This window comes from Amphiura filiformis, chromosome 1, assembly GCF_039555335.1.
Source record: "Amphiura filiformis chromosome 1, Afil_fr2py, whole genome shotgun sequence".
Taxonomy (NCBI): domain Eukaryota; kingdom Metazoa; phylum Echinodermata; class Ophiuroidea; order Amphilepidida; family Amphiuridae; genus Amphiura; species Amphiura filiformis.
The window spans coordinates 64,999,610-65,071,698 of NC_092628.1; the positions used below are offsets into that span (position 1 = coordinate 64,999,610).

Here is a 72,089-nt window from a genome sequence, read left to right on the forward strand (position 1 = left end):
AAAAAAAAAAAAATGGCATGCACTCTAAATAATATTTTACTCAAGTCTCTTAATAGAGCTCGAACAAGACTACTAATTATGACAAAGATTAAAGATATATTAGATGATAACGGTTCAATTTATTCATACGAAAAGCTTTGTAAAAAATATGGACGATGTATTGATTTTGTAACATATTATGGTGTTATAAATAGTTTACCAAGGGAATGAAAATTAGAAATAAAGAAACTTTCTGAAACAGATATTAGAACACTTAAAAGTATTGAAATAACATTTCGTTAAAAGTAAAGAAGTTTTAAACAACTCGTGATGTATCTAAACAATTTTAAATTGTGACATGTTAAAACATGTCACAATCCACAAAACCAGTAGAACAGAATTATTATGATCGTTTGTTTGATCAGCTGGGTAATCTATAAAATTGGGAATACATTTGGACATTACCTTTTCAAATCACCACTAAAGAAAGAATGAGATTTTTTTCAATATAAAATCCTTCATCGAATTATTCCAAGTAATAAATATTTAAAGCTTATTAATCTGAAAGAGAACGAAAAGTGTCCTTTATGTCAAAATAAAGAAACAATAACCGTTCTGGGAATGCCATCAAATTAACTCTTTTTGGAAGGAGATAGAGACATGGTTAAATGGAAAGATACAGACTCAAAAATATAATTTTGGGACTGGAAGGACATTCAAGGTTCAAAGTGCTGAATTATATTATTCTGAGTGCTAAATATTACTTATCTAGGAACAGGTATTCAAATAAGAAACCATACTCGCCACGTTTTCACATTTTTAAGTAAAAAAATTGAAGAAGAAAAAGCATGTTTTCAGAAAATAAATAAATTGAATATCTTTCGTATAAAATGGGAAGGTTTTGTGTAAGAAAATGTAACAACAATGTAATTATATATAAATATAACATATTATTGTCTTTCTCGTGTGCCCAAGGACAAACAAAGTATTAAACGAATTAAAAAATATGCATAATATTGTACTAGTCATACATTATAATGTAAGAGGTGCTTTTGTATTTGTGTTGTGAATGTTGCTTTTATTTTTCTATCTTTTTTTCTCAAATTATTTGTCTTTTGTTCTGTTTAATATAAAAGCAAAATGAATCAGTAAAAAAAATTAAAAATGGTTCAATTAAAAGAAAGGTCATGTTCTCAAAGAAAAAAAAAAGGAAAAAGGTCTGTCTCAGAAAATAACGACAAATATCCAGATATTATGTATTTCAAATATACAAAATGTATAAACGATGAAAATCATTCTATCTTACAGATGTTTATGCATTGTGCGTAAAGTGGATTGAAGGTTTCATCAAGTTTTCCCGTGTGAAATTTCACACTGAAGACCGACCAAACAACGATACTCCTCATTAAGTTCGTGGTAATTATATTTGAGTAGATCATCTTATTCATACGGCCTTTTAAACGCAATAATTACTATTGTGACTACACATGAGATTTTGCTTTGGTATGGCTTCTTTCAATCAGGACCCAAACGTTTGTCCACCCAGACCGACCGGTTAAACAAATAATTCACAAAACAATATCGAGAGCCAGTCAAACACAGTTTATCCGTTAAATACCACATAGAAAACATAAACTAATTAAAAAACGAATTAAAATTAGTAAACATTATGTCGATTTTTATTAATTGGTGCATAGTTATTCCTGCTAAACTATTTAAAAATTGGTTTAAAGGGGATTTCGTGATCCTTATAGCATCCTCTTTTATATCATTTGTCAGTAGATATCCAAGAAAAAAGCTTATTCCCAAAATTTCAGTTGCTTCCGATTTTGCGTTTGTGAGTTATGCATGATTACGGTATGTGTATTACACTGTTCCATAGACAATGTATTGTAATTTTGTTCAGGTACACAAGAACAAAAGTAATTCAAATTTCACGATATCTTTGCAAAACGAATTATTCTGCAAGACAGTTTTATACATAAACATTATGTAGCCAGAGGTTTCAGTGATATAAAAATCTCAACTTTTTTGAGAAAAGTGGGGGATGATTCTGTGGATCACGAAATGCCCTTTAATATCTCCTACTATTTTGGTGAACTAATTAAAATTAGTTTAGCCACTTAATAGTAAAGCTGGTTGAACTAATTGCTCTACTAATTTTGTGCAGGCTCTACTAATTGATAAACGAGTCAACTTAATTATGTCTATTTCTACTAACTTTTGTTAGTTTTGCTGTGTAAACTAATTTAGTACGAGTATCTGGTTCTTTAGTTGTAGCCTACCAACTTCAGAAAAATCGTTCACTTGGTTGTACTAACATGCTTTACAATGATACTACGTGCAGTACTAATGCACACATTATAAACCTAGGGAGCCATGCCATTTTTTATTTCCTGTATTTGGGACTGGTGGGAGAAATAAACACACGGCCATGACGACAGAGATGTAGGCCACGAAAAAACTCACGTGAAATGCATGAAAATGCCGCGAAAAAGAACCAAACCAAAACAAACCCAGGAAATTTCAAAGATAAAGATAATAACACTGAATAGCAAAGATAATAACCACCTGCCCACTGCTCTTAATCAACTTCTGTTCATGCAATCAAATCACACATCATGGAAGTTATTTAAAATTAAAATACATGGAGATGATCAGAGGGTCAAGTTCAAAATTACTCAGAGCTGTTCAAACTCACACCATCGTGATCCACTGGTAATAAGGATTCAGAAAAAGTATACTTTGGTCTATCTATTATGTACGGTTCTGGAGTTATTGGCAAAAGAGTAACATTGAGACGAGACAGGTCCATTTTTCCCCCGCTGGGGGCGAAAATAAAATTTGCTCTGATTTTAATGACACTGATCTCAAATTATTTGTCTTGTTGCAAGAAATTAAAAAAAGGATAGTTTTAACTATCTTGGGTGCTCTCTTATCCAGGTAACGCAACAATTGTTCAAGGTCAAATTGATTCAATAAAGAACTCAATGTGACTCAATAGGTATTGTCGATTTTGATGTGTTGCTGATGTAACGAAACATCCTACATAGCATAAATTAATATTTTCCGATTTATTATGGAAAGCCCAATAATTTGGGACCATGTTCAACAATATCCGAGCATTTTTTTTTTTTTTTTCCATGTGGTGCCAAAATGTGACCGTCCACCACAAACCGCTCGTAAAGTCGGCAAATTGTATTCTGAGCTACAGCGCAAAATGTGCATAAAGGTTGTATTCATATGTACCTCAAGTTGGTGTGACATGTTTCTCATTTTGTTAGTGCCAATCAAACACATTTTAAACCAATTATTAATCCTATTGTTGAAGAGGATAATACGCTTCTATCTATGTATAGAATTCTTAAATAGCTCTAGTCTATGTTTGCTTTGGCTAAATCCTGTTGAAGTGGTGGGCTTTATCAGTTTATTGCTGAACCTCGTTGACTTGGGATGATTTGAAGTGGTTATGACTGTTTGATATTTATTGCCAGCAATGTGGAAAAATAAACATATGAGCACTGAAATAAGGTAATATTTCAAAGCTTATGCTATATATTTTCTAAACAGAACATAAAACAAAATTGACCGTAGGCTGACTTTACGAGCGTTTCGTGGTGGACGGTCACAAATTGGACCTATGACGTCACAATGTTACCTTATTTCTCATAACTCCATAACCGTACGCCGTAGATTGGTCAAACTATACTTTTTTCTGAATCCTTATGGATTAGTGGAACACATTGCTTGTGTTTTTAATCAAGTCCGAGCAATTTTGAACTTGACCTCTGTGTAAAAGTTCAACTAGCTTTTCCCAGGTGCTGTTGAAATGCCTCCATAGCCTATTCGCTGTCGTAGTACACGTTAGTAACCATTGGTTACTGCTCCAAGCCTGGGCTCATACACCTGTTCCGAATTTTGATATGCCATAGGCTTTGTGTTGTGATCATTTCGATCAGTGGTTTTTAACAAAGAATGCGTGATCCAGTTGACCTAGCAACGGTCATATATAACGTGCACTACGACAGCGAATAATGATAAGCGCTATAAGTACTCTATCTCTGCCAAATATAGCAAATATAACCTGATTTGCACGATTGTTATGGAATTTATTGGACTAATGGTCAATAGGCTGCAATCAAGGTTGACCATTATTGTCGGATTTGGGCAGTAACGAGGCATTCTAGACAGTGGAAACTATTCCTAATTTTGACTTTATTTTACATGACTAACAATCTGTGACACCCCGGCTTTTTGCTTAACTCAAGAACGGTATGTCGTCACCCTGTTCCGATAATTGCCATTATTTGTAGTTTAAATGGAATAAAGTCATTTTTGTAATTTGAGAACAAAGTACAAAATATGGTTCAAGCATGCATTTATTCATAAATCTTTGCATCTGAGCAAATGATAGTGAAACAAATTAAAGGGAAGGATCAAAAGTAATTAGGCCGATTTATAACTGATGCATGCTTGAACCATATTTTGTACTTTGTTCTCAAATTTACCAAAAATGATTTGGCATTTATCGTAGCAGGGTGACGATATCACAGATAGGTCAAGCTATACTTTCTAATTTCTTGAGATGCGGGGAATACTTTGTTATGTTTTAACCAAATTCGAGTAAAATTCGAGTGATTGACATTACTTTCATGCCCGGTACCAAATTCATGGCAAACCCACCTAGGTTTCATTATCATTGAGGTATAGGACTTTTTATTTTTTCGGAGAAGAGCAGGTAGGGCAACTACTTGATTATATTTCTACATGTTCATACTACATACTCTGAAAATTTTAGAAAATTCGCACGAGTCCGTTTTTAAAAAATCACATTTTTGTTCATAAAATGGGGGTTATAGCGCCCTCAACGGGCACTCTCTCCATAGGGCTACATGTAAAGACCAGTTATAGACAAATGGCCCTAAAATAAAACGGACTCATGCGAATTTCCTCAAATTTTGCATATGATGTAGATTTAACATCTGGAATGTAATGCAAGTGATGTCGTTGCTGCTCTTCTAAATTCATTTTTAAAATGTCTGCCCCAGACCAAGGTGAACAAGCAGAAAAGGATAGAACAGGACCCTCACTAACTGAAAAACCATGTTGAAGGAAATCCCTTAGGGAGAGGGGGATCTAGGGGGGGGGGGGGGGGTAACTGTCTAGATCAACCGTGGGCGGTCTCACACATCACATCAAATGCTACTACAAGTGGATGTCTAACTACTTACAAATTTACAAATACTTACAAAGACTATGAATGCGCTACAGAAGTAGTGATGTACGGATTAATTACCATAGTAATAGGTAAACACAATTTTGAATGTATTGCCCTGCACTAGACGTACGCAGTAACCGCATTGATCTATACTGCTGCATCGCACCATTGATTATCAAAGAATCCATGTACGTTTCACTCGCCTTTCTACGATTAGTGTCTTCGAAAAGAGCGGTATTATATTCAAGTTATCATTGCACACATACACAGACATGACAGGTGATGACTGATGAGTGCAACATACTTATAGTGTAAGGCAATACTTTCAAATATGTTTTCACCTATTTCTATGGTAATTGATCCTGTTACATCACTGCTTCTTCGGTGAATAGGTGCGACATGATTTACCCTCCTTTGTTACATCTTCTCTGTTTGTACACAGGACGTTAAAATACTAATCAATTCAACAAAAGTTCATGAAATATCACGTTTATTGACACATTATATCATTTGTTACATTTTCATACACTTGTTACATTTTCGCAAATAAGACTAAAATATTTTTATTGTAATTACAGCTCAACTTACCGTACTTTGCCTAACCAGACAGTCCATGCCAAAATTGTTACTACACCTTTACATTTCATCGAATCTCTTTTTGATGTCTGTCATTTTGAACATCATACTTGAAAGATGTATGCTATGTAGAAACTTTATTTTGCAATTTCATAATTTGCATCTTATTAGCATATTTGCAAGAAAAAACATGAAAATCAATAAATACCTATATTTTTCACAATTTCAATATTTTATTAGAAATTAAGCATGTAGGCCGTTTGTTATGACTTGATGAATGAAACTGTGAGACAGATTTTGATATTTTTGCTTATTTTTCCTTTTTTTGCCCCAAAATCACAATTTTTGGATGACCTATATTTTCTTTGAATATTTATCAAATTTCTTAATTTAGGTATAATACAGTGCAGAAAAGATGTCAAAAAAATCTGTTAAAACAGATTTCCAATAAATTGTTCCATTTTCCATTTTGGGTTAAATACTCAATTTTCATGCGCGGGATATTTGAAACATAGAATGAAAACATGTCCATTGCACTTTTTCCTCGAGATGTACTATAATATCAAGGTTACGGATATATTATAATCCCTTCTTATCTTCACTGATCCATCAGATACCTATTGTTATGAATGATCAATGAAAAGGTTCAGAACTGGGCTACTAATGGTCTTGTCAAGTATCTATAGTTATTTTCATGACTGTGTCAACTCAAAAATCATGCAAGGTCGAATGTAGGAAAAGTATGATCAGTTGAGCTGTACAACATTGTCAAACCGCTTAAGGGTCATACAGACTCCTATTATTCGACGTAGAGTATTCGGATTCCATTCCGATTCTATTTCCAGGGGTGTTGAACTTCTTATGTTTGATGACGTAAAGTCGATGATGTTAATAGAACGTCTGATAGAAATATATTATCGAATCTACGTCATCAAACATTCGTTAGAAGTTAAACATGACTGAAAATAGAATGGGAATAGATTACATAACGAAGACAAGTTAAATCCCTTAGGGGCTGTGCAATAATTATGAGCCGGGGGTGGCAAAAATTTGCATGCCTCCTCTCGGCCTGCCAAAAATCTCTTGCCCCTCCCCTCTCGGCCAGCCAAAAAAATCTCCCTCTCCCCTCCTTTGCACATGTCAACTTTTTGGGATCCCAATTTGCAAACCTTAAATGGTCTACATACATGTTGTGAGCGTAGCGAGCAGGAAAATTTGCATAATTATTTGAATATTTCCGCGCACTGTTTCCTAAGCCTGTTTAGAGAGTTTTATTTAAAAGGCGCCCCATGAATGTGTGCCAACAATCGCTTGCTCCCCTTTCGGCTCACCAAATATTTCTTTCCCCCCAATTTTACCCTCCCAATAGGGCTTATAATTATTGCATAGCCCCTTTTTTATTAAAAAAAAAATAACAACAAGAACATGGATTATGGTGTTAACAGGTTTACAAAGGAAATCATTCGTATTTAAGCTTTTTACCCTGATTTGGCATTTTGTTGAGGCTGATCGACCGTGTAAACAAATAAGCAAAACAGTTTATAACCTTAGACACATGTTTATATAGAGGTTGTGCATATGACGTATCATACCGTAAATATGGCGGACTACTCAAAAACATTCAACAAAAGCATGATTGCAATCTACCGCGACAGTTCGTCTCACACACATAACAAATGCACTACGATCAAATAGGTTGATGACAACCAGGGCTACGACACTGGCTCATTTGCATGGCAAAATTACCCGTCTCCTCCGCAGCCAATTTGGTTTCGCTCCATCGAAATCAAGCTAGCCAAGGAGGAGACTACCCTCCTTTGTGTTTGTTCATTTGTGTATGGAGAGCGAGCCATTCTTGGAGTCTATAATGACTTAGGCTACGCTCTCAGCTAGAGTCCGACGCTGCATTGTACTAGAAATACCTTTTCTGTGAAATCGCTATAGAGCCAACCGGGAACACGTATTCGTTTTGAAAATATAGCATTAAAATACTAATGTGCTTTTAGTATGACTGGAGACATTTGAGACTTGGTCTATTTAACCTGTTCTTGAACCTGAATTTGGATATAATATAAAGGATGTATACATTTTGCTTGGGATATAAATGGTGAGTACAATTGAGATGGTAAACTTAGAACTGATTGGACACATAATGGCAAAACAGGTACCTGAATCACAAAAATGATTGAAACGGAAGCTTTTGAAAAGTGTGTGATTTGGCAGAATGGTGGCAAGAAATGTTACTATTTTTCATCACTGCTGTAGTTTGGACATACAAACTTTGTACCTATGGCTTAAGTAGGATTCAGTGATATATTGCAGCTAGTTTAAAATAAAAAATACGGGTCAAGAAAGTAAATAGAAGAACTTTAATGAATAAGCTTATGGCCAAATGTGGAGCACTGAAAATTTACGTTTTCTAGAACTTGTAAATTATATTTCGGAGGTTCATATACCAAAGTTTGATAGCAAGAATGTAATATGATTGTGGAATGTTTGACATATGCGTAGAATTTGGTAGAGAAATCGGTGTGAAGTATGGTATGATATCAACGGTCCAAAAATAAAATAGCGAGTGGTGAAAGGGGGCCCAAGTCATAGGCTAGGTATTAGGTTTTAAATACCATCGATCCATTATGCAATTTTACACGGTCGGACATAAGTGAGTTATTACTGGTAATAGGCGCGGCGACTTGTAACCGGCAATAGGGACGTATTACCGGTATAAAGTGACGACTGTAAGTCCGACTGTGTGAACACGACTTGAGAGTACTTGCAATACGTTGGCGAAGTGACGTAGTTAATCGCTTTAACTACCATAGCAATAGGTGAATACAAGTTTGACTATATCGCCCCGCACTACAACGTTCATGCGGTACCGATGTCAAAGAAATGCTAATCACTTGCACCGGTAAGATTAGTCTCTTTGAAAAGAGCGGTACGTGGTATTGTATTCAATCTATTATATGATTGAAGACAGGTGATGAGTGCAACATGATGTAGTGCAGAGCGATCTATTCAAAATTGTATTTATCTATTGTGACGTCACTTCACCAGTGTATAGCTTCTGGATTATTTCCGTGACATTGAATGTGCATAATAATTATGTATAGTAGCCGATACAAACAGAAACTACTGTGTCCCTTAATCAAATGTCAATTATCAACACGTGTTCGCGAAATTACGTTTTACAGAGTTGAGTGTAATAATGGGCATTGGGTATACTCGATTATTAAATTGTATTAATTAAAATATGTTTTCAATGCAGATAGACCGTGTTTGCGACCGCCCTATCTGTATTAATTCAATAATATAATAATTTGACAAGAAGTCTCTCACGCAGCAGTCAGGGTGTTTAGCTTTCACTCAAGTTATGGACTTTCTAGATGCTATAAAGTCACGTAAACTTCAAGGATTATACGCAGTAAATAGGGAAAAATATATTAATTTTATAAGGACATGAAATACACTATAAAAATTCGATTATTCAACCCATTCAACCCAACAAAGATTATTGTTGAAAGATACGAGACATCATCATACTCCTGAGTCAAGCTCTGCCTGTCCGACATATAAACGCCCTCTAGCAAGGTCACAACATCATTTTTAATAACAATACGCTATTTACATAAGAATATGGACACATGCAAATTAGCTAGTGCCACATCCTGATTTATGGATCCATGATTATGATGTTATCTCGGCTATAATAGGCTGTCCACGCTATCTGCCGAGAAAGGTACTCCAAATAGTCGTTGAAACTGAACGTTGATGGCGCTGTTAAGGAAAATATGATGGTAGCAGCTGCGGACCGTTTCTCGAAGCTTGTGTGCATGGAAACAAAAAATGTGAATAATAACTTCTTAAAATTCAAAACCTTGGATCACTTGACTTGTATTTGAAAAATTCTACCAAAAGTAGGTATAAAATACGCATCGTGAACATGGGGAACAAGAACAATTAATTTACAATCTTAGATCACTTTTAGTACAGACTTGTAATTGTATATTGTAAATTCTACCACCACCACGCCCCCCCCCCCCTTCCCGGGGGCACCCCACTTTGGAGGTGACGCGTATGCAGGGCTGTTAAGACCCCTTTTTCAGCATCGCTATCACTCAAAGACCCCATATTTGTTTACGAACACATGCTCTGTCACCCGAAGACCCCTTATTTTTCCATTTTATCTGTCACCCAAAGACCCTTATTTTTCAATTTGAACAGCAACTTTTATTTATCACTGATTTTGATACTTATTTTGAAAAAAAACCAAAGAAATTTGAAGCTGAGATTTAGAACTCAAATTTCAATGTTGGAGGTTTCTGTGGCGCTGCTTCGGCTCTCACCCAAAGGTTCCATTTAAAAAATTGGTCATGTTCTATCCCCAATGACACCCATATTTTTTACATTTTGCTCTCACCGAATGCCAAAAGTTATGCTCTCACCCAATGACCCTGGGGCCACTCACATAAATGGTCTGTACGCCTGCGTGACCAACAAAACAAATAAAAGAGGTGGTCATTTTAGGAAAGTTACGCGCGTGATGCATTTAGGTATGGATGGCGAATACCTTCAAAATACGCGCAAGATAATACGCCTAACCTTACACTCCTAAGATGCAATCTTAGACATCTAAGATGCAATTTTATCTTAGACGTCAAAGTTAACACACTTTATGAACAATTTTGAGTGAATTACTCAAAAACATTTCTCAACCTAAATATGAATTCTGGAGGGGCACTTTTTAAGAAAAGTGATTTTTGAGTTTTGTTTTCGCCACTGTTTCTGTGCCTAATTGAGGTTTGTGTGGCCGATTGCGATGATTTAAAGTTGGGGTTCAAGTTTACGTTGTTGATAATCAAAATTTTATCATAATTTGATTGCAGTTTATCTTAATTCAGTCCCAAAAATGTTTTGTTTACTGCACTGCACAGCGTCAGTGCAGTCACCGGAGCAGATCAAAATATATTTACAATTTTGTAGGACACTTACGTTCAACATGGGCCTAAATATTTTTTTCTTAACTATCTGTTCCTATGGGACAGGAAATTGTTGAAAGTGTCAGGAAAAATCTTCAAAAGTCACCCATTTGGGGTTACCCCGGAGAGAATTTTGTCCCGCTTTGGCTGGAATTGACCATATATCAATGGTTTCCTGCTTATATAATGCGGGGTAATATATTCAGAAATTGTGTAAACCCATCAGTAATGAATCCTGTTACATCATTACATCTACGGCGACTTCTGTAGGAAACATGTGTGTCTGTTCGTCTGAGAACAGTAACTTTCTTGCAGAACTTTCAAACCAAATAATACCAACAAATCAAACTTACATTATATATGCAAGCTATAGCTACATAATAATATTATAACAGAATTAAGAAGGTTTTGTCAGTTCACATTTCATTATTTGTTAAATTGTAATGTATATGGAATAAATAAAATACTTCTGTAATACCAATTGAGAAGGAAACTACGACTCATCACATACTTGGTACAGTCAAAAGAAGGCCAGGATCTTGGACTTTCGTGCTGGATTGATATGCGTAGTTGGTTGGTATATTTGGCATGTAGCTGGTGCCCGGTTCCCTGTTACCCTTAAATGGTGTTGATGATGTGTCGCGTACTAACCAATACGTTTTTTGCATTCCTTTGCCCTGATGAGGTAAATAATTGAGCCAGTTTATTACAAAACATACAAACATTATGTCATCATGGCACCAAAGCATTGACGGTTTTAAGCTTGTATCTAAATATTAATGCATTTGGTATCACATAGCAACACTGCTCAGACATGAACACATTGTTGTCAAGTACTCTTGACTCTTCAATCAATTCCTATCTAAAAATATTTAATATAAATGAATTTCTTTATAGCAATTATAGCCTACTTCTTACCTTGACCTCAAGTTCGCCGCGGAGTTCCGTTTCAAAAATTCCAAAGCTATCTAGAATCTCCTTTGTTTCAATGCTCATATGTATTTTTTGAGCTGTAAGTAATAAAAGTCGATCGAGTAATAACACTAATAATAATAATAATAATAACAACAACAACAACAACAACAACAACAACAACAACAACAACAACAACAACAACAACAACAACAACAACAACAACAAACTTTTAATAATAATAATGATAATTAAATTAGTAATAATTAAATTAAATTTCAAATTGATGGCACTGGAAAACGAAATGAAGTATGAAGCTCAAATTTTCAGGATTTTACTTTCTCATCTATATCTACCACCACACAGAAAAAGAAAAAGAGGCGTTGCGGTGCACATCCCTAGAGTCGACATGGAATGGCTCTAATGAATCATTGCCAGCGGATCATTGATTGAAAAAATAAAAATAACTATTCAAAGTCTCCAATATATATATATATATATATACATGATAATCTTGTATTGTGCCCAGTGGCGTAGCCAGTGGGGGGCAGGGGGCCGGTCCCCCCCGCTCGTCATGGCCGTCGGTTCATGTAAGGCCGTCGGTAGACGGAAGGCTTTTTTGGTGAAAAAAATTGGGTTAACAATAGACATTTTTCACCCAATAACTTGAAAGTTTGTATAAAACAATGATGAAAATTGTGAATTACACATAAAAATTTAGTGTTTTGCGCCCATTATCCTTTTTATTTTTTTTATATTTTTTTGCTCTTCATTTTTTCAAACCATGCAAAAAGAAATTGGGTCAACAAATCACAACTTCCGTCGGCAAAAATATTTCCGTCGGTACATTTACAAGTTGTGCCCTCCGGTTCAAAAATCCTGGCTACGCCACTGATTGTGCCCACCTTCACCATTAGATTCCATTCGTGACGCCATGTTTACTGTATCACCAAATAAACAATAACGTGGCATCGTGTATCCAACAACACCAGCCACACATGGTCCTGTAAATAAAAAAAAAAAAAAAAAATACCTCATTTTGAGTTGCTTCCATCGACGATTGCACATACCCTACCACAAGCTTACCATGGAAAGATGATTGAAAATGGGGTTTATAAGTGCACATCTCTTAAGGCAAGTCAGGGCCTTCAGGTCAGAGTTTTCCAGTTTTGGTTATTTTGCTTCAGGGGTAGACGCAATCATTAATGCGGGATATGTAAACATAGTCGCCAGTCGTGCACTTCTTAAAATATCGATGCCGCAGTTCCTTTCCAATCGCCACCACGTACCCGGTATTTAAAAGTAAAATTTGATCTTGTTGCAGTGACTGCAAATTAGTTTTATCTTTAAAATACCCACCGAGAGGAATATAACATTTGCACCTAACCAATCTACATTCTGTTGTTTGCCATTGCCGACCATCCGAAAAACATGTTAAAGGAACGTCACCGGAAAGCATGGTAAGCATAAAACGTCAGTGAAAACCTCAAAATGCAGTCACAATATGTATATATTAGTAAATCCCCCAAACGAATGGTAACGTAGGTCTGCCGAAAAGAGCTGTGTCCACAATAAGAAACTATGTGCCCAAAGATTTGTCTTTAGCATGTTGCTTTCTTGAAATATCCCTAAAAACATCAAATTTGGAGAAATCGCCACAAAAACAAACACGAGCCTTCCAAATTAAATACACAATCGCACTTGGTGGCCTGGCCATTACTTGCCCCTGTGATTTGGGGTAGGTCGTGTCTTTCCCTCTCCGTGTACCAGCATAGCCTTGATCAAGGCTTCCTCCTTACTTTTTCACTATTCATGCTCTTCTTTATAGGACCCATGGGCGAAGTATCATATACTGGACTCCCTCAGATTTTTAGTCAGGTCAGAATTTTTGTGTGGAAACATGAGCTTAGGGAGAAGTATACCTTGTGGGCATGGTGTGCACTTTGCTCAAACACTTCCCCTGCAGTGTACAGTATGCCTGGGGTAAGGTATGATAAGAAAGCCCACTATATAGCAATTCAAATGACAAACACTTCACTAATTTCGCGGGTACTTTATTTCGCGAATCGCCGGTCCTCGCCATTTTCGCGGGTACTTAATTTCATGAATCCAGGATTTTCAAATTCCAGTAAATGACACGGTAAACACAAGCAGTATTTCACGTCAAGTTTCGAATTCAAAATTAGCCTCACTTTGCTGCGTATTTCCACCTTACCTTCCCTTAATTAAATGTTGAGATAAATGTTGAGATATGGCCATATTTTGTAGGAAATCATATGCAAACTATGATAAAATTACGAGATACTTCATGACTTTTGTCAAAGTAAAAAAAAACCATGTGGCCCATGGGCGCGGCCATTTTACATCCTCGTTCAATCAGAACATTTTATTTTCGTTTTAAACTTTATTTTCTCATGTTATTACACTCCAAACAACACTCTAAAATTATTTTAATATGTTTTCGTGATTTAAAAAGATATTCTAAAATGATTAGAAGTGATTTAATAAAAACAAACTGAGACAGAAATAAAATATTCCATGTGGCGGCGGCCATTTTACAACCTCGTTCAATCAGAACATTTTATTTTATTTTTAAACTTTATTTTCACAAGTTACAACACTCTGAACAAGACTCTAAAATATTATTTTATTTGTTTCTATGATTTAAAAAGATATTTTTAAATGTTTAGAAGTGGTTTTAATTAAAACATTATGAGACAGAAATGAAAGTTTGTATTAGCATGATTGGTTACTACTTTCTAAGCTGCAAATGGATCAACAAAAATAGACACCAATTTTCCGATGCTCTAGCGACTTTTCTGTGAAAGTGCAATGCTTTGTGGAATTTATATGATCTTTGTAATGATATATGAGGCTATTTTGATGATGTTTCCAGGTAAATTGAATTTAATAAATGAAAATTATTTATATCAGATAGTCACAAAAAAAATTTAGAGGTGAATTCTGTAATGGAAGTTGCCAGAGTTGGGTTGTCAAATTCGGAACCCAGTTCCGACTTGTGCAAATTTTCAGCGGCATATGAAAGGATTCAAATTCTTTAGATGTTATTAAATTCGCGGGGATTTAATTTCATGAAACAAAAGTCCTCGCGAAATTCGCGAAATTAAGTGGTTTTAAGTATGATGGTGAATAATTATTTTGAAAGAATAAATAACTTCAAATTTTGGAAAGAAATGTAAATTTTTGGAAGATGTGGCAAAGCTTCCATGAATTTTACATTCACTAACTATGGACGCCAAAAGACTTGAAGCAAGTCTAGTACCAGCACTATAGTTTAGTTTTAGTTTACCCCTATCAGAGCCCTTATCCACAATGTTAAGGAAAGTTCTATAGGAGCAAGTATGGAGTAACTGCTATCTGATGTCTCCCTAACTCCCCACACACAAGCGCACCCCAACGTTAGTTTTGTTTCTGAAATAGCGAAACTATACTTGGCAATAGCGGAACAGCGAAAATAGCGGAAAATAGCGAAACTACACTTGACATTGAATAGGTTTCACTTACCAGTATGAATTCCAATACGAAGCTGTACAGACTCGTGACTCCTATCTCCAATAGCACTGACGGATGTTATTGATTGTAACATGTCCACACTCATTTTTGCTATTTCATAGGCATGATTACTGCCATTGCGTATAGGAAGACCCGATGCCACCATGTAAGCATCGCCGATGGTCTCCACCTGAATGAAACCACAAGGATATAAATAACGATTTCAATCGACATAGAAGATTACACTCGGGGTGTCCACAGACGTTTAAAAGATTTATTCTTAGTTACAGCTGTGACTTCATGAACAGGGGTTGCCTCGTTGTTCTAAATTATGTTTAAAGCAATAATTTATACAATAATAGTAAAAAAAAGGAGTTTCAATTGGCCTGTCATTTGCAAATTTTTGACTCTTTCAAACTAAAATTTTACACAATATATTGCCAAAATGGTCCACCATATGATTTCAGTTAGGTCTTCCTTTTGCAAAAGTTTCTCACTTCTGAAGGGGGCACACCTCTCCGACACCACTTACGTCGCAAGTTGTTTAAAGCAATAATTTATACAATAACAGGGCAAACATATAGGCATGTATATGCGCAACACACAAGCATTTGAAATACCCAGAGAAACCAACAAACTGTACCAAATTAGTCTCGTTGCAAAAGACTAAATTTGGTACAAAATTATGCAATCGGTTATAGTTGTCTAATGAATTTTTGATTTTGTGTGTGAGTGGCACCTTTATTCACATTATGGACTTTGCTATATGTCTACTATAGCACACGTCATAATTAAATTCGTAAGAATATCATCAAACAGAGTGTACAAACCTTGTATACGTCGTAATGAGTGAGAATATTATCAAATACGGTGTACAATCCATTCAAAAGTCCAACGACCTGCAACAACAATGGATAAGAAAATTCGTATTTATAATTAGGGCCAATAATTATACAGTAGATGAACATGATAATCATTTATTATGTACCCGATTACAATTATTTACGATCATAAAAGGTACACTCTAAACAAGAGCGTAAATTTATCAAAGAAAATACATTTCGCAAGAAACTAGAATTCGGTTTCACTTCAGCAAATACCTGCAATGGTGAACTTTTTGATGCCATGTCCGTAAATCCAACGATGTCACTGAAGCATATGGTAACACTAATGAAAGATTCTGGTTCAACCACCTCACCTTTCATTAACTGATTTGCCACGGTTCTGTAAGAAAATGATGCCAATATTTCAATAATTAATTGTTTGATTCGGGGAGGGGGTCTCCCTGGTTAAACCTATGTAGGGAGATGCGCCAAGGTTTTGGGGTACCTTTTCAGCAATTTTGGTATATGGACGGGTGGGTTTTTAGTGTAGACCTATGCGCCCAATTGGGCGTATTTTGGGGAAAGTGTCCTTAAAGCACCAAATTAGGGCAAATTAGGGTGATTTTTGGCTGCTTTTTGATGAAAATTGGCATACTGATGAGTAGCAAAAACAGCAAAATGTTGGTATAGAGAAAGTCAGTATCCAAAAGTCTGCGTGGCACATCCCCGTACAAAAAGTTTTGATTACGCTGTATTATTTAAAAGTAATGGCGCTACATTGTAGCAGGTTGTAGAAATTGTATAGAGATGAAATGAATTGATTTATTCCGGTCGACAACCCAATACAAATGACCAAGACACCAAATTCAACGGATTGGTGTGGTTTGAACTATATCACATAGGGGAGGTAATAATAATAAAGATATCTGGATCCCCCATACAGAATGGGGGATCCATGACAAGAGAATTGGGATTTCGGGTTGAAGGGCAAGGGTAAGATGCTGGAAAGGATTAGAGAGGAACACAGATGATGGAGTGTGGGCAAGAGTCCCTGCGTTTGGATAACAAACAAATATCAGATTTCTGGAGAATCCCATAAAGTAAGATTCCAGGATTGCAGTACCACCGGGCAGCAAATCTTTGACACACCTGGAGGTGATTGGTCTTGTTGAGGGATGCCATGTGACACACCCATATTTAACGATGAAAGGCGAGAAAGAGATTACGAAGCAGTGGCGTAACTAGCAGGGGCAGGGGGCGGAATAATTCTGGTATACCCTGCGTACAAGTATAACCCTAACCCTAATTAAAGCCCATCCTAATTATAACCATAACCCCACCCTAATTATAGCCCTACCCTAACCCTAACTCTAGCCCTAACCCCAAAACACAAGGTGCGCAGGGTAGGCATTTACCAGAATAATATGAGGAGACTTAAGGGCTGGGGTATGAACGTTTGGACAGTATTTATTTTGGGACATTAAAGCACATCAGACATATGAATTGCATTCTGAATACGAAGAATGTCATTCTGATATCAAATAATTTTGATTTTTTGAAATTCGCAATTTAATACACATTTTATGGCAAATCATTAAAATTGATATTTTGATATTTAACAGTACTTGAAGTAAACTTTATAAATCTGATGATTTATACTTAAAGTGTATGTAGGTGGGATGAAAAGCCGACGATCAATTGAAAATTTTGACCTTTCGTATTGAAGATATGGATTTTTTCCCAAAACACCAAAAAAAAAAATAGGTCTTTTGGGAAAAAATCCATATCTTCAATATGAAAGGTCAACATTTGCAATTGACCGTCGGCTTTTCCTCCTGCTACATACACTTTAAGAATATATCATTAGATTTATATAATTTACTTCGAGGACTGTTATATATCAAAATTTGAAAAATATCAAATTTTTTTAATTTGTCATAAAATGTGTATTATATTGGGATTTTCAAAAAATGAAAATTATTTGATATCAGAAAGAGATGCTTCGTATTCAGAATGCAATTCGATAGGTCTGAGGGCTCTCATGTCCCACAAAAAATACTGCCGAAACGCAATAAACGCTCATTTTAGATCCCTAGGGATATCTTCAATACGAAAGGTCAAAATTTTCAATTGATCGTCGGCTTTTCATCCCACCTACATACACTTTAAGTATAAATCATCAGATTTATAAAGTTTACTTCAAGTACTGTTAAATATCAAAAATATCAATTTTAATGATTTGCCATAAAATGTGTATTAAATTGCGAATTTCAAAAATCAAAATTATTTGATATCAGAATGACATTCTTCGTATTCAGAATGCAATTCGATATGTCTGATGTGCTCTAATGTCCCAAAATAAATACAGTCCAAACGTTCATACCCCAGCCTTTAAGATCGAAGAGCTGTTGGAAGAAAACAAGACAAAAACATTAACATGAATAAGGAAAAGAAGTGGTACAACGGAAAGCTCAGGGACCTTTCCTGAACCTACATCATGGATGAAAACCAACTGAGACCTGTTGATCTCAAGTAAACCAGGACAGCATTTGATCGGCATGTTAACCCGCATCCCCCACCCAGCATCTGTATGATGGGACGGTGCATGGGGAACACGGTCGTAGGCCTTAGAAAGATTGAAAACGAGCATAACAATGCTCTTCATGTATGTCTTAGGAATTGGGAAGGAACGCTTGTTGAGAATTTCATTGATGACAAAGTGATCCAAGATGTTGCTATGGATAATCATAATGGAGAAATGATATGTGTCTCTTACTTGGTAGCCGCATGACATGCATGAGGGGCTCTAACTTAAAAAAAAAGGAAAATTAGAAAGCTTCCAACTATCTGGATCTCTACCTGTGGCGAGAAAAAGATTAAACAATCTGCTTAGTGTTGGGGAGATAGCAAGGCAGTGTTTTTGAACACGTAATCCCACCAACCCTAACAGCAGAGCTGCGAATTAGGCATGTTAGGGAATGGATTTCATCACTTCAGCAGGTCAATTAGTAAGGGTCGTAATTTTGTAGACGAGCCCGCCGTTTTTACTGAATATCAGCCAAAGTCAATACATGGCTTGTGTTATCACGAATGTATTAAACAAATCCCATTGACTAAGCTTCGTAATTGGCAAAATCCATCACAAATTACGCAGTGAATGTTTACAATATATACGCAATGAAATACTAATATCTTGTTTTAATATTGGTTACTAGAGACCAGTCGATCGGATTTTATCTTCAGAAAAGACATGGCAGAAATTGAATCGAGTTTAAACAGTTGCTTACTTTGGTAAAACTTCATACAGAAGTTTCTCGGTGCGTCTTTTCTCTTCCATAAAGGCAGCGGTGCGTTCATCTACAATGGCTTCTAATTTGTCGGCATATTTCTGCATTCTTGACAATAGCGCGTCAACAACGTTTCCATCTTTCTTATCCCTATAAAATGAATTTGGTTGAAATAAGTTGACAACATTGTAATAAGAGACCAATGTTAATGTTCGGTAACTGAATCTTTGGAACATAGATTTGAAAGTGTTTTTTGGCATGCCTGAAGGGCACTGAACAAAATTATAACGTCATAACTAAACGTCACATATAGGGCAAACTATATCATTTTTGGATTCCTTATGACCAGACGAGCAATTTGGTACACTTTTTTTTTAAGAATTGGAATATTTTATAATTTTGACCCCTGATTGACCTTAATGGACCCCTACCAAAAATGCCTAACACAAGAGGGTTCCAAAGATTTAGTCACTGACATTAGCATTGGTCCCTTACTATTGGGAGCAGACTGCATGATTCAAAGAATGAATAATTATGCCCGAAATACGTACGCATAATGAGCATCCCGATGCAAAAACACATGTCTCCGCAAGTGAAACATGTTAAAGTACAGTGTCAGATTGTGAAACATATTTACCGAATTAAATTTCGTTCCAAAACTTAAAAAGCTCAAGGAAATCTTACGAATTTGGTCGATGAGAGATTTAAGTCCAATTGGTAAAATTACAATTGTTTACAATCGTTTTCTGTCTTACCTAAACCACCTGATAATTTTTTGAAGGAGATGGACTCGATAATATTTAAATTTATTTGGTCAGATAAAACCAGATAAACTCAGTAGAAAGTCCATCATTGGTGACTATGAGAAAGGGGGCCTCAAGATGGTTCACATTACCTCAGTTATTAATGGGCTTAAAGTGGCTTGGGTTAAACGTCTCTTGGATGTGAACAACAATGGTTAATGGAAATGTTTTATATGTTTTATATGAAACAGATTGGTGGTAATCTTTTTTGGGAATGTAACACTAAACCAGAGGAGAAATGTATTAAGCTTGTTAAGAATATGTTTATTGGTGAAATTCTCAATGTTTGGTGTACAATTACTTATGATTCTCCTTCAAGTCATTTTAGACATCAAATATTATGGAATAATTCATCTATTGTTATCGCCCAAAACACTGTTTACAACTAGTCTGGCATGAGAAAGGTATTAAATTTATTTCTGATATTTTAAATGAAGATGATAGGTTTCTTCCCTTGATAGCTTGAAGACCGAGTATAATTTACAATGTAACTTTTTTTGAATATTTTGCTCTACTCTATGTCATTCCAAATGTATGGATCAGAAGTGTCGAGAGGGGGAGACTTGGGAACTGTTCAGAATGATCATGATGATATGCATGCTCTTATCTGTTCCTCTAAGAAGGTCTGCAAATTGGTTCACAAAATTTGCGTTGACAAGTTGTTTAAGACGCCCAAAGCCGATGCCAAATGGGCTGTCTTTTTTGATGATATGAATTTAAATTGGAACGATATTTACAGGATTCCCTTGTCTTCCTCCTATCAACCAAACTTAGATATTTTCAATTCAAAATTCTGCATATAATTATAGGTATAAATGAAAATCTGTTTAAATATGGTTATGTTGATTCAAATCTTTGTACTTTTTATAATCAGGAGTTAGAAAATATCCCGCATTAATTTTGGCAATGTGGTACTTCCGCTCAAATTTGGAAGAAGGTTCAAGATAATATCTTTAAAAAAAGAGTTAGTCTTACCATGAAGGATGTTCTGACGGGCATATTAGATGTTGATTATTGTCATTATAATGTTGTTGTTCTTCAGGGGAAAAAGTTTATTTATAATATTATGCAAGATGTAATAAAAGTAAGCTGGACATACAAGGTTTTAAATGTATGCTTAATAATGTCGCCGAGACTGAAAAACACATTGCAAACAATAAAGGTAAATGTATGAATGGAATAAAAGATGGAACTCTATAAATATGTAATAACTGTTACTTTCATCAATGTAATATTATGGTAATTATTTTGTATAATTGTGGCTCATATAACTATGTATAACTGAGATCATGTTTGATAAATAAATGCACAGGGCACCTTGTATGCTCTGTGGAAAGATAAAAAATATATTAACCGAGAAGCTGGGGTCTGGGGACCTATTGCGTTTTTATATGGGATGACTGATACATGGGATGACTGATTATTATTAATTTAGAGGTAGAGATTTCTTACGCCTATCATGGCGATCATTTTCTTCGGCGGGGGGTTCCCACATTATCAAAATGTCGGCGTCAATAAAATTGGGGGCTCCCCTATTTCGGCAGCAAAACTTTTTGCCACCCCCCCACCGTTTACACCTCCCCAACTGTCTTTTTGAATAAAATAAAAACACTATCTGTAGTCATCTTGTGACCCTACATTTTGGTCATCAATTTTTTTATGACACCCCCTATTTTTCTTTCCGTATATTTGGCACCCCCTTCCGAAGAAAATGATAGCCCCCCTCCCAGCAAACACAAAACGTTTTCGACATCATTCGCAAACGATTATAAAAGGTTATCAGAAAACGTTTAAATGTCGGGTTATATAAAGGGTATATTAAGGGTATAAAACGTTTTCATAACATGAAAAATCATTTTTTGATAATCTACTGCTCAGCAAGCAAAAAATGTTTTACAGAAAACGTTTAAATGTCGGGTTATATAAAGGGTATAAAAACGTTTTAATAACATTCCAAAAACATTTTTGAAAACTTGATACAAAACATTCTAAACAGAATATTATTTTGGGGTTGAAAAAATATTTTGCGAAAAATGTTTGCCCAAAATATTTGCAATAACGTTTTAAAAACATTTTCGTGACCTTTATATAACCCGACATTTAAATGTTATTAAAACGTTTTGAAAAAAAACATTTTAATAACATTTCTGTATTTGCTGGGTGCAAATATTTTAACATAATGTAATTTAAGTGTTGACAAAATATTTGGTAAAAAATGTTGGCAAAAATAGTTTACAATAACATTTTTGAAAGCATTTAAAAAATATTGTTGTAGTGTGTTAACATACACACTTGACATTCATGGCTCCATTCACATAAAACTAATTATAATGTTTTTCTTTGGGCCAATATTGAAAAGGAAAGACGTTATAGATGGGTTTGCTCATCTTAAATCTCAGGTTTGCTGCTATAACAGTAGGTGAGAAAGTAGGCCAGTACAGGGAATTTAGGCTATTTAGTATTTGGCATTTTTTTATGATCTGGATTTAGTACAAGAAGTCATACCTAGAATATTTTCTCAATTTGAATTTTATCCTTTCTAGATGATCCACCCAAAAATTAAAAAAATCATCGTATAGATCCCTGTACTAATCTTAATCTGGATTCAAGTGTGATACAGATATTCTGCTTGGAGTATAAATGATCCAGGTCCAGATGTTGAGATACATTTAATTTATTTTTGATCCTGATGCACAATTTTTGACAAGAATCGAAATCGATTCTTTCGAAAATCCGTGGCAAAAATGGCAAAAAAAATTGAAAAATTACCCTGGATCAGTTATCGAGACCCCCATTGGCGGCTGATCAGTTCCCAAGACCCCCCTTTTTTTTACCGGCCAATCAGTTTCCTAGACCCCCCCCCCCTTATTTGCCGGGCGATCAGTTCCTTAGACCTCGAGTTCGAAACTGGCGGTGGCACACCCTACCCAAAAAATGTGAGTGCCCCCCGGAGTCTCATAAACTGGTGTGAAAAAGATAAGTTAAGTTGGCTTTGTTTAATAGCTTTAGTATGTAATTGTCATATCTAATATTCAAAACCTAGTTTTTTGATGTATGTATAATCGTGCAACGATGACAACTTTTATACCTTTGAACAGCAGATAATATTTGACGACTGGTGGGTCTTGATTTCGGGTCCTCCTCCCAGCATTTATGCATAGTGTAATACATGTCTTCGGAGCATAATTCACGTGAAACCTTGGGTCGAAACGGTGGATTTGTGCCTGCTTTTAATTCTCCAATTGCATCTATGGAACATAAAATTAACAAAATAAAAAGAATATAAGCAAACTTATATTGTGGTTACTAAATGTTTGTCAAATGTTGCTGTATTGTTTGTTTAATCCGTCTCTCTATTTAAATAGCCTTATGATAATACGCCGTACAAGTAGTGCTCTTTTTGAAGCAAGATGTCACAAAAATTGTTCTTGTAATTCAAGGTCTTGTACGAGTGTACCAGATATATATGAAAACCGTAACATAGCAACTGGACTATAAGATTAGTGTCTTTGAAAAGAGCGGTATGATTGTACACATTATACAGGTGATGAGTGCAACCTGCATGCTTTAATGCCGGACAATATTTTTTTTTTTAAATAGTGTAAAGCCATCGCTATGATAATTTATCCTTTTACGACACTACTTCTACGGCGAGTAATAATTTTTGAAAGATCTATTCTAAAAAGAGTATCCATAAAGTACATTTCAATTTTGAGCAGTTATCTTTATAGGCCTAAATATTTTAATTGCAAACAGGACCTATAATATACCACGGGTATTCGTCGGCGAAGTGACGTAATAATGGGTTAACTACCATAGCAATAGGAGAAACAATTTTTGATTATACCGCGCTCCATTACTAGTACGTTCACGCGCGCGGTATCTTTGTATTGAAACATATCATGTTGATCACTCGCATCTGAAAGATTAGTATCTTTGAAAAGAGCGGTATTGTATTCAATACTATGATTGCAGACATACACAGGTGATGAGTGCAACCTGTTTGCAGTGCAGCGGTTATATTTTTAAAAAAATCACCTATTTCTATGGTACAGACTTGACATTTAATATGGAATATTTTTCGCAAAATTCCAAGACTGGTCTGGACGGAGTCTGCATAGACCGCACGGGCTAAATATTAATAGGGGTTTGTCGGGAGATGGTGTAAAATAATTGTTTGACAGAAAATGTGCTTTCCATATGTATACATTAGGGTGCTCATAATGTAGCGAATTTGCCTAAAATGGCGGATTTAGGGAGGCTGAATTTGAGCTTTTTGGGGACACAATTTTGGATTTTATGCAACACGGTTCTGTTATTATGAAATTTATAGGGGTTTGAGGTGATATTTCTTAAACATCGTCAGCAACTGGCATTCATCACAGCTGAAATACACTTACAATGTACCAAGTGTTTGAACAGGGAGGAGCTTAAAATAGGGCTCTTAAAAGCTGTACGTACTCAAAAAGTTTGACTGGCCCCTGGGGTCAAATGTTATAAACTTACGGTACAAAAACATCTATGCGGATTCCTGGTTGTCCAATGAACTCACACTGTTTCTTTGTGTACAGTAAGTTTAAAACATTTGGGCCCAGGGGACCATTCAAACTTTCTGAGTGCGTCTCACTTTTAAGAGCCATATTTTTTAAAGCTCCTCCCACTTTCAAAACTGGTAGATCACAGGTGCAGTTCGGTTCTGACGAACACTTATTGGTATTTAGGTTCAATGAAATCACCTCAAACCTCAATAAATTTGATAATATCAGAATAATGTTACTCAAATTCAGAAATTTTACTCCTACAAATATCAACTTCAGTGTTCTTAAATCCGCCATTTTAGGCTAATTCACTACATTATGAGCGCCATAATGTAAACTAATGGAAAGCACATTTTCTGTCAAACAATTATTTTACAACATCTTCTGACACACCCCAATTAATATTTAGCCCGTGCCATTTATGCAGACCTCTACCAGACCATTCTTGGAATTTTGCGAAAAATTATTCCATATTCAATGTCAAGTCTGTAGTTAATCCGAATTATTACGTCACTTCTCCGGCAAATAGACCATATTATAATCCTAAATCTAATAACGGCCACATCTACACCCCCGCCACGCCCACATATGCAAAGTGCTTCCACTCATATACCATCGAAATCTGAACACATACCCTCCAAGTTGATGGTCACTCCTTCTTCCTCATATGGCCCAATTTGAGTGATGATAGTCTGCATAAGCAAACCAACTGCGTAGATGTCACCTTTTTGAGACGGAGGTAGTGATGGAATTCGAAGATGCTCTGAGCTCCCCAAAGTGGTCCTACGTAATAATTGTTGATTCAAACAAATGACCGTGTTATATTTATTGTTATTATCATTATTATTTATTAACATATTCTGGACAATTAATTTCCCTGATCCAATTTTTTGCATACAACTGTCAGCAGGGGAGTATCTAACCAAGCAATGAGTAACAACCCTTACTCCTCCTCCTGAACCTCTGTGCCACTGCCACAGCATTTGGTATGTAATAGAACACTGGCATCTCGTGCTTTAATGCAGGAGTCAATTTCTTAGGATTTTAGTTTATTTTGGTTAAAGCCATAATGTGTGATTGACTTCACAGCGACGCCCTCAATTTGTCTTGAATTTCTACTTTTTGCATGATTGTAATGCCCATTGGTATACTAACATACCACATTAAAGACTAAGCCTGAAGTGCTTTAATTACAGTAAATAATACGTTTTGAAGCAGTGCCCCAGGCGATGCTTCCCTATTTAATTCCAGCGAAGCGACTTCCATACGATTTGGCCTATTCCGCAACTTTTTGATACACCATTGACAAAACACGCGATAAGGAAGCTAAATAAACGATCGAGTACACCGGAAATGCAGTGTAGCCGCATGTCAAATCTTTAGGTTTGTTTTGCATTGGCAGTAACTGACTGAGAAAGAGATTACACATAGTTCTTTGCAAGAGTAAGCCGGTTTGTAGTATTCATGAACTGTCTGCAGTCATAGGCGTAGATCCTGGGGGATGGGGAGGGGATAACCCCCCAATATTTTACCAGGGGCTGGTCCATACAATCATCCTCCAATGTTGACACCTGTATGTAGGTTTCTGACCAAATTAATCTCATATTTGGCCATTTTAGTCCCCAAAGTGCCAAATTTGTTTGCGCTTCGCGCGAATAGGCATATATTCCACTTTTGCACCATATTTCATCATTTAGCTTCAATATGGAAAATTTTTTATAACCCCATCCAACTATGGAGATTCACCATTACATGCTCAAGCTCAATGCTATAACTCATCAGGCTGCCCATGTGCTTTCCGGGAATCCTGACCACGTCACTGCAGCCTCAGTGGGACCGCGGCCACTAAGCAAAACAAAGGTTCGTTGTCTGTGTGGCAGGTCACATGGGAACAAGTGAACACGGAAACAGGGCACACGCTACAAGGGAACAGCCTATGGATACAGGGCCTTAGTCATAATTTTTTGTTTTATTGGAGCGTATACCGTAGAACATCAGAAAAAAGACTAATTAGACAGCCGTGTTGTAACCCCTTAATGACCTTTGACACCAAAATCTACGAAAACCCCACAGGCATTGCCTTATGTCAATGCATATGTGCACATAGTATCATTCTGCCATGTTATTTGTGACAGAAGGATATTTTGAATGTTTTTCGTCTTCGACCGGAAGTGACCCCTTAATAACCTTTAACCCCAAATAAAAAATACCACATATACATTAGGTAAGCATAATTCATGTGTGTACATACCGTCAATCTCCTATGTTTTTCTTAGCTAATAAGATTTTTTGAAGGAATTTGGTTTTATACCGGAAGTGACCCCTTAATGACCTTCGACCTCAAATATTTGTATGATTCATAGACACTGGGTAATAACAATGTATGTGTGCAAGTTGCGTCACCGTCCTACGTAATTTGTCGGAGAAGTAGCATTTTAAAGCTATTTCGTTTTATACCAGAAGTGCCCCCTCAATGACCTTTGAACTCAAACAAAAAATACCACATATACATAAGGTAAACATAATTCATGTGTGCACATACCGCCACTCTCCTATGTTTTTCTTCGCTTATAAAAATTTTTTAAGGAATTTGGCTTTATACCGGAAGTGACCCCTTAATGACATTTGACCTCAAATATGTGTATGATTCATAGATACTGGGTAATAGCAATGCATGTGTGCAAGTTGCGTCACCGTCCTATGTAATTTGTGGGAGAAGTAGCATTTTGAAAGTATTTCGTTTTATACCGGAAGTGACCCTTAATGACCTTTGAAATCAAAATACCAGACTTCAGCAAATTGACAGAAGAATATATTTCCTTTCTTGGAAGAAGTACGTTCTTTGACGCATTCTAGATCATCTCCGACGACACTGGTAAATAGTAGTACTTTGACTACATAAAATATTTCTGGTTTGCAATTTCCCTTCTTTGAAGGAATTGGACTGTATAAGCATATTAGCTAGCTAGCCCAGATCAACACTATCAACTGTGACCATAATTGTGTTTTCATTTTCTTATATCCAAAGCATTGGAAAAACCCCATTCTATTATGGGCCATTTACTACCTTCACATTATGCTCAATCTGGGAATTCCAAAGTCTTAATTATAATATTAACCTTTCTCATTACATCACTTCCTTAGGGAATTCCATTACATCACTTTCCCTTTACAACCTCAGGGGTTTCCAAATATTCCAAATTAGATATGATTCAACTTGTTTTGTTCAATTTGAGAGGGGAATTCCCCCAAAATGTCAAACTTTGGGCACAACTCAGGGCACATCACACCCTCCCCCTTAAAAGAAGAAAGTTTGAATGTAATGAAAACTTTCTTAATTGTTTCTTCTTTACATCAACTTCAACTTAATGTTAACTTTGAGTGCTTAACTCAACATACACAGTGACTACTTGTCACACAAGTTCCTTTTTAAAGGAATTTTTGTTTGTCACTTTTTATGCAATTCTGGACAAGGCATCAGCCATTACATTGTCTTTTCCCTTAATATGTTTGATGTCCAGATTGTACTCTTACAAGGTCAAACTCCACCTCACCAGTCTTGGAGGTGAGGGGATTGTGATCTGTGAAAACAAGCACAGGGTATACTGTGGTACCCAAATACACATCAAAATGTAGCAATGCTAATAGCAATACTAGACACTCCTTCTCAATTGTGGAGTAATTTCTCTGGTGCTTGTTGAATTTCCTTGAAAAGTAACAAATGGGGTGATCTATTTGATCTTCACCTTCTTGCATCACAACACCTCCACAGCCTATGTCACTGGCATCAACAGTCAACTTGAACTGCTTCTGAAAATCAGGTGCAGTAAGTACTGGTGAACTCATGAGTATTGATTTGACTTTGTGAAAAGCATTTTCACACTGTTCTGACCAAATGAATTTTGCATCTTTCTTCAACAAATCAGTCAAAGGACTTGCTATCTCTGAAAAGTTTGGACAGAACTTTCTATAATAGCCAACCATTCCTAGAAACCTCATGAGTGCCTTCTTGTTTACAGGTGTGGGGTATTGCTCAATTGCTTCAACTTTGGCTTTGATAGGTTTCACCTGACCTTGACCTACAACATATCCCAAGTATGTGACTGTGGCATGGCAAAACTCAATTTTTACCAGATTGACTGTCAACTGTACTTCAGACAGCTTCTTAAACAATTGATGGAGTTGTTCCATGTGTTGTTCCCAAGTTTGACTGTAAACAATCAAATCATCTACATACGCTTCACATCCCTCTATGTCTGCCACAATTTGATTTACCATTCTCTGAAATGTTGCTGGTGCATTTTTCAAACCGAATGGCATGACTTTGTATTGGTACAGACCAAATGGTGTACAAAAAGCAGAAATCTCTTTGGCACGGTCTGTGAGTGGAACCTGCCAGTACCCTTTCAATAGATCAAATTTGCTAACAAATTTTGCATTCCCAATTTTGTCTATGCAATCATCTTTGAATGAACATTTGCAGCTCTCATGTCTGCGACCAATCTGTATGAACTATCAGGCTTGGGAACAAGTATACACGGTGAACTCCACTCACTACAACTTGGTTCTATGATATCATTGTTCTAGCATGTAATTGATCTCATTTTTGAGATGTTCCATTTTCAATGGATTGACTCTGTAAGGATGCTGCTTGATTGGTTTTGTATCACCAACATCTACATCATGAAATGCAGCATTTGTTCTACTTGGCGTATCAGGAAATATGTTGTAATTTGCAATTTGACTTTGTTGATCTTGAGAAAGATGACCTAACTTTGAGTCCAAATTAGTGAGCACATCAGAATTCAATTCATCAGTTCAATTTTACATTATACTCTTTGTGCTCCAGCTCTTTATCCTGGTCAAATGCGACATCAGAAGTGTCATCTTTACTCTTGTCTACATTGGCGATTTTGTCTTAAGTACATCGGCATGTTTGTCTACATTATCAGCATGTTTTACTGTACACACAGGTTTTGAAATGCCACTGTCACTTCTTTCAACATACTCTTTGAGCATATTTATGTGGCATAACTGCCTGCTCTTGCATCTACCAGGAGTCTTGATAATATAATCTACTTCACCCACTTTTGACTCTACTTCACATGGGCCATGATAATCTGGCTTGCAATGGGTGTCCTGGAATTGGAAACAGTACTAGAACTTTGTCACCTGGTTTGAACACTCTTTCTCTGGCATGTTGATCATACCATTGTTTCATTTTGGCCTGACCCTGTTTCAAGTTTTCTTTGGCGATATCAGTTGCTCTGTTAAGCCTATGCTTAAAATGGGAGACATAATCCAATAAATTGATATCTGATTTCTCATTGAGCCACTTTTCTTTCAACAACTTTAAGGGCCCGCGCACTGTGTGTCCAAACACTAACTCAAAAGGACTAAATCCTAAAGTTTCCTGAACAGCTTCCCTAGCAGCAAACAACAACAAGTGTACTCCCTCATCCCAGTCCCTCTGAAATTCCAAACAATATGTCCTGATCATGTTTTTCGACGTTTGATGGAACCTTTCTAGTGCACCTTGTGATTCTGGATGGTAAGCACTTGAGGTATACTGTTCTATACCTAATTGATACATGACCTGCTGAAATACTCCAGAAGTAAAGTTTGATCCTTGATCTGACTGTATGGACTTGGGGAGCCCCACAAATGTGAAGAACTTAGTTAAAACTTTCACTATAGTCACTGCTTTAATATTTCTCAAGGGTATGGCTTCAGGAAAGCGTGTTGACGCGCACATAATTGTCAGAAGGTATTGATTACCTGACTTAGTCTTTGGTAGGGGGCCTACACAATCAATAATAACCCTACTAAATGGTTCATCAAAGGCTGGAATTGGCTTTAATGGAGCAGGAGGTATTATCTGATTTGGCTTCACTACTACTTGGCATATGTGACATGTTTTGCAATATTCAGAAACATCTTTTCTGAGAGTGGGCCACCAGAAATGTCTCAGAATTCTTTCAAAATTCTTTCAGAATTCTTTCCAAATGCCCTGCCATGGGACTATCATGTGCTATGTTAATAACTCAGTGTGGTAGACTTTTGGTACCACAATTTGGTGCACTACCTTCCACTCTTCATCGGCAGGTGCATCAGGCGGGCGCCATTTTCTCATTAGCACATCATCTTGTTTGTAAAAACAGACATAATTTTGTTCTGCTTCTTCTAGGGTCAATGCCCTTTGATTTGATTGATCTCTTTGAGTTCTGGGTCATTTTGTTGCTCCAGAATCAGCTTGTCATGACTTAATGGGTCTCTCAATGTTTCCCCAATTTGTTCATGCTCAGAGGCTGTGTCATTTTGAGGGGTCCTTTTATCTCCTGGAGAAGCAAGTTTATCTTCTTTCTCATTCAACTTTGACACAAATGTGTCTTCCAAATTGTAGCCTAAGTCATCAATTTGGTTGTCCTCAATTGTTTCTAATGAGGCCTTCTTACTCATTGCCCGTGTCACTGCACATGCAGGAAATATCTCCTTTTCCTCACTACTGTCATCCTGTAAACAGGGCTTATCAGTAACTATTGGGTCAGAAAAACCTTCCCCCTGCCAAATCATTTCCTAGCAACATGGACACTCCCTTGACTGGCAATTCGTGTCTAACTCCTATGGTTCAGATTCAGATTCATTTATTTGGTTTCATCTCAAACATAGAAATTCACAAATATACATAATAATAATAATGATAATAATAATAATTGTAATATTGAAGTAATAATAATAATAATAATAATGATAATAATAAAAGGTGAAATATCATATGAAAGAGACGGGGATGCCAGTCCTGAACGCATAGCGTGAATTAGGTGGCACCCCATGGTGCCGGACCAGAAACCAAGTCAGATGTCAAGTTAATTTTGTGGAGAGGTACATTAAGTATTTCCATCCCAATACCCTGGATCAAAGCATTACCAGCTGAACTATCCTCATTAAAGGGCAAAGTTCCTTCCAGAATCATAGACCGTGCACAACACGTATCTCGTACAATCTTAATGGGCTTAGGACTACCATTATCACCAAGTGATACTACTCCCTCTAACACAAATGGTTCAAATTCCTCACACATCTTGTCTGTGTCACCTCCCTTTTGTGGGAATTCTTGTTTCGTGGTTTGACTGACTTGTTTCTTTGACTCAAGTGACACTGCACATCCTACAGTATTACTAGCAGTTTGCTGCTGTTTTGTGCATCTTGTTTGGATTTTAAGGTCCGACATGTGGTCACTGTATGTCCTGGTTTCTTACAGAAATTGCAAAATAATTGGGATTTAAATTCAGTCCCACCTGTTGGTCTGGTACCTGAACTCCATGGGGTCCCTCTACCACCAGCACTATGCTGTGAATTAGACCAGGATCTGTGATTAGACTGAGATCTCCCTTCTTTTGTACCACCCTGATTTGCTCTAGGTTGGCTATGGCTGAACCTGTTTGAATAACTTCTGTTATGACTAAATCTACTCGCATTCAATTTGTGAGTTAAGCCATAGTCGTCCGCCATTGTCGCCGCGTCACTTAGCGTGTTAATTTTGCTAGCGCTTTCATCCAAGTGGGTTTTAATGTCAGCGTGGACACATTTTTGAACCCAATTGCTTAAGTTGGCCCAAATCATCTTTGACTTCTTTTGAACCAAGCCACCTGTCAAACATTTGTTCTTTTACTCTAGCAAATTCTACATGGGTTTGATCTGCTTGCTTTCTTGAATCTCTGAACTTTTGTCTGTATGCTTCAGGCACCAGTTCATAGGCCTTAAGGACTGCTTGTTTGACTTCTTCATAATTATTACATTGCTCTATTGGTAGAGCTGAGTAAGTTTCCCTGGCCTTCCCCACAAAACTACTTTGTAACAGTAGGGTCCAATGCTCTGGAGGCCATTTCAAATTTGTAGCTACCTTTTCAAAATGTTGGAAATACTCGTCATGCGTCTTTCTCTTTGAATTTAGGTACAAGCTTTACATACTTTGTAACATCAAACCCTGACTTTGAGGAGAAACTTGATGAGTATTTGTCACCTAGCTTTGCCAACTTCTCTTGTTCAAACTTGTACTTTTCCTCAATTTCTCTTTCTTTCAAATGTGCTTCTAAATTGAGCTTTGTTTGCCTGTCCTTTTCTTCCATTTCTAGTTTTGCTAATTTTTCCTTTTCTTCCATTTCCAATTTTTGGTGCTCAAGCACCATCTTTTCGTGGCGTGCTTTGTCTTCCATTTCTAATTTTTTGTTTTCCATATCTAATCTTTCTTGTTTTTCCTTATTTTGCATATCTAGCTTTTGCATGTCCAACTGCAATTGCATTTTCATTTTTTCATTTCCACCTGAACTTCTAGTTCTTTCAACTTACTGCATCCCTGATTTCAGTTTTGACCTCTTTCTCTTGTCCAAAATGGATTCTTCAAAATACTCTTCATCAACCAAAACATCAATTAAGGCATTTTTGATTATTTCTTTTCTGTTGGCTTGCTTTACATCCAATTCATAGTATTTTGCAAATGCTAATAAATCAGGTTTCTTCAACTTATCAAACTTCTCCCAATCTATAGTATCAAGAAACTCTTCTGCTTTGAACTCTGCCATACTGTACTTTCACTTTTATTTGATTAAGCCAACAAAATCTAAGTCTTTAATTGAAAGCACGTTATTATTGGTACAATATATGACAACAAATGCACATACACAATAATCAAATATAATCACTCTTTAACTATTTAGTACTTAGCCAGCATTCTTCTTCTTGGTGATCATAAAGTTCTTGCAATGTTCTGGACGACTGATGTAATATATCCCTATTTACTTGTCCTGCTAAAATCAGCGGAGTCCACTTGCATTTATAAATCCTTGCGTATAAAATCCTCATACGAAAATGGTGCTACTTTCGTTTCTCCCAAGTACTAAACTCCTTGCGTCGTTCTGCAAACACGTTTATAACTCCTTGCGCAGTTCTCTAAATACTAAACTCCTTGCGCCGCTCTCCAATGCTAAACTCCTTGCGCAGTTCTCCAAATCTCTTTTCTCCTTGCACTGCTTTCTCCAAACTTGGTGCTATTTCCACCTTTCACACAATATCTTCAGGAAGCACTTATTTTGACAGTTGCGTTGAATCAAAATACCAGACTTCAGCAAATTGACAGAAGAATATATATACGTTCTTTGACGCATTCTAGATCTTCTCCGACAACACTGGTAAATAGTAGTACTTTGACTACATAAAATATTTCTGGTTTGCAATTTCCTTTCTGTGAAGGAATTGGACTGTATAAGCATATTAGCTACCTAGCCCAGATCAACACTATCCACTGTGACCATAATTGTGTTTTCATTTTCTTATATCCAAAGCATTGGAAAAACCCCATTCTATTATGGGCCATTTACTACCTTCACATTATGCTCAATCTGGGAATTCCAAAAGTCTTAATTATAATATTAACCTTTCTCATTACATCACTTCCTTAGGGGAATTCCATTACATCACTTTCCCTTTACAACCTCAGGGGGTTTCCAAATATTCCAAATTAGATATGATTCAACATGTTTTGTTCAATTTGAGAGGGGAATTCCCCCAAAATGTCATCACTCATGTAACTTTGTAAACAAAGATAAGTCATCAAATTAAATTACTCAGGGCACATCACAACCGAAAGTGACCCCTTAATGACCTTTGACCACAAATAAAAAATACCACATATACATTAGGTTGACATAATTCATGTGTGCACATACCGTCACTCTCCTATGTTTTTCTTAGCTAATAAAATTTTTTGAAGGAAATTGGTTTTATACCGGAAGTGACCCCTTAATGACCTTTGACCTCAAATCTGTGTATGATTTATAGACACTGGGTAATAACAATGCATGTGTGCAAGTGGCGTTACTGTCCTACGAAATTTGTGGGAGAAGTAGCATTTTGAGTTGAAATCACGTTTTTGACTCCTGTGAGCCCTACGTGACCTTTGACCCCACAATTCATGTGATCTGTAGGGGCCTGGTCAGTGATGATAGTGACCAAGTTAGGTCAAAATCGATGAAAGCATGTAAATGCTAGAGCAAATGTAATGGTCGGCAGAAGAAAGAAAGAAAGAACTAGACTTAGCTGTGGTCTAACCACAACACAGCCGTGTTATAACCCCTATATGACCTTTGACCCCAAAATATATGAAAACGCCCATATGATTTGATTTTGATTTGATTTGATTTGTTGATAATCCAGGCAAACATACATACAATAGCAGAAAAAAAAGCCTTAAAACAATAAACACAAATACAATAGTCAACGGGGTCCCTGGCGGATTCCCTAATAGCGAACTAAATCACTTTGAAGTGGGTCTCCGATAACCCCGTTGATGAAAGATATTATAATTATATAAAAAAGCGATTTAAAAAAAACCCCGCACACACAACACATTACTGATAAAGGTACATACAACTACGCGTTTTGCGCGAAAAAGAAAACAAACTAAAAACAATTTCACTGGAGACATCATTTGGTAAGGTGGACCATAACCTGGGAAATGCGACAAAGAGGGAATTATGGAAAGCGTCAGTTCGGCTGCGATGGAAATGCCGGAAATCTATGTTGACTGCTTGTCTGGAGGAAAGAGTATTCAGCTTGATATAGTCAGCCCAGCTAATATTGTATTTATTCCACAGACATCCAACAGCAAACATAATGCGAAGATAATCAAAGCGAGAAAGAATGGTGGGAATCTCAAGGGTCTGGAGCCTTGTACTGTAGGAAGGCCTAGACTGCCAGGGACCAGGAAAACAGTATCTGGTGAACCTTCTCTGGACCCCTTCCAGCTTATTTTTGTGACCCTTCCTGTTAGGAGCCCAAACTGGAGCACAGTACTCCAGGATAGGTCTCACCAGAGCAAAGAAAAGCTTCTTCATGGTATCCGGGTCATTGGATCCAACTGTTCTTTGGATGAAGCCAAGCAAACGTTGGGCCTTACTAGTGATAGTATCAACATGGGGACCCCACTCAAGGTTAGAAGACAAGACAACGCCGAGGTGCTTATGAGTAGAAACGGTTTCAAGAGGGATATCACCCATCTGATATCTAACGGAAAGAGGACGATGGGATCTGGTAATGTGCATTACCACACATTTAGCAGCATTAAGGGGAAGCCTATTGATGGTACTCCACGTCCTGATTGCATCTAAGTCATTCTGAAGAATATCTTCATCCTGGGGAGATGTGATAGGTCTATAAAGGACCGTGTCGTCGGCATACTGTGGAAGAGACGATGAAACAAAACAGGGAAGATCAAGAACATGGACATTAAAAAGTAGGGGGCCAAGAATGGAGCCCTGTGGGATCCCAGACCTAACACAAATCCAGTCGGAGAATTCACCAAGGTATTGCACCCTTTGGGTTCTATTATAGAGGTACGAGGTGAACCATTTAAGCATTTGACCACATATACCATATCCATGAAGCTTAGACAGAAGAAGACTATGGCTGACCTTGTCAAAGGCTTTGGACCAATCAAGGAACACAGCATCAAGTCTAGGAGGACAGCGTTCGTCCAGAATGGACGCCCAGTCATGGTACATGGTGACAAGCTGAGTAGCACAGGATCTTCCTGGACAGAAACCGTGTTGACCCTCTGCGACTAGACCATGCCGAATCAGGTGCGACTGTAGTCTATTGGCTACAATCCTCTCCATAACTTTTCCAACTGTAGAGCACAGAGATATGGGCCGGTAGTTTTTAAATCGTCCTTGGAACCCTTTTTGTAAATAGGCACAACATTTGCCTTTTTTCCAGTCCTCGGAAAAGTTCCTGAGGCCACAGAAAGATTGAATATTCTAGCAAGAATGTTACCAATTACAGGAGCAGATAATTTCAGCAGTCTAGAACTGATGCCGTCAGGGCCTGGAGACTTCGAAATATCAAGTTTGGAAAGAATTTCAAGAACCTCAGCACCGTCCGTATTCAAGGTCGAAAGTAATAACATACCAGGATGGTCAGCACACTTGTGAATTACATCATTTGGGTCATAAGCAGACTGATCAACAGTGAAGTTGTCTTGAAAATGGGAGGCAAAAATTTGCGCAATCTCAGCAGGATTGGTAATGGTGTTATTATTGTAAGTAAAAGAAGACACAGGTGGAGCAGCCTTCTTAGACTTAACAAGAGACCAGAATCTTTTGGGGTTTTGACCAACATCGTCTGCAAGAGATTTGACGTAACTAGAATAAGATCTTTCACTTCATATTTAACCTTATTTCTAAAGTTCTTATATTTGGCCCATTTCGTTGTAGAATTACTAGATATAGCAGCTTTGTACAACCTACGCTTCTTTCTGACAAGCCTGATCATATCGTTGGTTATCCACGGATCGCGTCTACGGTTTTTCGGTGCAGCTCTGGGCACAACGTCGTTGACAACAGCAAGATAAAGATCTTTGAAATTATTCCAAGCATAATCAACATCAGGTGGATCAGTGAAGCATAGATCCCACGGTGTATTAATTAAAGTTTGAAGAAAGATATCAATATCGAGTTTATGATACAATAGAATTGGACGGCTTTTTGGAGGTTGCTGGCTGTTCAAAAGAAGTTTATATGTAACAATATCATGGTCACTTTTGCCCAGTGCAGGCAATGAATTAAGTGACTGAAGAGTGTCAGGGTATTAATGTACACATGATCAATGATAGACCCTTTACTTTTATCAATATGAGATCGCCGAGTGACAAAGTTCACAACTTGGTGGAAGGCAAGAATATCAGTGACTTCACAAAGATCTCTAAAAAGTGATGCCTGATGCGGTCTATCACACATATTGAAATCGCCAGTAAGTATGACGCTTTTAAACTTATGACTGATATCAACAATTTTAGAGAGAGATTCTCTACTTTACCAATGAAAACTCTACCAGATATTTGGGACCAGTAGCAGCATCCAATCAGGATATTGCCTTGTTTAGTTATACATGGAACCCCCACAAGATCGACCCCATCGACACTAAGGTCATGACGGAGACGGGGTAAAGATTAGATTTGGCGGCGATCAGAATTCCACCCCCTGATCTATTGCGGTCTTTACGGTACACTATGTATGGGTGACCAATAATTTCCGAATCATGTATAGTTGCATCAAGCCACGTTTCGGTAATACAAATGATATCGGCTAATTTATCATTGGCTAACATTGGCTAATGTCAATGCATGGGTGCACGTGGCACCACTATGCTATGTTACTTGTGGCAGAAGGGGAATGTTGAAGGTTTTTCGTCTCAGACCGGAAGTGACCCCTTAATGACATTTGACCCCAAATAAAAAATACCACATATGAATTGACGCGATTCCAAATACAGCGCGCCACCAACGATCACGCCTGGCTGATCTACTTCGCGCAGAGCATCATGGGTAAAAGTCGACATCCATGAGTCGTCGCGTCGACGATGAACCATCGACCCTGGAAACAGAAACGAGTGTTGCTATCGATTACTCAAATTTGCTTATTTACGTTGATGATGATCAGTTGATTCAACCCTCCGACGGTTTTTTTTTCATTCCTGTCTCCTTTTTAAAGTTAATTTCGACAGTCATGGTTTAGGCCTACCTCTGTTCAAAGTGTTAGGCCTATGCCTATTCCCAGCACAGAGATATGGGCCGGTAGTTTTTTAAATCGTCCTTGGAACCCTTTTTGTAAATAGGCACAACATTTGTTTTTTCCAGTCCTCGGAAAAGTTCCGAGGCCACAGAAAGATTGAATATTCTAGCAAGAATGTTACCAATTACAGGAGCAGATAATTTCAGCAGTCTAGAACTGATGCCGTCAGGGCCTGGAGACTTCGAAATATCAAGTTTGGAAAGAATTTCAAGAACCTCAGCACCGTCCGTATTCAAGGTCGAAAGTAATAACATACCAGGATGGTCAGCACACTTGTGAATTACATCATTTGGGTCATAAGCAGACTGATCAACAGTGAAGTTGTCTTGAAAATGGGAGGCAAAAATTTGCGCAATCTCAGCAGGATTGGTAATGGTGTTATTATTGTAAGTAAAAGAAGACACAGGTGGAGCAGCCTTCTTAGACTTAACAAGAGACCAGAATCTTTTGGGGTTTTGACCAACATCGTCTGCAAGAGATTTGACGTAACTAGAATAAGATCTTTTCACTTCATATTTAACCTTATTTCTAAAGTTCTTATATTTGGCCCATTTCGTTGTAGAATTACTAGATATAGCAGCTTTGTACAACCTACGCTTCTTTCTGACAAGCCTGATCATATCGTTGGTTATCCACGGATCGCGTCTACGGTTTTTCGGTGCAGCTCTGGGCACAACGTCGTTGACAACAGCAAGATAAAGATCTTTGAAATTATTCCAAGCATAATCAACATCAGGTGGATCAGTGAAGCATAGATCCCACGGTGTATTAATTAAAGTTTGAAGAAAGATATCAATATCGAGTTTATGATACAATAGAATTGGACGGCTTTTTGGAGGTTGCTGGCTGTTCAAAAGAAGTTTATATGTAACAATATCATGGTCACTTTTGCCCAGTGCAGGCAATGAATTAAGTGACTGAAGAGTGTCAGGGGTATTAATGTACACATGATCAATGATAGACCCTTTACTTTTATCAATATGAGATCGCCGAGTGACAAAGTTCACAACTTGGTGGAAGGCAAGAATATCAGTGACTTCACAAAGATCTCTAAAAAGTGATGCCTGATGCGGTCTATCACACATATTGAAATCGCCAGTAAGTATGACGCTTTTAAACTTATGACTGATATCAACAATTTTAGAGAGAGATTCCTCTACTTTACCAATGAAAACTCTACCAGATATTTGGGACCAGTAGCAGCATCCAATCAGGATATTGCCTTGTTTAGTTATACATGGAACCCAGATAAGATCGATCCCATCGACACTAAGGTCATGACGGAGACGGGGGTAAAGATTAGATTTGGCGGCGATCAGAATTCCACCCCCTGATCTATTGCGGTCTTTACGGTACACTATGTATGGGTGACCAATAATTTCCGAATCATGTATAGTTGCATCAAGCCACGTTTCGGTAATACAAATGATATCGGCTAATTTATCATTGGCTAACATTGGCTAATGTCAATGCATGGGTGCACGTGGCACCACTATGCTATGTTACTTGTGGCAGAAGGGGAATGTTGAAGGTTTTTCGTCTCAGACCGGAAGTGACCCTTAATGACATTTGACCCCAAATAAAAAATACCACATATGAATTGACGCGATTCCAAATACAGCGCGCCACCAACGATCACGCCTGGCTGATCTACTTCGCGCAGAGCATCATGGGTAAAAGTCGACATCCATGAGTCGTCGCGTCGACGATGAACCATCGACCCTGGAAACAGAAACGAGTGTTGCTATCGATTACTCAAATTTGCTTATTTACGTTGATGATGATCAGTTGATTCAACCCTCCGACGGTTTTTTTTTCATTCCTGTCTCCTTTTTAAAGTTAATTTCGACAGTCATGGTTTAGGCCTACCTCTGTTCAAAGTGTTAGGCCTATGCCTATTCCCACACAACCTTATTTTCAAACTTTTCCGAACTTTCCGAGGCGCTTGGGAAAATACTTTAGGCTCTCGTTTACAAGAAAAGAAAACATTTTCAGGTCTTTAAGCTTTGTTGTAAGTAGGCCTATAATAAAAAAATTAAAAAATATGATAGGGGATAGGCCTACTTCATGCATATATCCTTTAAAAAAATTTAAACCTTGTTTGTTTTAAGTAAAGTAGGCCTAATTCTCAATATTTAGAATAACGAAATATTCAATACATATTTTAACAGCATGAACAGCGTAAAGCATTTATTTTTTAATATGGTTTTTTCTGCCTCCTTTACAAAGTTTATTTCGACAGTCATGGTTTAGGCCTACCTCTGTGAATGTTCAGAGTGTTAGGCCTATTCCCACACAAAATAATGGGCATCAATTAAACCCTTATTTTCAAACTTTTCCGAACCCGATCCGAGGCTCTTGGGAAAATACTTTAGGCTCTCGTTTACAAGAAAAGAAAACACTGAAAAATATGATTGGGGATAGGCCTACTTAGACCCTCATGAATATATCCTTAAAATACCCACAATTTTTAAACCTTGTTTGTTTTAAGTAAAGTAGGCCTAATTCTCAATATTTAGAATAACGAAATATTCAATACATATTTTAACAGCATGGACAGCGTAAAGCATTTATTTTTTTAATACGATTAAAACGTTTTCGAATTTCAAATGTACTCTATTCCTATTCAACCATCTACGGTTAAAACTCGATGTCAAAAATGTTGATGTCTCTGATGCTGATCGACCATCTAGGCCTATAAACCCGATGTCAAAATGTCAATTTTCGAGTTTGGGTACATTGTAGGCCTATAATAGCAAATGCTTTTGATGCAAGACAATTTCAAACAGAAAATTTAATCTAAAACGCAAATTCGTGCCTTTTTTATTTCTTGTTTGGATAACTTTTCCCATAATTATTACCATGCGTGATACATGATTAAGATAAAAGCTTTTGGTTTTCAAAAATGTTTTGAACGCTTGTCTTATTTTTATTTTTATTATTTTTTTCCTAACCTAGGCCTATAGATGTTTTACATTTATAACCTTTTTACAAACTTGAATAGATATGAATTAATTGTTTTAAAGCATTTTTCGAGTGACGTTTGAAACACTCTTTGTAGCATGATGTAGGCCTACTGTATGACCACGAAAGGTCGTTGATTTCGAAGCCATTTCCTTCGATATATAGCCCTATAAACAAAACACTTTGGCCCCAATGTATAATGTCGGGAGAAAATATATACTTGCACTAAACAAATAAACCTGTTAATTTTTAAAATAAACTCTCGTGGTGCAGTTCTGTCAAAATTACATAGGCTCAGCCCCCTCAATAAATTTGGTGCGGGGGCTCGAATAGACCTACCCTAATGATAGGCACGTTTTCATTTTCATTTAGGCCTATAATGGCCTCCAAACTACATTGTTAAGCATGTTAAGTTATCTTGTTTTTGTCAAAAACATCAACTGCAAATTGTCCCTTATCATGCTTATTGTACAGTATATCCTTCACCGTAAATCGGTGTGTGTGTGTGGGGGGGGGTGTCCCGGTTCGCCCCTTCAGTCTCAAATGAAGCAGGCTTAAACAATGCGTTCACCCCTCCAATAAAGTCCATCCCCAGATTTGACCTCTTTACATAGGTTGAGTCCTTGATCCATGGGCCTGATCCATTATTTAATATGCAAGAAAATGTCGACCCTCCGAATTTAAACCTTTCCAATTTGGCCAAAGTCAGTGCCGTAAAGGGTGGGCTACACTACAGTTCAGTTCTTTTCACAGTGTTGACTTATAATTTCATGAGAAAGAAAAGGAAAACATTTTCTTTTTCTTTAAAAAAAAAAACATGTATAGGCCTAGGCCTAGGTGTTTAAAATTGTCCAATTGAATTAGTCGAAAAGGTTTTTGATTTTTCAATGTTGTGCCAACCGATAATATGACTAAAAAGAAACTCATTCCAACCAACGTGTGTTATTTGGGAGTAGGCCTAGGCCTACATTAAGAGTAAATTTCCTTGGGTTATGAATTATTAAAGGGGAAAGATGAAATAAAGTATGACATGCAAGAAAGCGGAAGTAAAAATAAAATATGAAAAATTAAAAGAAACATGAATTAATATTAAAATCGGACATGACAATTGTCAAATTTAAACCTTAATTGTGACACGATCTGGTTCATGGGGGCCAAATGAAGGCATTTTTGAAAATTGTGTAACCATTACACGTACAATAGGCTATCATTTTAAACTGAAAACACCAAAGGTCTAGAATACTTGGTTCTAAAGTTATGAAGTTTTTTCATGCATATTTTCTTGATATGCCTTAAAATAATGATCTTTTAAAATTCATGTACTCTTTTGCAGTTTGAAACTTTCTTCATCTTTATTATTATGCTAGAACTCTATGAGGTATTGTTGAACTTATGCATTAAAGTCTCAAATTGAAATATTAATAAAAAATAATGTTATTTTTATGCGGTATAGGCTATGCCTACAAAGTGTTTTTATTGCGATCGTAATTTTTTTAATGTTTGATAGTAATATAATTAAAAATACAAATTTAGGCTAAAAATAAAATAAGGACAAATCAAACAATTACAAATAACAAAAACGGCAAACCAATGTGATGCATGTTTATAAGTAATGAGTATTAAGAATCTATTTAAAATTTACTTGAATTTCTTTGTTGTAGGCCTATCCCGCGCGGCGGGCCGCTAAGCGCCTTCGTGCAAAAAAAACATCATTTTTAGAAAATGTAGGCCGATTACAAAAACGCAACACCTATAGTATGGATGTTCTTGAGTATGCTGGTGTTATATTATTATCGTATTGAACAAACAATAAATTCTAATTTAAATAACAATTTATTCTAATATCCAAAATAAAACCTATGCGTTTTCCATTAAAAAGGACAGGCCTAGGCCTATTCTTCGCATTGACTAGGCTCGCGCGTATCGGGCTGAAAAGCATCGTAAAGTTTAAAAACAAAAAAGGGCGGTTTTAGAAAATGGGATAACAAAAAGTTAACACCTAGTATCAACATCAAGTTTGCGGGTTTTAGAAAAAGACATATGTGAATATCAAAGTGCAATATTTCACTTCAACACAGAAAATCTCAAAAATTTCAAAAGTACTGCAAAACATTGTGTTTTTAGAGTAATAATCACAAACATGGTCAGCTATGGTTGATGAAAAGGATGTCGACCCCAGACACGGAAATGCCAATTTTCACTGCCGTCGTTGGTGGCGCGCTGTATTTGGAATCGCGAGAATTGGGTAACCACAATAAATATTCATGTGAACATACCGTTACTGTCCTATGGTTTTCTTAGCAAATAAAAAATGTTGAAGGTTTTTCGTTTTATACCGGAAGTGACACCTTAATGACCTTTGACCTCAAACAAAAAATACCATATATGTGACGTCGCATGGCAAAACCAGGCATGTTTGGGCAGAGTTATGAATGGAGAAACAGGCAAAAATTGATATGGGGGTGATTGTTATTGATTTTGAGTTTTTTATAAATTCATGATGCTAGTTATGTTATAAACATGCTACGAAAATTCCAAACTGAAATTTCATCGGCAAAGTATATTTTTAAACAAATTTAGAGTGGTATGTCAATTCGAAAAACGGCAGATTTGGTCAAGGTTTGGTCGAAAATGACCCAGAATTAGCGTATTTTCAAGCCCCCATCTGAAGGTAATTTTGAATCCACCCTACACAATTTTGGTATCGCCAGAAACCTCAGACTCTCTTCTAACAAAAGAAATGAATAATTCATTAGGTATGACCCAGAGAAAATGACATCATCCCATTATTTCTTGTAAACAAGATGCAACCCTGGTTGCTACGTCAGGGCATTTAATGACCACGTGACTATTCTAGACACGCCGATTCGCTGGCATATCATTACGCATGCGTACCAGGGCCTTTCAGGTCACATTTTGTTGTTGTTTATGGAGGTGAAATTCGAGGCTGCGTTGATATTTTCTACGAATTTGGCGACGTATTTTCGTCATGATTATCGTCTCAAATGTATGATTTAAGAATTTTAGTACTATTGGTAAGCTTTACAGCGACAATGGCGGTGTCGCAGAATGATAAACATGTTGCAGATCTACTGAACGAAGCGAGAGAATTTGGACTGGAAGGTGAGCCCGGCTTGCATGATTTCATCACAGACTATTTTGTGAACCCAAACAATAACTCAGATGATGAAGATTCAGAGAGTCAACATGACGATGATGCTGACATTGAGATGGAAAGCATTGCTTCCGATGAAGAACAACAAAATAGTGAGACTCACAGTGAACATGACAGTGAAGATGAACATGTAGATGCAGTAGAAAATGAGCCTATAGTCGCTGACAATGAAGTTGTCAACGCCATGAATATAGCTCAGGAAGTTTATAATGTGGGTGACTACGATGTTGGAAAGTGCCTTTGCAAGTGCGTACAAAATTGCAAGGAACAGTTTACTCTTGAAGAAAGGGTCAGAATGAGGTGAGTAGGTCTCCATTAACTTGATAAAAATCGTAACTCTACACCAAACAGATTTTCCCCCTGAGTTTTGACTCGGGTTAAGCTTAATGGATTTGTAGGTCAATGTCAATTTCAGTAAACATGATGATGAAGATTGATTAATAATGACACAGCAGCTGCACATGTCAATAACAAGGGGCTTGCTGGTAAAATTAATATTCAGTAATTCTTGATAAAGTAATTATTTTTAGTCCAAGATTTTAATAAGATTGCAAAGCCCTACACTATTTACTCATGATGATGCGACAGCTATGAAATGATCACTGACAGTTTACTTGCCCTGTCTATCTGTACATTTGATACCCATGTTTTACTTTTATAATTAAACATAAAGTTGTTTGTTTAATAATTCTATGATTATTAAATTGTGGGTTTTTTATGTATTTTTATGCTTGTAGAGATGCTATTGCAGAGATGACACCACAAGAGAAAGACTGGGTGTTACTGGGTGTGATATCAGCCAGCATCAATGACAGTGGTGTGGCATCAGCAGGGAAACGCCAAACAAAGGAGCGTCAAAGGACCTTCATCAGATACAAATATGGCCATCGACAGATCTGCAGAGACATGTTCACGTACCTGTTTCAAATATCTAGAACGAAACTCGACACCATGAAGAAACACTTTTTAGCTCAAGGGTTTGCTCCATATCAGAAGAAATCAGGTTTGTTTTATTATCATTTATACCTAAACATGTTAAAATAGTTTATGAAAAAGCTTTGTAACAAACTCATGAGATTGTAAAACATGTCTCGCAATTGGTCAATAAAAATTACGATGTTACTACCATTCATTACTACTTTAATATCTCATGAAGACATGAGTTGCAACCGATGCTGCAACTTTGTAATCAGAAAACTCCTCATGTGGTGTTTATCACACTTTATGAACAAGAACATTGTTGATCTTTATCGCTCAAGAAGAGGTTGAGAAGGAGATTAATCAAATATTAATTTAGTTCATAACTTCAATATAAATTGTTAACATTTCTTTACTTTCTGTCTCTCTCTCTCTCTCTCTCTTTAACAGGAGGACGCAGAAAAATGCCTTGACATTTGAGGAGATAAAACTTGTAGTACAGTTTATCTCCAATTACACAGAAGTCCACTCAATCCCTTTGCCAGGACGCATACCAGGATTTCGCCGCGATGATATTAAAGTGCTGCCGAGTTCGTGCACCAAACGGCAGGTCTATCAACTCTATCACGATGCTGCAACCAAAACCGAAGGCATGCGGGAAGTGTCAGAGAGTACTTTCCGTCTATTGTGGCAGAGCCTGTTGCCACACATTGTTATATGCAGGCCAATGTCAGATTTGTGTTTTACATGCCAGCAAAATAACACATTAATTTTGCGCAGTGCTGGTGTTCCTGAAGAGGAAAAGACAACGTATAATGAGGCTTTGGTACTGGCACAGAAACACCTAGCTGATAGCCTTACAGAACGCAATGTTTACCGCAAATTATGTAAAGAGTCCAAGGATGTGGCAGGTCAGATGGGTCTGGATCTGTTGGGCAAAAATCAAGCAAATTCAAAACCTTTTGAATTCCACTATTCTTTTGATTTTGCCCAGCAGGTACACTACCCATCTAACCCGCTACAACCAGGTCCTATATATTTTAAAACTCCACGCAAGTGTGGTATATTTGGAGTCAATGCTGAAGGGGTAAATAGGCAAGTGAATTATCTAGTTGATGAGTCTGTAGACACAGGTAAGGGGGCAAACACGGTCATAAGTTTGGTGCATCATTTTCTTGAGAACTACGGCTTGGGAGAGATGCATTTGCATTTAAATGCAGACAACTGTTCAGGCCAGAACAAGAACAACTTTTTTCTATGGTATCTTGCTTGGCGAGTTTGTTCTGGCCTGCACAGTTCTATTGCCCTGCACTTCTTGCTAGCAGGACATACCAAGTTCTTTCCAGACTGGTGTTTTGGTCTGTTGAAGCAACGTTTCCGAAGAACTTATGTGTCCTGCTTACAAGACATTGCAGATGTAGTAAATGCATCCTCCAAAGTCAACCAAGTACAGCAATGTGGAGATGAGCAGGGAGGCAGATTGTCCCTATTTATGATTGGTCAGGATTCCTGTCATCCTACTTCAGGCGCTTTCCCGGCCTACTATCCTATCAACACTTTGATTTTTCAAGTGAAGCACCTGGCATTCTCAAGTATAGAGCCCTGGCAGATTCGCCAATCCAAGAATTCAATTTGTGTAAGGAAAAACCCCCCAGCACCTTGCCAAGACGCATCATGCCAAAAGGCTTGGACCATGCCAGGAAGTCTTACCTTTATGACCAAATAAGACCATTCTGTACCCCTCAAACCCAGGATATTGTGTGTCCTAAACCTTGAGGTTTTCAGTGTCAGTAAAAAGGCATAGTCTGTAGCTGTGTTGACCAACTGTACTGGATTTTTATGTGTGCTAAGGCTTTTTATGTGTGCTTTGAAAAGACACAATATTATTTTCTAGGAGAAAACACAAGTGTGCTTTAAATTTATTTGAACTAAAATGTGCTGGAGGACAAGATGTCTTAGTATGATTATCGAGATTTTTTTTATCTCGATGGTATGATGTTGTATTGATCTTTATCTATTGACAGTTGGAATTGTTATGATTGTGTGCTTTGAATGAAAACCACAATGTGATTTTCTAGTAAAAAATAAGTGTGCTTTAATGGAACCACATTTTATTTGTGTGCCAATGATACCTTGATTAATTCTTAAGAGTTTAAAAAAAGAAATAAACTGGTTTTACACCAACCACATTAGTAGGCCTTTTATAACAGTGCTATAAATATACATTCACCTGGACGTATCTGACTGACAGGCAATTTATTTGTTTGTCTACATTGTTCTTTGTTTGGCAATTTAGGTATTTAACATTTTACTATGTAGTTAGAACTTGTTTTTTTTTGTTTAAGGAAAAATTGGTGCAGTAATAAATACTTTGAAGAGAGATTTTATCATCGCATAGGTCAATAAGTGTGTGTTATGGCATCATGTGGTAAACATGATTTTTTTTTTTTTTATTGCCTTTTAAAAATGTAACTCAGTGGGGTTATACAAAATGCTTGCTTAGGTCATGTTTTATTTCCACTGGACTTAAGTATTTTGTATAAATGAGATAAACAAGGTACTAATTTTTTTAAGCAATGTACAAAAAAGTCAATTATTTGCAGAATACAGTAAACTAGGCATATTTTGTGTATGGCCATAATTAAATTACCAGGTATATAACATTGTACTTTGTAGTCAGAACTTGTTTTTCTTGTTTAAGTAAAAAATGTATGCAGTAATAAATACTTTGAAGAGAGATTTGATCATTTTGTTACGCATGAGTCAATATTGTGTGTCATGGCATCATAGTGATATACATAAATTTTTTTAATTATGGCCTTTTAAAAAATTAACTCATTGGGGTAATAAAAAATGCTTGCTTAGGTCATGTTTTATTTCCACTGGACTTTAGTATTTATTATAAATGAGATAAACAAAGTACTAAATTTGTTTTAAAATGTACAAAAAAAGGTCAATTCTTTGCAGAATACAGTAAACTAGACATTTTTTTTGTATGGCCATAATTAATCAAAATCATGTTATTTATAGAAAGCAATGTAATTTCAGCACTGAAGAGGATTTAAAATTAATACAGACCAGTTTCTTTGCTTTTGAATGGTTGTTGCTAAGGTAACTTTGTTGTCTTTAGAGACAAAATTATTCACAAATACTTTACACAACCTTTCTCAACTTTAAAGGGCTTTTTCTCATTTTTCACATTTCGGACAGTCCAAGTTCAAAATTCAATAACTTCGGTTTGGTATGTCCGATTTCAATCAAACAAGCAGTGTTGCAAACTGCAAAGTCTATATTTTAATAATATGACAATAACTCAAATTTCACCTCCTGCCCAAACATGCCTGGTTTTGCCATGCAGCGTCACATATGGTCGAATCCAACGAAAAGTGTACACGGCATGTTCAGGGCCATAACTTAAAAGTATTAATCAATTGGCATTCGTTTTTGTATTGTGTTTATTCGCCTTGATCATACGCTTCGCGTCATATATAATAAGACCTCCTTCTGTGAAAAACTTAGACACAGAGACCCCAAAACATGCTATTTTTACCCATTTTTTCAAAATATTTCTTAAAGTATTTTTAAAAACATCTAAATCAGTTATGAAAAGAAGTCATTGGATTGAATCTAAATTGATTTCCTGAAAGGTGTGTATTCAAAGATTGCCTGTTCAATTTTTCACATATTTGTACATAATTATGAATTTTTTGTGATAATTTTTTGAGTGGTATTTTTTACATTACCTACGAATACAATTTTTCATCATGACAGAAATATGTTACAAAACCATTCATCACAAATCACAGCGACTAAGACACAGTCATTCATATGTCCAATACTGAAATGCATTGCATTCGGACATCTTTATTATTGTGTTTAGCTGCCAGAATTTCTAAATGGCACAAAGGTAGGTTTGGTAAAAAATATGCATTACCTCCGAATACATGTTAAAAGCTGTGTCATTTCCACAAAGTGAGAGAATAGTAAACAATAGTTAAGCAATAGGTGCAGGGTAATACACTCTTTATTTTTACCAAGTTTCAATAGCCTGCGTTTAAATATTTCTGAGATGTCAACAATCAAAGCAAGTATTCGTAGGTAAATTTCGGTAACCGAATGTTACCTACGAATACAATTTGACATCATGACAGTATTGTGAAACACCGCCATACATAACGAAGGCCTGTACGTTTGCTATCAAACCATATGTCAATGAAAGTTGCGAATTCACATACATGCCCACCATGCAAAACTGAATACGGCTTAATTGTTGAAAAATATGTACTGAAATAGACGACGGTCTGCTCATTTGAATGAAAAATCAGATTCAAAGAAGATTAGAAGGGATAAATACTTGGATTTGTCAACTGTCATGTGTGCTTCATTTTAAATGTTTACCGACCTTCTGGTTTCTGAGTAATTTGTGTCCAAACTTTTGACGTTTTCGCTAAGGTTACCTACGAATACCATGAAAAAAACGACTGTTCACATTGTCTCATGATCTAGACAACACAGTGATGGACCCTGGTATAAAGCTAATTGTAGTTGCCCTCAAACGAAAGGCCACAAGACGTAACTGACTCCAAGATGGACTTCACAAGTCTGCAATAACGGTTTTAAGCGATTTGTGTGCAATTAAGCAAATTAATGTCACTTTAGTGCCTTTGTTTCTTACTTCAATCCTCTTTCAACCGCTGTGAACCGACATTATTAATACATGATAGGGTCTAAAGTATCAATAAACGCACATAAAGAAAATAATACATTCAAAGTGCTTTATAAAATGAAGTTTTGATTGCGATATCCACCAAAAGTCTAATTGTTACCTACAAATACTGAAACGTTACTTACGGATACAGCATAATACATGACATGTGTAATGAAGTGTCCCTTCCTATGGAAATTAATTGTCAAAAACTAAGCGGTACCCCAGGACACTATTATTACCCATATACGGATTCATTCAACAATTATTTATTATGTAAAATTGCTGATTAACTACTTGTATATCAAAATGAAGTGGTCAAAATCTTGATAAAAAAACCAAAATGTTTTTGATCTAAGGTAATAGCATATATTCATTTGGACGTACCATCTGAAAGAGATCTAAAAACTACCATTTTATTAATTCATTACCATAATAGCAAAATTTAAACCTCTAAACTCAATATAGATATTGTTAAATCGCTCATGTTACCTACGAATACCCGGGTTTCTTCACCTTTTCATTGTATAAAGCGTTAGGTGTATGCGTATAATTCCTAATATTCTTGCAAACATATATCCTACTCGTTCTTATACAATGTGTAAATTGATTCATACTCATTTGATAAATAAAATACAGAAACTGACCTAAACTTCATTTTCAAAAATAAACTAGCATAAACTGACTAAGATCATTTTGATCGCGTTATAAAAATAAAACAAATATTTTCTGGTTGAGCTAGCATTTACCTGACACCCTGTGGTCTACATTACACGAAAAAAGCGTTAATGGGAATATTCCATTTGTTTTAGGTTGATTAGTATTGCGATAGTGTAAGCATCCTAGTGGTATTCGTAGGTAACATTGGGTTTTGATATCACATTTACTATCACACGTTCTGGATTTATCAAGATTAGTAATGGCACTTTTGGTTCCTATAAGGCCAATATGTCATCAATCAATGGGCAAAAGGAAAAAATTGTGGAGACATTTTTATTTCGGAGTTTTATTTTTGGCCCGTGGACACTTTTGGTTGGATTCGACCATATACATAAGGTAAACATAATTCATGTGTGCACATACCGTCACTCCTATGTTTTTCTTAGCTTAAAAATTTTTTTGAAGGAATTTGGTTTTATACCGGAAGTGACCCCTTAATGACCTTTGACCTCAAATCTGTGTATGATTCATAGCCACTGGGTAATAGCAATGCATGTGTGCAAGTTGCGTCACCGTCCTATGTAATTTGTGGGAGAAGTAGCATTTTGAAGGTATTTCGTTTTATACCGGAAGTGAACCCGTAATGACCTTTGACCTCAAACAAAAAAATACCACATATACATTAGGTTAGCATAATTCATATGTACACATACCGTCACTCTCCTATGTTTTTCTTAGCTAATAAAAATTTTTGAAGGAATTTGGTTTTTTACCGGAAGTGACCCCTTAATGACCTTTGACCTCAAATCCGTATATGATTTATAGACACTGGGTAATAACAATACATGTGTGCAAGTGGCGTTACTGTCCTACGAAATTTGTGGGAGAAGTAGCATTTGAGTTGAAATCACGTTTTTGACCCTGTGACCCCTACGTGACCTTTGACCCCACGAAATTCATGTGACATGTAGGAGCCTGGTCAGTGATGATAGTGACCAAGTTAGGTCAAAATCGATGAATGCATGTAAATGCTAGAGCAAATGTAATGGTCGGCAGAAGAAAGAAAGAAAGAAGAAGAACTAGACTTAGCTGTGGTCTAAGACCACGAACACAGCCGTGTTTTAACCCCTTAATGACCTTTGACCCCAAAATCTACGAAAACCCCACCGGCATTGCCTTATGTCAATGCATGTGTGCACATAGTATCACTCTGCCATGTTATTTGTGACAGAAGGGACATTTTGAATGTTTTTTGTCTTGGACCGGAAGTGATCCCTTAATGACCTTTGACCCCAAATAAAAAAATACCACATATACCTTAGGTAAACATAATTCATGTGTGCACATACCGTCACTCTCCTATGTTTTTCTTAGCTAATAAAATTTTTTGAAGGAATTTGGTTTTATACCGGAAGTGACCCCTTAATGACCTTTGACCTCAAACAAAAAATTACCACATATACATTAGGTAAACATAATTCATGTGTGCACATACCGTCACTCTCCTACGTTTTTCTTGGCTAATAAATTTTTTGAAGGAATATGGTTTTATACCGGAAGTGACCCCTTAATGACCTTTGACCTCAAATCTGTGTATGATTCATAGACACTGTGTAATAGCAATGCATGTGCCCAAGTTGCATCACCGTGCTACGTTATTTGTGGGAGAAGTAGCATTTTGAAGCTATTTCGTTTTAAACCGGAAGTGACCCCTTAATGACCTTTGACCTCAAACAAAAAAATACCACATATACATAAGGTAAACATAATTCATGTGTGCACATACCGTCATTCTCCTATGTTTTTCTTAGCTTATAAATTTTTTTGAAAGAATTTGGTTTTATACCGGAAGTGACCCCTTAATGACCTTTGACCTCAAATCTGTGTATGATTCATAGACACTGGGTAATAGCAATGCATGTGTGCAAGTCGCGTCATCGTCCTATGTAATTTGTGGGAGAAGTAGCATTTTGAAGGTATTTCGTTTTATACCGGAAGTGACCCCTTAATGACCTTTGACCTCAAACAAAAAAATACCACATATACATTAGGTTAACATAATACATATGTGCACATACCGTCACTCTCCTATGTTTTTCTTAGCTAATAAAAAATTTTGAAGGAATTTGGTTTTATACCGGAAGTGATCCCTTAATGACCTTTGACCCCAAATCTGTGTATGATTTATAGACACTGGGTGATAGCAATGCATGTGTGCAAGTGGCGTTACTGTCCTGCGAAATTTGTGGGAGAAGTAGCATTTTGAGTTGAAATCATGTTTTTGACCCCTGTGACCCCTGCGTGACCTTTGACCCAACAAGTTTCATGTGACATGTAGGGGCACGGTCAATGATCATTGTGACCAAGTTAGGTCAAAATCGATGTAAGCATGTGAGTGCTAGAGCAAATGTAATGGTCGACAGAAGAAGAAGAAGAAAGAAGAAAGAAGAAGATCCTGTAAGAAAAAAGACACAGCCGTGACTAACGTCACGGCTGTGTAATTAGCTGAACACAGCCGTGTTGTAATCCCTTAATGACCTTTGACCCCAAAATCTACGAAAACCCCACAGGCATTGCCTTATGTCAATACATGTGTGCACATAGTATCATTCTGCCATGTTATTTGTGACAGAAGGGACATTTTTAATGTTTTTCGTCTTGGACCGGAAGTGACCCCTTAAAGACTTTTGACCCCAAATATAAAAACCACATATACATTAGTTAAGCATAATTCATGTGTGTACATACCGTCAATCTCCTATGTTTTTCTTAACGAATACATTTTTTGAAGGAATTTGGTTTTATACCGGAAGTGACCCCTTAATGACCTTTGACCTCAAATCTTTGTATGATTCATAGACACTGGGTAAAAACAATGTATGTGTGCAAGTTGCGTCACCGTCCTACGTAATTTGTGGGAGAAGTAGCATTTTAAAGCTATTTCGTTTTATACCGGAAGTGAGCCCTTAATGACCTTTGGCCTCAAACAAAAAATACCACATATACCTAAGGTAAACATAATTCATGTGTGCACATACCGCCACTCTCCTGTGTTTTTCTTAGCTAATAAAAATTTGTAAAGGAATTTGGTTTTATACTGGAAGTGACCCCTTAATAACCTTTGACCTCAAATCTGTGTATGATTCATAGATACTGGGTAATAGCAATGCATGTGTGCAATTTGCGTCACCGTCCTATGTAATTTGTGGGAGAAGTAGCATTTTGAAGCTATTTCGTTTTATACCTGAAGTGACCCCTTAATGACCGTTGACCTCAAATACAAAAATACCACATGTACATTAGGTTGACATAATTCATGTGTGCACATACCGTCACTCTCCTATGTTTTTCTTAGCTAATAAAATTTTTTGAAGGAATTTGGTTTTATACCGGAAGTGACCCCTTAATGACCTTTGACCTCAAATCTGTGTATGATTTACAGACATTGGGTAATAACAATGCATGTGTGCAAGTGGCGTTACTGTCCTACGAAATTTGTGGGAGAAGTAGCATTTTTAGTTGAAATCACGTTTTTGACCCCTGTGACCCCTATTGACCTTTGACCCTACGAATTTCATGTGACATAGGGGCATGGTCATTGATGATTGTGACCAAGTTAGGTCAAAATCGGTGTACGCATGTCAGTGCTAGAGCAAATGTAAAGGTCGACAGAAGAAAGAGAGAAGAAGAACTAGACTTAGCTGTGGTCTAACCCACGAACACAGCCGTGTTGTGACCCCTAATGACCTTTGACTCCAAAATATATGAAAACGCCCATAGACATTGGCTAATGTCAATGCATGGGTGCACGTGGCACCACTTTGCTATGTTACTTGTGACAGAAGGGGCATTTTGAAGGTTTTTCGTCTCAGACCGGAAGTGACCCCTTAATGACATTTGACCCCAAATAAAAATACAACATATGAATTGGGTAACCACAATTCATGTGTGAACATACCGTTACTGTCGTATGTTTTTCTTATCAAATAAAACATTTTGAAGGTTTTTCGTTTTATACTGGCAGTGACCCCTTAATGACCTTTGACCTCAAACAAAAAATACCACATATACATAAGGTAAACATAATTCATGTGTGCACATACCGTCACTCTCCTATGTTTTTCTTAGCTTATAAATTTATTTGAAGGAATTTGGTTTTATACCGGAAGTGACCCCTTAATGACCTTTGACCTTAAATCTGTGTATGATTTATAGACACTGGGTAATAACAATGCATGTGTGCAAGTGGCGTTACTGTCCTGCGAAATTTGTGGGAGAAGTAGCATTTTGAGTTGAAATCACGTTTTTGACCTCTGTGACCCCTACGTGACCATTGACCCCACGAGTTTCATGTGACATGTAGGGGCATGATCAGTGATGGTTGTGACCAAGTTATGTCAAAATCGATGTAAGCATGTCAGTTCTAGACTAAATGTAATGGTCGGCAGAAGAAGAAGAAGGAAGAAGAAGAAGATCCTGTAAGAAAAAGACACAGCCGTGACTAACGTCAACGGCTGTGTAACAACTGGCAAGGAGATTTTCAAAAAAATTTTATCATGAAATGTAAAGAATTACCCATATTATTTGCCTAATTTAAATTAAAAATGTATGTAAATAGCGCCCTCAATTTGCATACAAATGTGCACTTAATAGAATAATTACCACAAAAATGCAGAAAATCAAAATTATTTGATATCAGAAGGACATTCTTGTATTCAGAATGCAACCTCGATATGTCTGATGTGCTCTCAGGTCCCACAAAAATATTGTGCAAACGTTGATATCCGATTCCTTAAGGGTAAAAACTCAAAATTTCACTTTGTAACTAACACCACATTTAATTAATTAATTACTAATTAATTAGGTAATTTTGATTGATGAGACTTGGAAAAATAAAAAAGAACATCATTAAAAACATATGTGCCAATTTTTAAAAAAATGACTATACACCACTATGGAATACAGCCGACGATTTGGGCTACTATTTATAATGTAATTTATATTTTTTCATATGTTACATTTTTGTGATCCTCAAGCCCAGACGAATAGTTTGACATGCTTTTAGTGAAATTGGAGCATGTTTAATTTTTGCCCCCTGTATAATCAAGTAGGGTGGGGGGGGGGGGGGTTGAGGGATCTTTTGGGGTCACGGGATTCAAATAAAGTTTGGTTGACAAAATATTTGAATTCAGCAAACCCGAAATTGACCAAAATAATTTGATCGGTACCTTTTACAAAATAGAACCAGTCTACATGTCTATTGTTACACAGCTGTGACTATCACAGCCGTGACATAGTCATGGCTGTGTCTTTTATCGTACCTGATCTTCTCCTTTCTGGTGATCGTACAGGATCTTCGTACACAGCGGTGGCATAGTCACGTTGAATGCTATCTCAACTTGTGCAATGTTTAATTAAAATTTAAATTCTCTTTTTTTTTTTTTCAGGAAACAACAATTACAACCATCAATTATAAAGATATAGAATGGGACCGTTTCTACTTATGGTCGTTTAGTTCTAGCATATTGTTCTGTTAAAAACTAGCTGTAACGTATCATTACATCCAGCTATATCCATGCACTGTAGTTGGACACTTGGGCCCACAAGGGGTCTAAAGGTAAATTACGTGTCAATCTTTATTAGTGGCTTGTTACGTAAATGAAATATTCCTTCAGCATCTGTTGAACAAAGATACAAGCGCCACATCGTCATCATCATTACTACTCGACAGGGCCTAACCAGTTCCTACCAACTTAACAGATTAGTGCTTGGGAATAGAACTAGTTCTAGTTTCTCGAGCAGTGGCGTAACTACGGGGGGGGGGGTCAACATGCCCCGGGCGCTTCCCTTACGGGCGCCAAATTGACCAATAATTCAGCATCGATTCTGCGCCCCTCCAAGCAATGAAAGTCAAAATTTTCGCGCGCTTCGCGCACATTTCAGCACAAAATCAATCAGTGAAAGAACATTTTAAGACAGATATTCAACTTCTAGTAACCAAAATTAATTAGTGGTAGGCCTTATTTGTCCAAAATTTCGCGCGCTGCGCGTCTAAGATATTCTCGGGGGGGCGCAAATTTTGTTTCTTGCCCCGGGCGCTACTAAGCCTAGTTACGCCACTGTCCTCGAGGGGGTGGTCGCAATGCGTGCATGGCCGCGAAGGGGCCAACGAGGCGCTTGCGGACTGGTGGATTTTGTAATGTCAGAGAGGGGTTGTCATGGTCCTATACAGGCACTGAACAAGTGCTACTTGGGAACTGTACAAATGGTTGATATAACAGAGGTTGTGGCAATGTTCTTGTCTTACCTGCTTTTGCACGCTCGTTACCCTGTTCATGGCCATCGATGTTGATGTCAATCTCGCCTGCGCGGAATTCATGTAAACCGAAATCGGTTATCAGGAGCAAAAACCGGCTGTCAATTAAACAGTTGTTCCAATGCAGTCTCCCATGGACACCGATGGGACAATTGTGAAGGTAGTTAATACCCTGAAACAAAATAGCAAAGTTTTCCGTTTATAGAAATGTTTTATCAAATGGCAGTTTTACGTAGGTGAACCATGTTTGCACCGGCCCGGTTAAATGATTAAAACAATGTCATGTATTACAAAAAAAAAAAAAAAAAAAAGAAGATTTGCTGATATATTAAAACTATTGTTATGTAAACATGACATACGGTCATTGCTGGATTTACATTGGGTCACCATGGGAAAAATTTAACTGGCCCGTTATATAGCAAAATGCACCTTCACAGGCTTAACTGTAGGCTAAAATAGTCTAAAATTGAACATTTTCGCGCAAATATATGCTCGTCTGCCTCTGCCACTGTCGATCTTATACCTATACAAAACCACTTGCGTGCACATGCCTCACTGTTAGTTTGGGCCGTGGTTACCAGAATATTAAAGTTATGGTTTCTATTATCTGTATTTCGATGTTTTCATTACTGGTCGAACACGATAAGATTTCGGTTAATAATACATAGAAGGTTTTCTGATAGCGCTCTCATATGTCTTTGAACCTGTCTGCAACCCTCTAACTTTTGATTCAACAAGTTACTTGGGGGGGGGCGGTGTACAACCTTCAAGTAATTATTTTGTGTAAGCTAACCCTAAGCCTATTCATAACCCTAATCCTAACCCTAACTCTAACCCTAATCCTAACCCTAAACTAAGCCTAACCAATCAATGACAGTGGCTGTTTCAAGTCTATAAGTCTCCTTGCATGATCGCCTGTCGAATTCAACTACCTGCCTCGACCGGGCAGACCCCGGGCATATTGGGTAGCCGTGTTAACGTGCCTAAGACTGAAATCCTATCGTATTCGACCAGTAATGCGGCGACAGGAATGGAAGAAGATGGCTATGCCGGTCAGCATGATCTTGTTTGCATTTTGGCAACCAGTGTTTATCTGTTATCGATGATGGATCGATTGATAATCGATAATCAATATTCAGTCAATATAATCAATATCAATCAAGATTAGGCTCACTATTCAAATAGCATTAAAAATGATGTGGGGGTGATTTTCAAATCAGGCTTTTTCCTAACGTACTGTCTATTTGTATGGAGGTGTCAATCAATAATCAATAATTGATAATCAATAATCGATAATCAATAATCGATTATCAATAATCAATAATCAATATCAATCTTGATTGGGCCCGCTATTCAAATAGCATTAAAAATGATTGGGGTGATTTTCAAATCATGCCTTTTCCCTTACGTACTGGCTATTTGTATGGAGGTGTCAATCAATAATTAATAATTGATAATCGAAAATCAATAATCGATTATCGATTATCAATAATCGATGATCAATAATCGATTATCAATCTCAATTTTCAGAATGCTAAAGAAATAATTTTAAAAAAATATTTAAAAAATTTTGAACTTTTTTAAAAATTTCTAAAATTCCCATTTTCACCTTCATGCGTATAAAATGAACATTTTGTACAAAATTTTGTTCAAAAATTTGTTCTGAACTCGAAAATTGCAGGGCTTGTGTGGAGCGCATTCCAGTGTTGAAAAAGGGTCAATGTCAGTTTCAATTATATCAATCTCCATGACAACACCCACGTGATCGCAGATTTTCAAGGTTTAGGCGAAACATCAAATTGAAGTTTGCATATAATACAGCAGTGAATTGGATTTCTTTCATAAAATTCTCGAAAACTGTGTCAACAACAAGCAATGAATTTTTGTTAAATTTATTTTTGGAAAGCGCAATATGTGGTTCTTAACTTTAAAAAAAAGGAAAGTAAGTGGAGATTTGTTACATTAGAATCCTATGAAAACATGATTAGGTAATTAAAACGATCAAAATGAAACAAAAGAGGAGAGAAATGGCCCGCTATGTGGGCCTAGCATGATCTCACTCTGTATGTCATTACTGGTCGAACACGATAAGATGTCGGTTAATAATACTTAGAAGGTTTTCTGATAGCGATAGGTCTTTGAACCAGTCTGCAGCCCTCTAACTTTTGATTCAACAAGTTACTTTTTGGGGGGGGGGGGGCGGTGTACAACCTTCAAGTAATTATTTTGTGTAAGCTAACCCTAAGCCTATTCATAACCCTAATCCTAACCCTTACTCTAACCCTAATCCTAACCCTAAACTAAGCCTAACCAATCAATGACAGTGGCTGTTTCAAGTCTATAAGTCTCCTTGCATGATCGCCTGTCGAAGTTCAGACCCCGGGCATATTGGGTAGCCGTGTTAACGTGCCTAAGACTGAAATCCTATCGTATTCGATCAGTAATGTATGTTGAAAAACTTCCATGATACAGGATTTAAATACCGAGATTATGACGTAAATAATTTCTGTTTATGTCCGACCGTGACTTTATGTTTACGTCTGACCAATGAAATCAGCGTATGTTTCGTACTGTATGATCTGTATCGGGGGCTGTACAATTATGTGTACAGTCTGTCCACATAGAATCTGTGGCATCGGTGTCGATGCTTTGCGTCACACGCGATCGCGACACGGCGCGTAAAGAGCGTGGTGTGCTCGGCAAGTAGGGGAGAGCGGGGAGTGTTCGCCCTATATTTTTCTGACCAGCCTAGCGATGTCAATTTTAAGGTTAGGGATGACCTGATAAGCCCATGTGGGGTAAGTTCACCCTAATCACAAAAATGGTTTAAACATTGCAAAACAATAACATATTAAATGCAAACATTTAGCAAGAGTATACAGGGCATTCATTCTCTTCTGGGGAGTCACTAAATTTGTTGCAGGGGTCGGGTCAGGGTAAAATGCAGGGGTCCAAAGTGAGCTTAAACGTATCATGTTTACAACTTCGGGAAGATTATGAATTAGGACATAAAAGGTGGTATGAGTAATATAATGCCACATAACTTTAAAAAACATGCTTTTCAGTAGTTTTACCTTGTTTAATGGTATAATTATAAATATTTTGCATTATACGCTGATGGGGCAAGTCCGCCCTCCAGTTTGGGGTAAGTCCGCCCGGGGAAGATATAGGGCGAACATGCCCCATCCTCAAAAGGGCGAACGTGCCCTTTGTGCACATTTTTGTATTTTCTTCAGGGTATGCAAAATACAAATCGAATAAGGAGTTTATAACTGCATTAAATCTTTGACAAATCCCATATGTTCCCAATACATATTTCCATTAAAACCATCTGTATTTATGTATCAATGAAAAAACAACATTATTAATGCAAGAAAAAATTACGTTTTGGTGTAATTATTTTGTTTTGGCTGCAGTTCGATGAACACGTCCCTATATGTCGAGTAGCTAATATGAGAAGTTTATAATGACCTATGTCACCTAATTTTGCCATCACCAAATTCCCCGATAGCCGTAGTGCTGAGAAACAAGGGGTGGACGAACCTGCCCCTAGGGCGAACACTCCCCGCTCTCCCCTACAAATCGCGCAGCAGTTGGCGCGCCAAAGAAGCATCCCACTGAAATAATTATTCTCATACCCCCAGTTTCTTACTTTGTACTTCTTTGTGGACAGACTGTACCCCCGGAGTGGTGATTTCTCAAAATGGTCCGCCAAATTTCGCCCCCCCCCCCTTTGGCCGTGCCAAAACAGCTTTGCCCCCCCCCCCCTTTGACGTGCCAAAAAACCTTTGCCCCAACCTTTTGACGTGCCAACAAATATTTGCCCCCACCCCTTTACACATGTAAGATTTTTGGGAACCTGTATTTGTCTTATCATACGGTATAATGCGAGAGCAGCAAGCAGGAAATGTTGCTATTCGAACGTGTTCCTAATTTATTCCTACACCTTTTTAGGGCGTAATATAGAAACGGTGCCAAAATATAACCCCCCCCCCCCCTTGCACTACCCAGGAGGAACACATAATTATGAACAGGGCAAACAAGACGTCTAAAATAGCTAAATACCGGATACACCGCCAACCGGGGACATAAACTGGCCGTATGTAAGACAGCGTCTTGAACAAGAGTCACAAGACTAATGTTTTAGCTGAAAATGGGGTAATACCACTGCGAAAGACACTTGCGGAAACATGACTATGAGATGCGTCTGTCGCAACGGAAAACGCACCGTCGTCGGGACTATAATAGGCTGGCCATTCTGTACAGTAACATAGGCGTAGATCCAGTGGGGATGGGGGATAAATCCGAATATTTGCCAGCCTGCATTCCAGGGTCCATGATCCAATGTACCCTATTTGCTCACTTTACAGCTGATTTTGATGGATCAGTGCACAGCGTACGGGTTTATCATTTCAAGTACATAGCTTCCTCATATTGTTTACATACCCTGGGGATTTTGCGGTTTCCACTACAACTCTGCCCAACAATAGCATAAGGCCTCAATATTTTAACACATCTTTGATCAAGATAAAGCAAATTCATGGCATCACTATCAAGAACATTTTTTAAGCTGCTTAGATGCAGCAGGTTCACTCCCCGGGCTCACTTTCAGATATAAATTCATCATACCATGCTAGTACGCATTCATCATAGAATTGAACTTCCAGATAACATGTTGAAGGTATTACAATGACAGTTAAAAGTTTTCTTTATCGTTTACTTGAACGATGGAATAACTGTGGCCACTATGTGGATCATTTCACAAATCAAAATAAAGACGGGCTTAACCGGAAACTGACATTTGATTAAGAAACTGAAGCGTTTATTGCTGAGAACTCCAATGCAGCAGCTGAACTTTCAGCTGCAGAGGATCCTAGCACTTCTCATTCTGAAGGAACTTCATCAGCACCAGGACTAACAACCATCACTGATCATGTCCCTACATAAAACTCAAAATGATACTTCTCCCACAAATTACGTAGGACAGTAACGCCACATGCATTGTTATTACCCAGTGTCTCTAAATCATACACACATTTGAAGTCAAAGGTCATTAAGGGGTTACTAGTACTTCCGGTGTAGAACCAAATACCTAATTTTATTAGCTAAGAAAAACATAGGAAAGTGACGGTATATGCACTTTGTATTTACCCAATGAATATGTGGTATTTTTATTTGGGTCAAAAGTCATTAACGGGTCACTTCCGGTATAAAACGAAATATCTTCAAATGCTACTTCTCCCACAAATTACGTAGCACGGCGACGCAACTTGCACACATGCATTGCTAATACCCAGTGCCTATGAATCACACACAGATTTGAGGTCAAAGGTCATTAAGGGGTTACTTCCGGTGTAAAACTACATACCTTCAAAATGCTACTTCACCCACAAATTACGTAGGACGGCGACGCAGCTTGCACACGTGCATTGCTATTACCCAGTGTCTATGATTCATACAAAGGTAATTAAGGTGTCATTTCCGGTATAAAACCAATTACCTTCAAAAATTAATCAGCCAAGCAAAACAAATAGCAGAGGGGCATAATATTCACATATGAATTGATGTTACCCAGTGTACACGTGGTATTTTTTATTTGGGGTCAAATGTCATTATATTCAGGGGTCACTTCCGGTCCAAGAAGAACAAACCTTCAAAATGCCCCTTCTGTCACAAATAACATGGCAAACATGCGTTAACATCGGCCATTATTGTCTATGGGATTTTTGAAAGATGTTTGGGGTCAAAGGTCATTAAGGGGTCAGAACACGGCCGTGTTCGTGGTCTTAGACCATTAGAGACCACAGTTATGTCTAAAGCATTTTCCAACCTGATGTGGCAGGGTGGAAAATGCTTAGTTGGTTTGAAACATATCTAGGCTTTTGATTATGTTATCAACAAACCTGATGAGTGTATTCACCTTGTTTTACTTATCATAATACTAATTATAGAGAGTGTTCGTCTGTCCGCGCGAGTCTCGTCCGCGCGAGACTCGCGCGTCGGCGCCGCGTTCTCGCACTACGCCATCGCTTGCGTAAACGACGCAGAGCCACGCACTTACGTACCAGAGACCAGTGGACATGACGACAAAAGGTACATGGACGGGTCGCGGGTACGGGGTTATGATAAGAAATGCCCACATACGGGAAAAAGAAATTGGCAGATAAAAAGATTAAAAGAGGGAGTTAAGGGAAAAACTGTACCATATAAATCGCCATCGCGGCCACAGTATTAGGTCACCTAATACAGTGATTCTTCCCGTTTAAGTGCTCCCGTTTACTCAACTAACTAAATTATAAATTATTGCACTGTACCTTGGCCATGTCAACGATCAACGAGTCTTTCAGTTCGACCTCCATAACTTTTGCAGCCAGCATGTCCTGCAAAAGATAATTGTTAAACATGTTGTTAAATTGGTTCACATGATGTGATTATTTGATAATCAGAGGCGGTGCTATGTGCACCTCTTCCCCCTTTGCTTTGCCCCGCCCCCACATACCCCAGGGTAAAAATGTTTTTTTAATTGGCAAAATGTCCACTTCGGGGATAATAATAATAATAATAATTAATAATAATAATAATAATAATAATAATAATAATAATAATAATAATAATAATAATAATAATAATAATAATAATAATAATAAATTTCAAAGTATCTAGAGTCTAGGGTTTCAATGATCTTTCAGTTTCACCAATGTATGATTCTGAACACTGGCCGTTCAGGGTTTTCCCCTGACAGGGGATGTAATAAATTGGTCCGGTAATGTCGTTCTTCTCAGTTTTGTCTTTAGGCGAGACAAGTAGCTGCCTCAGAGTTTGAGTGGGTTTAAAGCAAACTCTGATACCGTAGGTGCCGAAAATTCTTTGCAGAGCTTCGGAAGTTCCTTTAACGTATAGACTATGCCATAGTCGATTTTTGATAAATAAAAATACGTTATTAATCATGATGAACGCATTCAGTTGAACTCGAATTTATACTGATATTTATTACATCAAAATACTAGTATAAAATGGTTATGAAAAAGTTTATATAATTATATTTGTGACAGTAAAAGTAAAGTATACGTAGGCTTATATTATTGAATGCAACATATCATAATGGCATAACTGTAATGGCACTCCAATACTGAACAATTCTAATTTTAGAATCTGCCAGTTTATTACGATTTAAAATCGACTATGGACTTTCACTTTTAAGCAGAACTTTACCCAGGACTCACACACTGTCAATCATACTTGTTTATCAATAAAATCTAACCACAAGACTAAGCATGGTGGTACAATACGCGCTAGATGCATACGTTCATCCACCAGCACAAAAGCGCCGCATTCCCTAGATAGTTGTGTACCATGTATAGTTATAATGGTACCAGTACGCGTCGGGAGGATTTAAACAATAACGAGATCTGGGCGACCAATCACAAGCCAGATTCATTTTTAAAGATGCATTACATCATCACCAATTTTAGTTAGGCCAGAAATTGGCCTAACTCTCAAGGCAAAGTCAGTAGTCCACTTGGGAAGCTAACATACAGAGGGAGTACGGTGACTGAAAAGATGATCAGTTGTGAAAATCTATCAATTGTGCACAAATGATTTAAATCGGAGTTTTAAGCTTAAATGCAATATCCAAAGTATGCACATTCATGACAATGGGCAAGTGGACTACGGAGTAGTCTATTTAACGTAGGGCAGAACTACTTGTCCTTTTGTCTCAACATTTGTATTCTTCTGGTTACTGTTCTTGGATTTCACTTCTTTTGCTTTCTTAGGTTTGTCAAAGGACCAGTTCGGATAACCGCACTTCTTTAATGCACTGTTAATGTGTAATTTCTCCTCCACTGTGTCCTCTTGTTCAGATATGATACTGTCCGCTCTGTGGTGAAGAGTCTGGATTACACCCAGTTTATGCTGTACAGGATGATATGAATCAAAGTTCAAATACTGATCCGTGTGGGTCGGTTTCCTATAGATTTTGATCTATAAAGGAGGTGGGGGGGGTCAATCCATGTGTCTGATAGGTAGGGGTCACTGAGCAGATTTCCATCTTGTAATAATGTGTACATCCATATCAGGAGGGTGGGCTTGTCGGCTGCTGCATTTGTCTCTTTTCATTTGTTGGCTTTGGGTGGATGCCGGACTCGTCCCGGGTCCCAGTCACTTGGGGTCGACCCCGGGTTGGGAATGTTTGCTGTATTCCTTCTTGTGGGCAATGTGGCTTGGGGATGATTTGGAGTGGCCTCCGCGTGGCATGGGTCTGGTTTTTGTTCCTGGCTCGTTGGTGGGGGGAGACACATGTGGTGGCTGGCGGGTGCATCCTTGTGATGTGGATGTACACACAATGTGTTTAAACAGTGCAATTGTATATCTTTTTATGTAATTGCCCCAATGGGTTGGAGGAGTCACACCTTTTGGTGACAGTGTCTTGATGCTTCTGACTCTTCCTGGCTAGCCCATTGGGTCTTTTTATTTTACTTTTATTTCCTTTTGTATGTATTGCGTAATTTTACTTTGCTTTTTTATGTATTTTAGCCGAATTTGTAAAATAAAATAAAATAAATAATTTTTAGCGTACCGTCCTCTTGGATGACTGTATGAGTATCGAGGAATGCGAGTGACCTAAAACTTGATGTCCGGATCGATTGAGTTGAAGTGACTCGTAAACTCCTCCGCGTATTGTTTCATTAACTTTGCATGGGTGTCGTCCACACCCCGTCCACATAACGGAACCACCACAAAGGGGGTGGGGAGCTGATCTTATAGCTTCCTGTTCTAATTGTTCTATTATAAGTTGCAGACGTTCGGGGATACAGGTGACCCCATAGCCGCGCCATGGATTTGCTGATAGTGATTTCCATTATAAACAAAGTAAGTACAATTCAAACACACTTCAAAGAGTTTTACCAAGTTGATTTGGATGCATGAGGTCAAAATTGACCGGGACGCTAGATACTTTGAAAGGGGTGTGAAGGAGTCAATTCACATCAGAGTCAACCAACCATCTCTCAACCGTGACGGGGGCCGATACAAGTTACCAAGAGTGTACGACCGGGTTTTGGGGTCAAGTGTCCAAAAGGTCACTGATCCCAAACTTGGGTTGCTAGTCTCCAGATGAAAGTCAAAGTTGTGACCGAAAATTTGAGGTACGTCTTAATTTTGTGTTGAGATCATCAGTTTAAATTCCAATTAATAATACATGTAATAATAATAATAATAATAATAATAATAATAATAATAATAATAATAATAATAATAATAATAATAATAATAATATTAATAATAATGGTACATGAACGTATGGAACAGAGTTAAACAAGAAAACCACCGGGGTTTTCGATAAAAAAGCAGGAGAACATCCGTGGGCCCGTCACACGCAATTCCAGGTTTCCACCTTGCACACTAATATTAAAAACTAACGATGTGATAAAAATAAGGGAAGAGGTTGCTAGTACTTCACCCTTTAGGGATACACAGATCCAACTATTATACAAATGGCAAGGCATCAAATGACAAGGCATCAAATCTGCGTTCACTAAACAGATTGCACTAATAACACATGGTAACAGGGGAAAGGTTACTAAACCTTCACCCTTTATGGACTCCCGAACTTGATACATCATGTATCAATGACAGGGCAAACAAAAGAGATTAGATCAAATCTATATTTTTCTGGCTCTTGCCAATGCATGATACGAAAATAAGTACAAACTTTCCCCATATAATGTCGCTATGACGTCATAATGTGAGCGCATCCTTGCAAAATTGGGAAATTCTGGTTATGTACAAAAATATAGGCAAAATTGGGAAATTCTGGTTATGTAAAAAAGTATAGGCAAAATTGATTTTTGGCTAACAATTTATTGTACGAAATTTTTACAGAGTTTTCGCCTATATATAAAAGGAAATTACCCGGTCCAACTCCGGGTAAGGTGCGTGTGCTGGGGTAACTTGTTCTCCTGTCACTAAAAGACCCCCTTCAAACAAATTGTTTAGGACTTTATCAATTTTTTTCAAATTTTCGAAAAATTTTTATCAACTTTTATATCTTGACCCAAATTTTTTCCCAGTCTCACTGAATGACTCCCTTCAACCTTCTCTCTGAAAGACCCCCCGTTTATAACAAAAACACTGCAGACACATTGAATGATGATGTTAAAATGTTATTGCAAAATATTTGGCAAACATCTAATAACATTATGTTAGAATGTTTAGCAAGTTTTCAAAAATCTATCTAGATAAGGACCAAATGGTTGACGGAAGAAGGGGTCAGTAAAATTCACTCATATTAAGTCTGTCACATTCCTATAGGCTCATTCTTCCTGTGCAGTAAAGAAATCAGTGTTTTTACTTTAAGAAAAAGGCCTATAGTTAAAAGAATATGCATATTTCATCAATTTTGTCCGCCTATAAATTCACGTTTCTTAACATAAAAGTCTGCCATTCCTTTTTATCCTTCATATTTCGTACCAATGTTATACAGTCCCTTCTCATGACGTCACCTTTTTTCTAGGCCAAATCTGTCTCGTTCGAAGGAACTCGCCGCTTAAGTTGGTTTTTGCGGAATATAAATTTTAAACGTCTTATTTTCTCAAAAAAGGAGTCATTTTCATTGTCCTCATAATATTAGCTTGCCAATAATATGATGTTGTCCGAGCAATATATGACCTTTAAAACTAGTTGCGGTTTAGCGTTGGATATTTTGAAACAGATTCAATCATCATTCATTAAAGCTTTATAATAATTGCTAAAATCCAGACGATAATGTATCAATTAGAATTGGATATGATGTCGACAGTGTTTTTATAACGAAAAACATACACACACAAGTACATCCAGATTCCAACTAAAGTTTTTTTACGACAAAAAACCTAAAACACAATGATTTTATTTTACAACTGTGAGGGGCCATGCCTGTTTGTTATAACCAAGATGTAAGCTAACACCTTAAAGGCTGTCCAACAGAAAACAGCAGGCATTTGAAACATCGCATTTTGACCTAAAAATTAGGAAAAACTAGAAAAATAACGTTCTCCCTGTTAAAAACTAGAAACACTGCAAATCTCTTTTTTCATGAAATATGACAAGAAATGTGTTAGTTAGATACTGACAAAAAATGAAAGTGAAAATACTAACATCTACAGGTTAGCAGTGTCATAATATGTCTTTGTTAAAAAGATTCATCAGGTTTGTTCCGTAAATAAACGTTTTGGATTTTTAGTTTGACAAAACCAAGTGAATACTCACTACAATATTTCGTCGTACTCATCGGAGGAATTCATCAGGTATGACTGATATGGTCATCTGATCCACTTTCCCGGCAAACAAGTTTTAGTGGTTTCCCAGAGGATGATTTAAGGAAGCCCCATCATGCAGTGTAAAAGTGTTATCACTAGAGTTTCAACTGCTAGTTTACTTTACAAATCCCATTGAACTCTGTGCAAAAGATGTTGTTTTAGAATTGCCCGTGTGTCATTATTACTTGGTCGATTTCAGATCTAAAGTGATGTATGCATGAAGGATAATTCACACCTTCTGTAGATAACATAAAATGTGAAATCGACCAAACTTTTGAAGGTGTTTTTATTGTAAATATATCTGTGCAAATTCAAACTTAACCATGCACGTGTGTATGCAGTGGGCGGGCAGTGGTGTCATGTTCACTCACACAGCTGTGCTAACCGCAAGACTTGCCGGGAAGTGCTTAAATCATCCTCTGGTGGTTTCCGGTGTTCACCAGACCCTAAACAGAGTGAGGAGGGCGCATACCTCTTAAGTCACGTCTAAGATCCACTACTAAAGTCTGCAAAAGCGACTAAGGAACACCGGAAACCACCCAAACTTGTTTGCCAGTAAAGTGGATCAGCTGACCATATCAGTCATACCTGATGAAGTCCTCCGATGAGTAGGACGAAATATTGTTGTGAGTATTCACTTGGTGTTGTCAAACTAAAAATCGAACATTTCCATAATTATGTCTTTGTTCTTGATTTTAAGATTGTGTTTCATAGGCGTTAAATTCACGAAAACTCAATGTTTTGTAAAATATAATCTAGAAACACTTTTATTTTTTAATGCCCACCGTTGAAGTTGGTATAACTAAAGGTAGTCGGGTACTTCATAAAAATGAAACAAATTTGCAGACTCCCTTCTTCCGAAATTGTTTTAAATTGTGTGGTGGTAAGCTTGATTTACACTCAGAGGATGATTTTTAAAAGCACTTCCCAGCAAGATTCTTAAAAGCACTTCCCAGCAAGTCTTGCGGTTAGCACAGCTGTGTGAGTGAACATGACACCACTGCCCGCCCACTGCATACACACGTGCATGGTTAAATTTGAATTTGGACAGATATATTTACAGTAAAAACACCTTCAAAAAGTTGGTCGATTTCACATTTTATGTTATCTACAGAAGGTGTGAATTATCCTTCATGCATACATCACTTTAGATCTGAAATCGACCAAGTAATAATGACACACGGGCAATTCTAAAACAACATCTTTTGCACAGAGTTCAATGGGATTTGAAAAGTAAAGTGGCAGTTGAAACTCTAGTGATAACACTTTTACAGTGCATGATGGGGCTTCCTTAATTCATCCTCTGATTTACACTTAAAACGTTTTATACCCTTATTATAACCCGACATTTAATTGTTTTCTGTAAAAGTTTTTGTGTTTGCTGGGTGTTTTTTACTAGCTACGCTTATTTCCTAGCATTTTGAGAAACATGCATTATCAAATGAGACATTTTTACCTTTAAGCTTCCTCTAGAACAATAACTATAGACGATGCATACGATTGGGTTATCTACGCATGCGCCATAAAATCGTGCTATATTCTCATGATCAGCCATTACATTCTGGAAGAAAATAAAAATATAGCAAATTATTAGTAAAACATTAATACTGCTGCTATACCAATACTAATGGCAGAAGTCTACGGCTGCTACTACTTCTATAATAATAACAACAGCAGCAGCTTTTTTTTTTATAATAATAGTACTACTACTGCTACTACTTCTACTACCACTACCACTACCACTACCACTACCACTACCACTACCACTACTACTACTACTACTACTACTAGTCTACTACGGTGCAATATATCCTCTGCCTAAAATGCACAATTTACATATCAAAATGCATTAATATTACATTTTGGGTATCATTGACTAAAATGCATATAGACGAATCCAACGAGCCAAGTGATGGCCAGAATTCAGCCGGCCATTACTGGTTCCCGTCTGCACCAAACTGGTATTGTTACTGCCCAATTGGGTAGATTAAATCCGCTTAAAAATCGATGTTGAATTGTATTGTGTTGTAAACTTTCACCATTCTTTTGTCTACGTGTACCACGGGTGATGGAATGCAGTTTAATATTCCCGCATCATTTCACATTTTAGGTGAGATAGACCTAAGGGGGGCAGCTATGGCTGCCATTGAGGTGTAGGAATGCGTGAAATTGGATTCGTCTATACGCGTACATTTTAAACAACCTGTAGTAGTGATGCGCAGTAAATATTAGTCTTTTCACATTCAAATAGCGCCCTCTGTTTTTTGTAAGTAGAGCTGTTTCCGAATTAATAATTCCTTTAAAAAGGGAATGGGCGCCCAATGAGAGCTTTGATGTGATGTGCTGAAATCTAGGGGGGGGGGGCTACTTTGGAGGTGACGCGTATGTAGGGCTGTTAAGACCACCTTTTTCACCATCGCTGTCACCAAAAGAGCCCATTAGCAGCACATGCTGTGTCACCCAAAGACCCCATATTGTTCCTTTAGATCTGTCACCCAAAGATCTAGACCCTTATTTCCATCTGAACAGCAACGAGCCTTGTCTATCACTAATTTGGTTAATATAACAAAGCCATTTGAAGTCATTTAGAATTATAAATTCAATTTTCGAAGCTTCTTTAGGTTCTCACACAAAGACCCCAATTCAATTTTCGAAGCTTCTTTAGGCTCTCACACAAAGACCCCATTAAAAAAAGTTATATTCTCACCCAATGCCCCCCCGCCAAATAATTTAGGTCCAAACGGATCTACTCTCTAACCCAAATGACCCCATATATATATATATATATATATAATTGAATTAACTTTTAGCGTTTGAAACTAATGTAGTTCGCTAAAGCTGATTGGCTGGAGGAGGTTAGATTGCATGCAACAACCTTGAAAGTAGAGCATGTCTCTACTTTTTTGCATGTTGCTCGGGGTATCAATTTCACCTTGCAAATCCAAGGTACACGATGCAATCTTGTTGCAAGGTGCTCTGATGTGGTCTGCAACAGACAATTGCTTGGGAAATTGCCTCGTGTCTGTTCAGCTTTAGAGTGGTTTGATGAGACAGGTGCTGCGTTCAATTCCTAGACCTATTTGCTCTATGACAGTGAATGGAATTTGTCAGAGTGATAACATGAGTGGTCACCGTAGCGGGCCTGGAACGTGTAATACCCAGCGACTTAAAATGTATGTACTATAATAGAGGGAGTACGGTGACTGAAAAGATCGGATGTGAAAATCTATCAATTGTACACAAATTAATACAAATCAGAGTTTAACTTTTATATAACCAGAGTATGCACAATGGGCAAGTGGACTATGGAGAAGTCTACAAGAGGACAAAATTGTTCCGTCTGCATGCACGACTTCACCGGGATGGGACAAAGTGAAGAAAAATGTACATGTTTAATTCAAATATGATCACAATACGGATAATGTTGGCGCTCAATATGTTAAATGCCAGGGAAGTCCCCCGTACACTTCGGCATACCAATAATTAACATTTTATTTTTCTTTCCGATCACTTTAAGCATGCAATAAAGAGATACTCTTTCTTCAATGCTTTAAAGCCATAATGTACGATTTCCTTCAAATTCTAATTTTGTTATTCTTCATTCAATGTTGAAGTTCATATTTGTAATAACTGCCAGGAAGGGTTACTGTCCATTTTATTTACCTACAAAGACAACAAATTTGCCCGATTCCATTTAGGAGCAAGTTGGGAAATGTGTAAACATTACAAATATGCAAAAAAAAATCAGGTTTGAAGAATTTCATATTGTAGATATCGTTATGTACAATTCGCAGTATTTT

General features: G+C 37.2%; 2 protein-coding genes and 2 long non-coding RNA genes across 4 annotated transcripts in view; 1 reads left to right on the forward strand and 3 right to left on the reverse strand.

The window, feature by feature from the left end:
- The window catches only part of LOC140151059 (uncharacterized), a 525,069-nt gene extending 520,034 nt beyond the window's left edge, over positions 1-5,035 (reverse strand). The window contains exon 1 of the long non-coding RNA XR_011858891.1: positions 4,659-5,035. This is a non-coding gene — a long non-coding RNA (uncharacterized lncRNA). The remainder of the gene's footprint in view (positions 1-4,658) is intronic.
- Positions 5,036-11,255: 6,220 nt separating this feature from the next.
- Positions 11,256-25,793, reverse strand: LOC140162317 (atrial natriuretic peptide receptor 1-like). Its single transcript, XM_072185553.1, has 11 exons — positions 25,789-25,793; positions 25,264-25,412; positions 23,180-23,339; positions 21,936-21,958; positions 19,289-19,427; positions 16,278-16,401; positions 16,008-16,076; positions 15,190-15,367; positions 12,570-12,668; positions 11,671-11,762; positions 11,256-11,429 (listed from the first exon to the last, which is right to left on the reverse strand). The coding sequence occupies exons 1-11, from the start codon at positions 25,791-25,793 to the stop codon at positions 11,256-11,258; spliced, it is 1,212 nt and encodes a 403-aa protein (XP_072041654.1).
- Positions 25,794-44,164: 18,371 nt separating this feature from the next.
- On the forward strand, positions 44,165-45,872 carry LOC140151034 (uncharacterized). The gene is made up of 3 exons (XM_072173227.1): positions 44,165-44,693; positions 45,131-45,396; positions 45,762-45,872. The coding sequence occupies exons 1-3, from the start codon at positions 44,224-44,226 to the stop codon at positions 45,782-45,784; spliced, it is 759 nt and encodes a 252-aa protein (XP_072029328.1). The 5' UTR covers positions 44,165-44,223; the 3' UTR covers positions 45,785-45,872.
- A 17,436-nt stretch (positions 45,873-63,308) lies between these two features.
- LOC140151072 (uncharacterized) overlaps positions 63,309-72,089 on the reverse strand; it is an 8,935-nt gene continuing 154 nt past the window's right edge. The window contains exons 2-3 of the long non-coding RNA XR_011858895.1: positions 69,746-69,850; positions 63,309-63,372 (exon numbers count right to left, since the gene is read on the reverse strand). This is a non-coding gene — a long non-coding RNA (uncharacterized lncRNA). The remainder of the gene's footprint in view (positions 63,373-69,745; positions 69,851-72,089) is intronic.

Coding starts and splice junctions, on each gene's coding strand:
- LOC140162317 (XM_072185553.1), bottom strand. Junction 19,428..21,935: donor ATCAAAAAATGATTTTTCAT/GTTATGAAAACG, acceptor GGGATAAGAAAG/ATGGAAACGTTGTTGACGCG. Junction 11,430..11,670: donor GCGGCGAACTTGAGGTCAAG/GTAAGAAGTAGG, acceptor TTACCTCATCAG/GGCAAAGGAATGCAAAAAAC.
- LOC140151034 (XM_072173227.1), top strand. CDS start 44,224: ATGTATGATTTAAGAATTTTAGTACTATTGGTAAGCTTTACAGCGACA. Junction 44,694..45,130: donor GAAGAAAGGGTCAGAATGAG/GTGAGTAGGTCT, acceptor TTATGCTTGTAG/AGATGCTATTGCAGAGATGA. Junction 45,397..45,761: donor TCCATATCAGAAGAAATCAG/GTTTGTTTTATT, acceptor TCTCTTTAACAG/GAGGACGCAGAAAAATGCCT.